The sequence below is a fragment of the Maylandia zebra genome, unplaced genomic scaffold (genome assembly GCF_041146795.1).
Source record: "Maylandia zebra isolate NMK-2024a unplaced genomic scaffold, Mzebra_GT3a scaffold01, whole genome shotgun sequence".
Classification (NCBI taxonomy): domain Eukaryota; kingdom Metazoa; phylum Chordata; class Actinopteri; order Cichliformes; family Cichlidae; genus Maylandia; species Maylandia zebra.
Genome location: NW_027490031.1, coordinates 977,501 through 1,038,265, shown reverse-complemented (window position 1 = coordinate 1,038,265; position 60,765 = coordinate 977,501). Strand labels below are relative to the sequence as shown.

The following is a 60,765-nucleotide window of genomic DNA, read 5'->3' as shown; positions in this document are numbered from 1 at the left end:
GGTTCAAGCCTTTGACCACAAACTGAGTCTCTGCTCGGTGACATTCATCTATCCTGGCCTGAAAGGAGACGCTACCGGCAGACTGCAGTGAGAACTGCCAGCATCTGAGCCAGACTCTGTCTCTCTCATCATGGTCACCTAAACGCACAGTGATGGCAGGTTTGTAATAAGGCAGATCGCGCTAACATAATATGCACTGTTGTTGATTATTTACCTGCCGCATTAACGGGAGAGGACGTGCAGACGTTACCGCTGCTGCTGGGTTGAGATTCACGAGTCCGGAGATGAATTAAAAACACGACATTCATTTAAGGTCATCGCGTGTTTTGTGAGCAAATGCTTTTGCATATTCGTAGTGTTTCCTCCCTTAAATGAAGTATCTACTTTTCAAGTATTGCAAGTTGCCCTGTTGTCATCCGTTCTCGTAAAGTATAACCAAACTTTTGAGCGTTTGAGCCGCCATGTTTCCTGCCAGGTAAATGACGCTCCGCAACGTGGTGACATCCTTCGGGGCGACTGGAATCGATAAGGGAATCGTTTGCAAAAATGGCAAACGATTCCAAGGAATTGAAACAGTGGGAACCGGTTCTCAACAAGAACCGGGTTTCGATACCCATCCCTAGTTAGCTGACTGCTCCTGTAGATGGAGGACAGACGTTTATTATCAGTGAAGACAGCAAAGTTCATAAAGACACAGATGAGGGAGTTTGGTGTGGAAGAACACCTTTGGGATGAAGCAGAGTAAAGGAAAAATGAACATAATAACAGGCTCATAATGATGATGTTATATTTGGAATAAGTGCACATCTAAAGGGCACAAACAGTGAAGCTGTGATCTCTCTCTGCTGTGACTCCATCGTCTAAAGACACTGTGGATGTGACACAGAGAGGAAGCTGAGCTTTTCTTCCTGCTCTTTCTCTCGCTTCACTTTCCTGTTAAACTTTGGAAGCACAAATCAAAGACAGTCAGAGGAACTCAGCCAGACCAGCTGCTGCTCCATCTACAGGTGGAGACACCACCCACGTGTCTGTAGGAGAACCAGAGTCACAAAGTAACAGAGTGAAGAGCAGCAGGTGAAGCACAGAGGACACAAAAAGGAAGGAAAGAAGGAAACAAGGTCCATCTGTGTCCTTTCAAACAAGCATCAAGGTTTCATAGCTAATGAACATAAAGCTGTGACCTGGAACCAGCTGGAAACACACAGTTCATACAGAAGTGATTTGATCACCATACATATCAGGAAATCACTCATTCAGTCTTCATGGATCCACACTGATGACATGCACAGTTACTTCCTGGTGTCACTGGTGTGTCGGGTTCCTGGTGTTCGCCCAGTGTTTGCACTTGTTTCATGTTTATTCACCTGTTCACATTTCCTGCTGTCATGTTTGCTTCCTGTGTGTTATTAGTTCTGTTCAGCTGTGTGTCCCTGATCATCATCATCAGCCAGAGTGTTTAAACCCTCAGTGTCTCTCTGCTCAGCGTCATTGTTGATGTTAATGTGCTCGACTCTGCACGTGTGTTCGCTTCAGTCCTTTCAGCTCAGCCAGTCATCCTGTGTTTGTGATGATAAACAGCAGCCTTCACCTCCCTGTGAGTCCTTTCCTCACCCACACAGCAACCACTGACATGATGGGACCACCTGCTTTGGGAACTGTTCCCAGTCAGGCTTGCAAAGCGGCAGCTCTGCTTGGAAGTGTTTCCAGAAGCTGGAGGCCAACAGGAGCTGATTCAAAGCTGCACAGAGCCCATTTACATGCAGCCTAAGTTATGTTTGTGTTGTTATAACTGCCACATGTCCCCACATCACATGCAGCCAATCATAAAGTTACTCAAAATACAAGGATTTTACATTTGCACCATTTCATTCTTGTGATAGTTAAACTGAGTTATTAGGATAAAATCCTTTTCAACATAGCCAAATAAACCTGCCATAGAAACAGGCATGTATCTGACTGTGTCAGCTGAGTTATTAGTTACAACTCACCCAGCTGTTTCATTGGCTGTGCTCTTACATGTGACCTTGGCTACATTTTTGCTGAGTCTGAGTTTTCTATCAGATTTCTCCACCCTGAGGTCAGAGGTCAGCTCTGTCTCACACTCAGTACAAACCACCAGCATCACTCAGTCTGCAAGCGTCACATTAGTCGACTGGTAGTGACGGTTGTGCCGATGCAGTGGATTTACCACATGTGAGCTTCCTGCAGTATTTTGACACAGATGTGCCTTCAGATCCAACTGAGCCTGTCTTGGATCAGCACAGCCACCACGAGCAGCCCTCTAACATCACACCTCAGCCTGTGGAATATTCACCTGTTAGTGCTGAGCTGGATCACTAAACTGTTGTCCTACAGACAACTCTGCAAACACATCTGTACATCCTGTCACACATCATTTGCAACTTTGGGTGAACTTTAGCAAAGGTCACGTATTAAAAAACACAAACAGCCGATTGAAAAGCCTGGCTGAGTGATAACACAGAGAGGTTTCAATATGTACACAAGGATCTCCACACAATAACAGCTCCATAAGGTAACTCCCATTCCCAGCAACACACCCACTGTGTTTAAGGTGGACTGGATAAAGAGTAAGAACAGACAAACAGATGAAGGTGAACGAATGCTCAAACATGTGAGATAAAGGCTCTGTACTTGTGCTGGTAGATGTCTCGGTCTGGGCTGATGTGGTTCTGATGTACAGGTCGTCCCACAGACAGCCGTGCAGCACCGCGTGCCTCATCACTCCAATCCTGTTTGTAATCTACGAGGAAACCAAGAAGGCTCACTGCTCTGTGGAAGCAAATACATTTTTGAAAGGTGTTGTGATTTCCTCAAACTACCAGTCTTTACATCTTGTACAAGCTCATCACACATTATCAGGAAATAATGCTTTTGTCTTCTTTGAAAGCTGTGATGCTGCTTGGAGACATAAGTACAAAAGTAACGTGTTCAGCAGCTGCAGCTCAGAGCTGGAAGTACAAGTGTGGCAACATGTGGCCAGAGTGGTGACAGAGCTGAACACTAACCTCTGTTATGGTGGATAAATAATGCAGCTGCATTATTAAGGCTCCTCATGGCTGCACAATACATGCATCAGCAAAGGACAAGAATCCCAACTAGGAGTAGAGCCCAACCCGAATACGGTATTCAGAAAAGCACGAATAACCTGTTTTTTATGAATACTTATTTCAAGCAAATACCTATTAAATATTTGTATTCGGGAACAAGAAAAACTTTATATCAAAAAGCTGAGTTTCCTTATGAGACCGCAGTGCATGACTGGATGAGTGAGTGACACAGGCTGCTGCACACAGCTGAGCGATAACTGGGGTCCAGAGGCAGTTTAACTTTAGTAACAAAAACTTTAGTGAAACTTTGAGCAGGAAGGAAACACCCAGAGAGGCGTTAAAGACACTCAGAAGCATCAAAAAGTCCGTGTTGCATTCAGGTGGAACTTTCACAAATTCACAAATCTTCAACCAGCTCCTTAGTTGATTTATTTCTGCTGGTTTTCCTGTTTGAAACACAAACGTCTTTTATCACTTTGTTGTTCTTCTTCATGCAGCATTTTAATATTTCAGCACTAAACTGATGTTTCTTCAAAGCTAATTTCAACCTGTTGAAGTCATGAATGAAAGTGCAGACTGAGAGTGGATCACATGATGTTTAAGGTGTGTCATGTGACATGTTCAGTATTGTCACACATGTGTAGATTGTCCCTGATATCATAACTGCTCAAACACTGATGATTATATTTGAAGCATTATTACTGATGGCAGCAAAGTTTGAATGGAGCTCTCTGTCTGTGCTGATTTGTCGCCCTCTGGAGGTCAAAGCACAAACTGCATGATGTCACTGTAACCACCACAGTGACAGGAAGTGTTTTTAAATGACTGAAACACTGAAATGATGCTCAGACGTGTTAAACGCTGCTGCTGTGCTACATTTGTCATTTCCTGCTTTCACTACCATCCATGTCAAAGTGCTGAAGTCATCTGATCACTTTAATGCAGTAAAACAGGAGCTGACGTCACTGATCACATGACTCTGAGGGATGTTTTGAGCACCTTGCTGAATCTGAGCCATGAAGATTTAAGGCAGCTCTGAAGGCAAAGCAGGTCTGAGCCTGTGTTAGCAAGCTGTACTTAATAAAGTGGCAGCAAGGACTCAGTCAGTAATGATCAGAGCCAGCAGGGGGCAGCACACAGAGGTGAGGCGCTGTCAGAGAAGCAGGCTCACATCAGGCTGGTCATATTCCATCATCTATACCTGAAATAATAAACAAGCACACAGCCAGAGGTTCTGTTTCGCTGCAGGGTCTCTTTGTTCTTCACGTGTTGAGCCGAGTGTAAATCCTGAGGCTGAGCGGCCTTTGTACACACACACTTCTAAGCAGGGCAAAGCTGTCAGCACAAACAAGAAGTGAAGAGAAATCCAGGCAGCCGGCCTGTGTCTGTCCAACCAGTCAGAGAGCTCTTTACATGCCAAGTTAATGTCAAGGCTAGTTTGCATTGCAGCAGGATTTTTAACATAAAGTTGCAAATCCAGCTGCTAATCCAAATGTTAATCCCTGAGCTAATCTGTGATCAACAGGAAAGGGATTGAAATGAGGAGTGGATTCGCCACTTTAAAAAACTTTTTAAAAATTATTTTTTAACATGGAATTCAAAAATAAATGTACAAATTTATTCTACAATTCATGATTTAAGCACAGAATTCTTTATTTCGATGCGCGTGGTTCTTGTGGTCCCCCATAAATTTCATATATACAACATTGTTTTTAATGAGCAGCTTCAGGTTTTGATCCTATTCTTCTTCACTTAGACGACATCATCTTCACATTTTGATGTTTTACAATGACAAAAGATCAGAAACAATTACCGAGTCTGCATGAAAATATAGATGTACAACTTGTAGACTTGTGTCACTTCTATGTTTGGAACGTGACAGAGTCTGAGTTAGAAATCTGTGGCTCATGACTGATTGTTCTAGTACGGATCTAAAAGCCCAACATAAAGCAATAACAGATCAAAATATTACATAATACATAACATACATAAATAATCGATATACTTCATGTCAATGATCTGTGTGTGTGCTGGCTGAAGGCCTGACATCAGTATCACGTCACCTGTGAGCAGCGAGCAGAGAACAGGTGAGTCTGTTTATATTAATAACCTCCACAGATGTTGGCAGATTATGATCAGATTATGAGCTGGAACTAAATGATGATTCAAGTCCCTTCATCATGAATCTGAGCCTCAAATATAGAAAAAATTACTTTTATCATTTCATCTTCATCTTTACCCTAAAATATCTACAAACATGTCTAACACAGGCAGCATTTATCATCATCTGAAAGCTTCAGGTGAACATTTCATCCAGCTGTTGTCGATGGCGCAGGCGTACTGCTCCTGAAGATACTTCCTGTCAAATTTCGGTCCAGTAGAGTGATCTCTGAGACAACCAGAGAAGTGAAGAGTGGCTTTAAACCTGGAGGAGAGGAGCACCAGGGACAGAGCCAAGGTCACCACAGAGAACGGGACGCTTTCATATTCCCGTCCTGGGAGGATGAACGGGATGACGATGCGGTTCCTTCCTGGTGGGCCGTGTTTAGCTGAGAGAGACTCAAAGCGTTTCCACACTCGATCATCATCATCATCTGGTGAAAGGGGGCTAACCGTGATGTTTGGGACCATCTGTGCTCCAGCTTTCTTCAGTGAGTTCCAGTGATCTGGCAGGTTCACAGGTCGATGTTTGTCATCAGGAATGGTACAGCTTTCTTTATCTTCACAGGAAAAAACTCTGTGCTGAGGCTTCAGTTTTCCTGTAGCGACACCGTACGCTAAACCAGTACTGACGCAGTTCCAGGGAGAATACAGGAGCACGTCAGTGATGGTGGGCAGAGGCAGGTAACAGCTGGCTGGGATCATGAAGTCTCCGATTGAACTATGAGCCACAAAGGTGATGTGAACATCATCGCTGTGGTTCTTCTTCTCCTCCTCATCAATGTGTTTCTTCAGGAAGTCAAACATGTCTGTGAGTTTGCTGAAGGCGTCAGACTCTGAGTTTTTTCTCAGCCACTGCAGGACGACTTCATCTGTGCAGCTTCTCATTGCCAGCTTTGTCAGTCTTTGCCTTTCATCACAGCTGCTCAGTCTGTCTGCTCTGCAGTGTGTAGATAACCTCTGAAACAATTTGCTGAAACAGGAATTATAGAAAAAACATTTTAAGCACAGCAAATATTTAATCTGTCCACAGATCCTGAAACAAAACACAGAGAAAATCTTCTCGTTTCATTTCACTCCTTGCTTCCAGACTTACTCCAGTTCCTCGTTTCTGTCCATCTCCTCAGAGGAAGTTTGACTGTCTTTAACGTTGTCCTTCAGGTGCTTCCTGTGGTCAATAATCGACAGCATGTGGGTCAGATCTCAGGTACATGAATACAGACTCTTATCTTCGGTATTTTGAAAAGCTTGCAGTAAAACTGATCAGAGTTCAGTTAAAGATTATTTCGTTGCTGGGAAACAAACACTCTTTGCACACATGTGTCCTCAAACTGACAGAAGAAGAACGTTTATGCATCATAGACGTCGTTTATTTGTCTGATTTAAACCTGAATAAAATCCTAACAACAGCCAGCTGCTGTTTGTATCCATGCTTCGTGCTTGGTTGGTTAAAAACTGTTGATGACATTTACACCATAGTGTTCAGTTATGGAGCAGCCTGCTCATCAGGTGGACAAACTAACAAAAGAACATTTCAGAAAGACAAAAACGTCCGCTTACCTGCTCCAAAACGTCCACTCTGACCCCGTGCAGCCTGTGGAATAGAACAGAATAGAGCTTTAGTCGTGGCACGCCACCATGCTGCAGGTCTCTGATTGGCTGACTAGACGAGCTGTATGGTATGAAAGTACCTGGACAGACACCAAATGAAAGTAAAACCTGAGCGGGGATTCCCCAAATGTGAAAACAAAAGTAACAACATGACTCAGAGTTTCAGGACAAAGAGCTCAGCAGGAGCTGCGGTCACATTCATGAACACGAAGTCGGGCCTCTACACCAACGTGACCGTACGGATTACATCTGCCCATCACGGGCGGATTTAATAGCCCTTCCCACAGCCACAGGTGTCAGTGGCTCCACCTTTGTGATGAACCCACACCTGTTTGCTGCATCTTACTTCTGTTTCATGTGGTTCTTTGTTTTCTGCTTTGGCTGCGAGAAACAGATTTTTGTTATAAAAACTTTACATACAGATGCTGCTATAAGTGTGTTTACAACCTCTCTCTCCCACAGCGTGTCTGTGTCCTGTCTTCCTCACCCAACCACCAGCCGGTTGCGGCAGATGGCCCCGCCCCTCCCTGAGTCTTCCTGTTAAAGGGAGTTTTTCCTTCCCACTGTCTCCAAAGGTCTTGCTCATAGGGGGTCATATGATTGTTGGGTTTTCTCTGCATGTATTATTATTATTGTAGGGTCTACCTTACAGTATAAATCACCTCTTGTGATTTGATGCTGTAGAAATAAAATTAAATTACATCTTTATTCTTTCTCTTCTTTTATCATTTAAAAATAATTAAAACAAAGATGACGCAGTCGGCCATGTTCCCCACGTCCTGTTTTATTAGGAGCAATTAAAAAGCTGAGGCGTCGCCCTGAAGCCTGACCTTTGTTCATTTGTTAGTGAGCTCACTAAAAGCTGACAGAGACAAACTCTGATTGTGTTTGTGCTGCTCACAATTTACTGGAACACACTCAGCTGTGAGCTGTGCTCAGATTTAGTGTTAGCAACAGAAAATATTGGAGAAAATCAGTGAGTGAAACAACACGACTGACATGACAGCAGGAAGAAGTGAGGCCTTAAAGACGGAGCTAACAGATCATCACTGGGATGAAGTGTGTGCTGACGTTCCTGATCAGGCACACAGTGTCTCTGAAATCCCTCCTTAGAATCACATCATAAACTCTGTCCTGTTAGGAAATGTTGCTTAAAGATGAGGAGAAAGAAAAGCTGTGGATGACTAAAGGTCTGCAGACGACACGCAGGTAGAAAAATCCACTTTAGAAGCAGTTTTTACTGCAGAGAAGCAGAGACAGTGAAGGCAGCAGGATCCCTCCTTCATCAATGTTCACCAATATCAGAGAAATAATCTGTGAAACTATGTGATTCCTGTGTGAGTCCTTCTCCACAAAGAGTGGCCTCAACATGGCGCCTGTGTTCAGCTTGGCCTCTGTTGCTCCTCCATGTGTTTGTCGACTGTTTCCTTTTATTGTTTCTTATCTTATCATCTCAGCTCTGATATAGCCTGATGGTGTATTTGCTACTCGTATTTACAGTTCACATACTTTGTTGAATATCAAAGTATGTATGGAAAAAACTTTTGACAGCTGGCAGAGCTACTACCAAGGTTTCCCTCCGCCGTTTGTTTGCCCTCCGCCTTCTCCAGACTACCTGTACCTGTTCTTGGCTCCAAGCAAAAACCCAGGAGCAAGACAAGCTGAAGAAGAACGTACAGAAGGGGCTGTAGGTCTGGTGTTCAGGCCAAAAGCAAATGCGCCCGACAGAGGGGATTTCTTCGGCTCCATGGTGGAGAACGTCTCCGGTATTTGGTACCGGTCCCCCTACAGGACACGGATAATGCTGATCTGCTACCACCTACCCAACTGTGCATTAGGGCCTAACAGAAAATTTACCTGGACCGGCAACATATCTCGAGATACCGGAGAATGAATGTATTCACCTTAATGAGCTCTGTCTGGTCGGCTGTCACTTCATCGGGACTCCGCGTTTGGACCGTCATGGTGGTGGATTTGCCACTGTTTTCCGGGACAATTTCTCCTGCAGAGCTTTGGACTCTGAGACTTTCCTTCCTTTGAATCACAACTTCTTAAGGTCCGTTCATCAAATATACTGTGTTTTACCGCCCTCCCGGACCTGCTGGTGTTTTTTGTCCAGGATTTCACAAACTTTTTATGCTCTATTATTAAACTGGAGAAAGTGATTCTCTTGGCTCTGAGATTCTCTTGGCTCTCGGTGAAGGCGGTCGCACTTTTTCCCCTCTCCTCCTTCCCCTTATCTTCCCTGCTTAGCCTCTTGTGTCCTTGTCTTGTCTCGTGTGCATTACTTTTCCCTCGAACAGTCTCTCACTGTCGTTCTCTAAAACCTAAAAGAGAATTATGGATTTGATCAACTGGTCTCTGAATGCTATTGTCACCCTCTTCTCAACGAGAAGTCTGGGCTCGGGAGAGCCCGAGTGCCCTGGAGGGACTTTCCCTGCCGGATACACGATGGACGGGTGGCAGACCTTGAGGATCTTGTGCCTGGCGGGACTGTCAATCGAGGACGCTGAAGATATCTACCTATTCGGAACCATGATAACAGGGTTCGTGCTGATCGGAGCTGGCTTGGCCCTGACTTATCGGAGAAATAAGAGAGCGGAACCGGCTGTTCAAACCCCCCCAAAGCTGACCGCTGGAATTGAAGCGATGGGACGAGGCGCGACCTCTCACACCGAACGCAGCATGGTTAACACCTTGGAGACGCTTACAGCTGCCGTGAAGACTCAAAATAACACCACTGAGCGTATGATGGGATACATCAGAGAGGGGCCTGCTCACAATGACACCCTTGAGCGAAAGTTGGATCACATCGCAGAACGGCTCACTGCAGCTGAGGGGTCTCAGAATCAAAAGAATGACAACACCACGGAACAGAAGTTTGATACCATCATGAGGAGGCTCACAGCGCTCCAACGGGAGATCGAGAGACCAGCGTCAGAGTGCTAAATTCGGAGCTGCTCGCATAAAGGAGAAATCAACAATATTCAACATATGGACACCACGGCGCCAGCTGCTCAGGCCCAAGGCTGGAGCCGACCAAAACAACTCCCAGATAACGACTGTGTGATGACTGTTCTTCCCATCCCATGCAAGGCCACCTGGGTTGGCTGGCAGACTGTTTACTTTGCCTGATAGGGCGAAGGACACTGTCTCAGCTGGACTCTGGACACGCACACACACACACTTACACTGATAAGCACGCACTCATCCCCATCCCTTTCCAAACGCCTTCGATGCTTGTTTCCTGCGGGGGAGGACGGCGGGTCTGCGTGCCGCGCTGAAATGATAGCATGGTGCAGGACGACTGCTGTGTTCCTTCGGATTACCCACCACCCCCCTACCCAACCCCTGTGGCTTGTCACGTGCTCTAATGTTGTGATGTGGACATTTATGTGCTCTCTGTGCAGAGGAGTTTTTTTTTTGTTTCCTGTTCTCATGCTGTCCTCCCATAGGTGCCCAGCGTGAGAAGAGGTCTCTTTTTTTCCTCTTGTACTTTTCCCATTGTTGTGTAATTTTTCAGTGTTTTCTCTGCAACGCTGCCGATCTCCAACTGTGATGTTTTTCGTTGTGTGTGTAAGTCGGGGGGTCCTATTCCTCTGCGGGGCAACCTGCATATGGCCAATAAAGCATTCATTCAATTCAATTCAATTCAATTCTTGATGATCGGCAATTTCAACCTGCATTGGGATGACCTTGGCTTTAGCATGGCCTCTGACTTTTCCATTACAGATTCTTTTAATTTTAACCAGCATGTCTCTGGTCCCACTCACGTTCAAGGCCACACCTTGGACCTCGTGTTTTCTCTTGGCTTAGACATAACTAATCTCTGTGTTAAGGATGTACAGGTGAGTGACCATTCTTGTGTTATTTTTAACCTCAGCTTCCCTCAGGACACACCACCATCCAATCTCTTGTTCAATAAGCGGTTCATAGATCAGGATGTTTCCCTGAAGTTTTCTGATTTATTAGATCCTCATGTGATCAGAGGCTGCACTGATGCTGAAGTTGCTACACAGTGTTTAATAATCATTGTTTGGAGATATTAAATTCAGTGGCACCTTTAAAAACTTTCATGGCTTCCCCAAAAACTGTGTGAAACTTGGAAATTCACAAATCTTCATCCTTAGTTGATTTATTTCTGCTGGTTTTCCTGTTTGAAACACAAACGTCTTTTATCACTTTGTTGTTCTTCTTCATGCAGCATTTTAATATTTCAGCACTAAACTGATGTTTCTTCAAAGCTAATTTCAACCTGTTGAAGTCATGACTGAAAGTGCAGACTGAGAGTGGATCACATGATGTTTAAGGTGTGTCATGTGACATGTTCAGTATTGTCACACATGTCTAGATTGTCCCTGATATCATAGCTGCTCAAACACTGATGATTATATTTGAAGCATTATTACTGATGGCAGCAAAGTTTGAATGGAGCTCTCTGTCTGTGCTGATTTGTCGCCCTCTGGAGGTGAAAATACAAACTGCATGATGTCACTGTAACCACCACAGTGACAGGAAGTGTTTTTATGACCGAAACACTGAAATGATGCTCAGACGTGTTAAACGCTGCTGCTGTGCTACATTTGTCATTTCCTGCTTTCACTACCATCCATGTCAAAGTGCTGAAGTCATCTGATCACTTTAATGCAGTAAAACAGGAGCTGTAAATCTGACATTTATTTACTGTCATCACAAACACACACAGCTGGATTAGCAACCAGACAAAGGGCTGAAAAGATGAAAATCAGCATTTGATTATTATTATTATATATACTGTTTTTGTGGAGGCACTTTTCTATCTGACAGTGCTGAAGCAGCGCTGAAGTCATCTGATCACTAATGCAGTAAAACAGGAGCTGCCGTCACTGATCACATGACTCTGAGGGTTGTTTCCAGCACCTCGCTGAATCTGAGCCATGAAGATTTAAGGCAGCTCTGAAGGCAAAGAAGGTCTGAGCCTGTGTTAGCAAGATGTACCTAATAAAGTGGCAGCAAGGACTCAGTCAGTAATGATCAGAGCCAGCAGGGGGCAGCACACAGAGGTGAGGTGCTGTCAGAGAAGCAGGCTGACATCAGACTGGTCATATTCCATCATCTATACCTGAAATAATAAACAAGCACACAGCCAGAGTTTCTGTTTCGCTGCAGGGTCTCTTTGTTCTTCACATACGTGTTGAGCCGAGTGTAAATCCTGAGGCTGAGCGGCCTTTGTACACACACACACTTCTAAGCAGGGGCCCGTTCTTCGTACCTCGCTCACTACATCCAAGATCAAATGACACATCCAAGATCAAATCATTGCGCCAACTCTGAGCTCGCTATTCCGGTTCTCCGAACACACCTGCTGTTGACGATTAGTACAGCTGGATGAAGTAATGTGAGATCACTGGGTGTCGTAAAAGGGGCTACGCATCGATAGTAGAAACATTGATAGGCAACCCTTTGATTGGTCGGCGAAAATGGCGAAGGAGCGCGCTCGGTATTTTGCGGCAGCAGAGCAAGAACTCTTGAGTGAGGGATTTCAGGAGTTTCAGAGTTTAATCAGAACGCAAGGGAACACTGCAAAGGCTGCAAAAGCAAGGAGAGAGGGCTGGCAGAAAGTTGCTGACAAATCAAACTCGTAGGTAATTTAATAATAATAATAATAATAATGGAGTGGATTTATATATAGCGCTTTCCAAGGCACCCAAAGCGCTTTACAATGCCACTATTCAGTCACTCTCACATTCACACACTGGTGGAAGCAGCTACGGTTGTAGCCACAGCTGCCCTGGGACAGACTGACAGAAGCCAGGCTGCCATATCGCGCCATTGGCCCCTCTGGCCAACACCAGTAGGCGGTAGGGTTAAGTAAATAATACCCTCACGGGAATATCGATATCTCTCAATGAGCACACTGTCGCGCTGAGCTAAAGGATCCTGTCTATCCCACAATATACGCTGGATTCTGAGGACTCTCCTTATCAATCTTGCACCTTCCGCAATGGGTTGCTCGCGTATACGGACAGGACATGGCTGCGACAGGCTTCCCAAATCCACCTTCGCTTTTATAGCCGTGGTCTCTCATCTTGATTACACGAAGTAATTTACAATTACTACTCTGAAATATGAATTACATCTGTAATAATCACATACATGTAATAGAATGTTAATAGTACATTTCCCTTTTTTAGGAAATGACCTGTATGTATCTGTGTGACATCAATAAAAGGATCAAGTGCTGCATTATCTTCAGTTACATTGATGTTATTTATTTATCGCTGTTGCTTTCGTATAAATGAAGCGGACATACCTGCGTGGCCGCGATCTAATCCTGTTTACATAAAGTAAACCTGCTCCCGAGCAGGTTTACGCTTACGGCTCTGTTGCTATGACAGCAAGTCCCGGATGAGCTTCGGAGAACCGAACGATCCAGGATCAGGCGAAATCGTCAACAATCTCATCCAGCTAACTCACTTAGCGAGGTACGAAGAACGGGCCCCAGGGCAAAGCTGTCAGCACAAACAAGAAGTGAAGAAAAATCCAGGCAGCCGGCCTGTGTCTGTCCAACCAGTCAGAGAGCTCTTTACATGTCAAGTTAATGTCAAGGCTAGTTTGCATTGCAGCAGGATTTTTAAAATAAAGTTGCAAATCCAGCTGCTAATCCAAATGTTAATCCCTGAGCTAACCTGTGATCAACAGGAAAGGGATTTAAATGAGGAGTGGATTCGCCACTTTAAAACACTTTTTAAAAATTATTTTTTTAACATGGAATTCAAAAATAAATGTACAAATTTATTCTACAATTCATGATTTAAGCACAGAATTCTTTATTTCGATGCGCGTGGTTCTTGTGGTCCCCCATAAATTTCATATATACAACATTGTTTTTAATGAGCAGCTTCAGGTTTTGATCCTGTTCTTCTTCACTTAGACGACATCATCTTCACATTTTAATGTTTTACAATGACAAAAGATCAGAAACAATTACCGAGTCTGCATGAAAATATAGATGTACAACTTGTAGACTTGTGTCACTTCTATGTTTGGAACGTGACAGAGTCTGAGTTAGAAATCTGTGGCTCATGACTGATTGTTCTAGTACGGATCTAAAAGCCCAACATAAAGCAATAACAGATCAAAATATTACATAATACATAACATACATAAATAATCTATATACTTCATGTCAATGATCTGTGTGTGTGCTGGTTGAAGGCCTGACATCAGTATCACGTCACCTGTGAGCAGCGAGCAGAGAACAGGTGAGTGTTTATATTAATAACCTCCACAGATGTTGGCAGATTATGATCAGATTATCAGCTGGAACTAAATGATGATTCAAGTCCCTTCATCATGAATCTGAGCCTCAAATATAGAAAAAATTACTTTTATCATTTCATCTTCATCTTTACCCTAAAATATCTACAAACATGTCTAACACAGGCAGCATTTATCATCATTGAAAGCTTCAGGTGAACATTTCATCCAGCTGTTGTCGATGGCGCAGGCGTACTGCTCCTGAAGATACTTCCTGTCAAATTTCGGTCCAGTAGAGTGATCTCTGAGACAACCATCGAAGTGAAGAGTGGCTTTAAACCTGGAGGAGAGGAGCACCAGGGACAGAGCCAAGGTCACCACAGAGAACGGGACGCTTTCATATTCCCGTCCTGGGAGGATGAACGGGATGACGATGCGGTTCCTTCCTGGTGGGCCGTGTTTAGCTGAGAGAGACTCAAAGTATTTCCACACTCCATCATCATCTCTAAGAGGGCTAACCATGATGTTTGGGACCATCTGTGCTCCAGCTTTCTTCAGTGAGTTCCAGTGATCTGGCAGGTTCACAGGTCGATGTTTGTCATCAGGAATGGTACAGCCTTCTTTCCTACAGGAAAAAACTCTGTGCTGAGGCCTCAGTTTTCCTGTAGCGACACCGTACTCTAAACCAGAAGTGATGCAGTTCCAGGGAGAATACAGGAGCACGTCAGTGATGGTGGGCAGAGGCAGGTAACAGCTGGCTGGGATCATGAAGTCTCTGATTTCTCCATGAGCCATAAAGGTGATGTGAACATCATCGCTGTGGTTCTTCTTCTCCTCCTCATCAATGTGTTTCTTCAGGAAGTCAAACATGTCTGTGAGTTTGCTGAAGGCGTCAGACTCTGAGTTTTTTCTCAGCCACTGCAGGACGACTTCATCTGTGCAGCTTCTCATTGCCAGCTTTGTCAGTCTTTGCCTTTCACCACAGCTGCTCAGTCTGCCTGCTCTGCAGTGTGTAGATAACCTCTGAAACAATTTGCTGAAACAGGAATTATAGAAAAAACATTTTAAGCACAGCAAATATTTAATCTGTCCACAGATCCTGAAACAAAACACAGAGAAAATCTTCTCGTTTCATTTCACTCCTTGCTTCCAGACTTACTCCAGTTCCTCGTTTCTGTCCATCTCCTCAGAGGAAGTTTGACTGTCTTTAACGTTGTCCTTCAGGTGCTTCCTGTGGTCAATAATCGACAGCATGTGGGTCAGATCTCAGGTACATGAATACAGACTCTTATCTTCGGTATTTTGAAAAGCTTGCAGTAAAAACTGATCAGAGTTCAGTTAAAGATTATTTCGTTGCTGGGAAACAAACACTCTTTGCACACATGTGTCCTCAAACTGACAGAAGAAGAACGTTTATGCATCATAGACGTCGTTTATTTGTCTGATTTAAACCTGAATTAAATCCTAACAACAACTAGCTGCTCTTTGTATCCATGCTTCGTGCTTGGTTGGTTAACTGTTGATGACATTTACACCATAGTGTATGAATGTTCAGTTATGGAGCAGCCTGCTCATCAGGTGGACAAACTAACAAAAGAACATTTCAGAAAGACAAAAACGTCCGCTTACCTGCTCCAAAACGTCCACTCTGACCCCGTGCAGCCTGTGGAATAGAACAGAATAGAGCTTTAGTCGTGGCACGCCACCATGCTGCAGGTCTCTGATTGGCTGACTAGACGAGCTGTATGGTATGAAAGTACCTGGACAGACACCAAATGAAAGTAAAACCTGAGCGGGGATTCCCCAAATGTGAAAAAAAAAGTAACAACATGACTCAGAGTTTCAGGACAAAGAGCTCAGCAGGAGCTGCGGTCACATTCATGAACACGAAGTCGGGCCTCTACACCAACGTGACCGTACGGATTACATCTGCCCATCACGGGCGGATTTAATAGCCCTTCCCACAGCCACAGGTGTCAGTGGCTCCACCTTTGTGATGAACCCACACCTGTTTGCTGCATCTTACTTCTGTTTCATGTGGTTCTTTGTTTTCTGCTTTGGCTGCGAGAAACAGATTTTTGTTATAAAAACTTTACATACAGATGCTGCTATAAGTGTGTTTACAACCTCTCTCTCCCACAGCGTGTCTGTGTCCTGTCTTCCTCACCCAACCACCAGCCGGTTGCGGCAGATGGCCCCGCCCCTCCCTGAGTCTTCCTGTTAAAGGGAGTTTTTCCTTCCCACTGTCTCCAAAGGTCTTGCTCATAGGGGGTCATATGATTGTTGGGTTTTCTCTGCATGTATTATTATTATTGTAGGGTCTACCTTACAGTATAAATCACCTCTTGTGATTTGATGCTGTAGAAATAAAATTAAATTACATCTTTATTCTTTCTCTTCTTTTATCATTTAAAAATAATTAAAACAAAGATGACGCAGTCGGCCATGTTCCCCACGTCCTGTTTTATTAGGAGCAATTAAAAAGCTGAGGCGTCGCCCTGAAGCCTGACCTTTGTTCATTTGTTAGTGAGCTCACTAAAAGCTGACAGAGACAAACTCTGATTGTGTTTGTGCTGCTCACAATTTACTGGAACACACTCAGCTGTGAGCTGTGCTCAGATTTAGTGTTAGCAACAGAAAATATTGGAGAAAATCAGTGAGTGAAACAACACGACTGACATGACAGCAGGAAGAAGTGAGGCCTTAAAGACGGAGCTAACAGATCATCACTGGGATGAAGTGTGTGCTGACGTTCCTGATCAGGCACACAGTGTCTCTGAAATCCCTCCTTAGAATCACATCATAAACTCTGTCCTGTTAGGAAATGTTGCTTAAAGATGAGGAGAAAGAAAAGCTGTGGATGACTAAAGGTCTGCAGACGACACGCAGGAAGAAAAATCCACTTTAGAAGCAGTTTTTACTGCAGAGAAGCAGAGACAGTGAAGGCAGCAGGATCCCTCCTTCATCAATGTTCACCAATATCAGAGAAATAATCTGTGAAACTATGTGATTCCTGTGTGAGTCCTTCTCCACAAAGAGTGGCCTCAACATGGCGCCTGTGTTCAGCTTGGCCTCTGTTGCTCCTCCATGTGTTTGTGGACTGTTTCCTTTTATTGTTTCTTATCTTATCATCTCAGCTCTGATATAGCCTGATGGTGTATTTGCTACTCGTATTTACAGTTCACATACTTTGTTGAATATCAAAGTATGTATGGAAAAAACTTTTGACAGCTGGCAGAGCTACTACCAAGGTTTCCCTCCGCCGTTTGTTTGCCCTCCGCCTTCTCCAGACTACCTGTACCTGTTCTTGGCTCCAAGCAAAAGCCCAGGAGCAAGACAAGCTGAAGAAGATCGTCTAGAAGGGGCTGTAGGTCTGGTGTTCAGGCCAAAAGCAAATGCGCCCGACAGAGGGGATTTCTTCGGCTCCATGGTGGAGAACGTCTCCGGTATTTGGTACCGGTCCCCCTACAGGACACGGATAATGCTGATCTGCTACCACCTACCCAACTGTGCATTAGGGCCTAACAGAAAATTTACCTGGACCGGCAACATATCTCGAGATACCGGAGAATGAATGTATTCACCTTAATGAGCTCTGTCTGGTCGGCTGTCACTTCATCGGGACTCCGCGTTTGGACCGTCATGGTGGTGGATTTGCCACTGTTTTCCGGGACAATTTCTCCTGCAGAGCTTTGGACTCTGAGACTTTCCTTCCTTTGAATCACAACTTCTTAAGGTCCGTTCATCAAATATACTGTGTTTCACCGCCCTCCCGGACCTGCTGGTGTTTTTTATCCAGGATTTCACAAACTTTTTATGCTCTATTATTAAACTGGAGAAAGTGATTCTCTTGGCTCTGAGATTCTCTTGGCTCTCGGTGAAGGCGGTCGCACTTTTTCTCCTCTCCTCCTTCCCCTTATCTTCCCTGCTTAGCCTCTTGTGTCCTTGTCTTGTCTCGTGTGCATTACTTTTCCCTCGAACAGTCTCTCACTGTCGTTCTCTAAAACCTAAAAGAGAATTATGGATTTGATCAACTGGTCTCTGAATGCTATTGACACCCTTTAACAAGAAGTCTGGGCTCGGGAGAGCCCGAGTGCCCTGGAGGGACTTTCCCTGCCGGATACACGATGGACGGGTGGCAGACCTTGAGGATCTTGTGCCTGGCGGGACTGTCAATCGAGGACGCTGAAGATATCTACCTATTCGGAACCATGATAACAGGGTTCGTGCTGATCGGAGCTGGCTTGGCCCTGACTTATCGGAGAAATAAGAGAGCGGAACCGGCTGTTCAAACCCCCCCAAAGCTGACCGCTGGAATTGAAGCGATGGGACGAGGCGCGACCTCTCACACCGAACGCAGCATGGTTAACACCTTGGAGACGCTTACAGCTGCCGTGAAGACTCAAAATAACACCACTGAGCGTATGATGGGATACATCAGAGAGGGGCCTGCTCACAATGACACCCTTGAGCGAAAGTTGGATCACATCGCAGAACGGCTCACTGCAGCTGAGGGGTCTCAGAATCAAAAGAATGACAACACCACGGAACAGAAGTTTGATACCATCATGAGGAGGCTCGCAGCGCTCCAACGGGAGATCGAGAGACCAGCGTCAGAGTGCTAAATTCGGAGCTGCTCGCATAAAGGAGAAATCAACAATATTCAACATATGGACACCACGGCGCCAGCTGCTCAGGCCCAAGGCTGGAGCCCACCAAAACAACTCCCTGATAACGACTGTGTGATGACTGTTCTTCCCATCCCATGCAAGGCCACCTGGGTTGGCTGGCAGACTGTTTACTTTGCCTGATAGGGCGAAGGACACTGTCTCAGCTGGACTCTGGACACGCACACACACACACTTACACTGATAAGCACGCACTCATCCCCATCCCTTTCCAAACGCCTTCGATGCTTGTTTCCTGCGGGGGAGGACGGCGGGTCTGCGTGCCGCGCTGAAATGGTAGCGCTGTGCAGGACGACTGCTGTGTTCCTTCGGATTACCCACCACCCCCCTACCCAACCCCTGTGGCTTGTCACGTGCTCTAATGTTGTGATGTGGACATTTATGTGCTCTCTGTGCAGAGGAGTTTTTTTTTTGTTTCCTGTTCTCATGCTGTCCTCCCATAGGTGCCCAGCGTGAGAAGAGGTCTCTTTTTTTCCTCTTGTACTTTTCCCATTGTTGTGTAATTTTTCAGTGTTTTCTCTGCAACGCTGCCGATCTCCAACTGTGATGTTTTTCGTTGTGTGTGTAAGTCGGGGGGTCCTATTCCTCTGCGGGGCAACCTGCATATGGCCAATAAAGCATTCATTCAATTCAATTCAATTCAATTCTTGATGATCGGCAATTTCAACCTGCATTGGGATGACCTTGGCTTTAGCATGGCCTCTGACTTTTCCATTTCAGACTCTTTTAATTTTAACCAGCATGTCTCTGGTCCCACTCACGTTCAAGGCCACACCTTGGACCTCGTGTTTTCTCTTGGCTTAGACATAACTGATCTCTGTGTTAAGGATGTACAGGTGAGTGACCATTCTTGTGTTATTTTTAACCTCAGCTTCCCTCAGGACACACCACCATCCAATCTCTTGTTCAATAAGCGGTTCATAGATCAGGATGTTTCCCTGAAGTTTTCTGATTTATTAGATCCTCATGTGATCAGAGGCTGCACTGATGCTGAAGTTGCTACACAGTGTTTAATAATCATTGTTTGGAGATATTAAATTCAGTGGCACCTTTAAAAACTTTCATGGCTTCCCCAAAAACTGTGTGAAACTTGGAAATTCACAAATCTTCATCCTTAGTTGATTTATTTCTGCTGGTTTTCCTGTTTGAAACACAAACGTCTTTTATCACTTTGTTGTTCTTCTTCATGCAGCATTTTAATATTTCAGCACTAAACTGATGTTTCTTCAAAGCTAATTTCAACCTGTTGAAGTCATGACTGAAAGTGCAGACTGAGAGTGGATCACATGATGTTTAAGGTGTGTCATGTGACATGTTCAGTATTGTCACACATGTCTAGATTGTCCCTGATATCATAGCTGCTCAAACACTGATGATTATATTTGAAGCATTATTACTGATGGCAGCAAAGTTTGAATGGAGCTCTCTGTCTGTGCTGATTTGTCGCCCTCTGGAGGTGAAAATACAAACTGCATGATGTCACTGTAACCACCACAGTGACAGGAAGTGTTTTTATGACCGAAACACTGAAATGATGCTCAGACGTGTTAAACGCTGCTGCTGTGCTACATTTGTCATTTCCTGCTTTCACTACCATCCATGTCAAAGCGCTGAAGTCATCTGATCACTTTAATGCAGTAAAACAGGAGCTGTAAATCTGACATTTATTTACTGTCATCACAAACACACACAGCTGGATTAGCAACCAGACAAAGGGCTGAAAAGATGAAAATCAGCATTTGATTATTATTATTATATATACTGTTTTTGTGGAGGCACTTTTCTATCTGACAGTGCTGAAGCAGCGCTGAAGTCATCTGATCACTAATGCAGTAAAACAGGAGCTGCCGTCACTGATCACATGACTCTGAGGGTTGTTTCCAGCACCTCGCTGAATCTGAGCCATGAAGATTTAAGGCAGCTCTGAAGGCAAAGAAGGTCTGAGCCTGTGTTAGCAAGATGTACCTAATAAAGTGGCAGCAAGGACTCAGTCAGTAATGATCAGAGCCAGCAGGGGGCAGCACACAGAGGTGAGGTGCTGTCAGAGAAGCAGGCTGACATCAGACTGGTCATATTCCATCATCTATACCTGAAATAATAAACAAGCACACAGCCAGAGTTTCTGTTTCGCTGCAGGGTCTCTTTGTTCTTCACATACGTGTTGAGCCGAGTGTAAATCCTGAGGCTGAGCGGCCTTTGTACACACACACACTTCTAAGCAGGGGCCCGTTCTTCGTACCTCGCTCACTACATCCAAGATCAAATGACACATCCAAGATCAAATCATTGCGCCAACTCTGAGCTCGCTATTCCGGTTCTCCGAACACACCTGCTGTTGACGATTAGTACAGCTGGATGAAGTAATGTGAGATCACTGGGTGTCGTAAAAGGGGCTACGCATCGATAGTAGAAACATTGATAGGCAACCCTTTGATTGGTCGGCGAAAATGGCGAAGGAGCGCGCTCGGTATTTTGCGGCAGCAGAGCAAGAACTCTTGAGTGAGGGATTTCAGGAGTTTCAGAGTTTAATCAGAACGCAAGGGAACACTGCAAAGGCTGCAAAAGCAAGGAGAGAGGGCTGGCAGAAAGTTGCTGACAAATCAAACTCGTAGGTAATTTAATAATAATAATAATAATAATGGAGTGGATTTATATATAGCGCTTTCCAAGGCACCCAAAGCGCTTTACAATGCCACTATTCAGTCACTCTCACATTCACACACTGGTGGAAGCAGCTACGGTTGTAGCCACAGCTGCCCTGGGACAGACTGACAGAAGCCAGGCTGCCATATCGCGCCATTGGCCCCTCTGGCCAACACCAGTAGGCGGTAGGGTTAAGTAAATAATACCCTCACGGGAATATCGATATCTCTCAATGAGCACACTGTCGCGCTGAGCTAAAGGATCCTGTCTATCCCACAATATACGCTGGATTCTGAGGACTCTCCTTATCAATCTTGCACCTTCCGCAATGGGTTGCTCGCGTATACGGACAGGACATGGCTGCGACAGGCTTCCCAAATCCACCTTCGCTTTTATAGCCGTGGTCTCTCATCTTGATTACACGAAGTAATTTACAATTACTACTCTGAAATATGAATTACATCTGTAATAATCACATACATGTAATAGAATGTTAATAGTACATTTCCCTTTTTTAGGAAATGACCTGTATGTATCTGTGTGACATCAATAAAAGGATCAAGTGCTGCATTATCTTTAGTTACATTGATAATATTTATTTATGGTGAAACAGTGGTGGAATATCGCTGTTGCTTTCGTATAAATGAAGCAGACATACCTGCGTGGCCGCGATCTAATCCTGTTTACATAAAGTAAACCTGCTCCCGAGCAGGTTTACGCTTACGGCTCTGTTGCTATGACAGCAAGTCCCGGATGAGCTTCGGAGAACCGAACGATCCAGGATCAGGCGAAATCGTCAACAATCTCATCCAGCTAACTCACTTAGCGAGGTACGAAGAACGGGCCCCAGGGCAAAGCTGTCAGCACAAACAAGAAGTGAAGAAAAATCCAGGCAGCCGGCCTGTGTCTGTCCAACCAGTCAGAGAGCTCTTTACATGTCAAGTTAATGTCAAGGCTAGTTTGCATTGCAGCAGGATTTTTAAAATAAAGTTGCAAATCCAGCTGCTAATCCAAATGTTAATCCCTGAGCTAATCTGTGAGCCAACAGGAAAGGGATTTAAATGAGGAGTGGATTCGCCACTTTAAAACACTTTTTAAAAATTATTTTTTTAACATGGAATTCAAAAATAAATGTACAAATTTATTCTACAATTCATGATTTAAGCACAGAATTCTTTATTTCGATGCGCGTGGTTCTTGTGATCCCCCATAAATTTCATATATACAACATTGTTTTTAATGAGCAGCTTCAGGTTTTGATCCTGTTCTTCTTCACTTAGACGACATCATCTTCACATTTTAATGTTTTACAATGACAAAAGATCAGAAACAATTACCGAGTCTGCATGAAAATATAGATGTACAACTTGTAGACTTGTGTCACTTCTATGTTTGGAACGTGACAGAGTCTGAGTTAGAAATCTGTGGCTCATGACTGATTGTTCTAGTACGGATCTAAAAGCCCAACATAAAGCAATAACAGATCAAAATATTACATAATACATAACATACATAAATAATCTATATACTTCATGTCAATGATCTGTGTGTGTGCTGGTTGAAGGCCTGACATCAGTATCACGTCACCTGTGAGCAGCGAGCAGAGAACAGGTGAGTGTTTATATTAATAACCTCCACAGATGTTGGCAGATTATGATCAGATTATCAGCTGGAACTAAATGATGATTCAAGTCCCTTCATCATGAATCTGAGCCTCAAATATAGAAAAAATTACTTTTATCATTTCATCTTCATCTTTACCCTAAAATATCTACAAACATGTCTAACACAGGCAGCATTTATCATCATTGAAAGCTTCAGGTGAACATTTCATCCAGCTGTTGTCGATGGCGCAGGCGTACTGCTCCTGAAGATACTTCCTGTCAAATTTCGGTCCAGTAGAGTGATCTCTGAGACAACCATCGAAGTGAAGAGTGGCTTTAAACCTGGAGGAGAGGAGCACCAGGGACAGAGCCAAGGTCACCACAGAGAACGGGACGCTTTCATATTCCCGTCCTGGGAGGATGAACGGGATGACGATGCGGTTCCTTCCTGGTGGGCCGTGTTTAGCTGAGAGAGACTCAAAGTATTTCCACACTCCATCATCATCTCTAAGAGGGCTAACCATGATGTTTGGGACCATCTGTGCTCCAGCTTTCTTCAGTGAGTTCCAGTGATCTGGCAGGTTCACAGGTCGATGTTTGTCATCAGGAATGGTACAGCCTTCTTTCCTACAGGAAAAAACTCTGTGCTGAGGCCTCAGTTTTCCTGTAGCGACACCGTACTCTAAACCAGAAGTGATGCAGTTCCAGGGAGAATACAGGAGCACGTCAGTGATGGTGGGCAGAGGCAGGTAACAGCTGGCTGGGATCATGAAGTCTCTGATTTCTCCATGAGCCATAAAGGTGATGTGAACATCATCGCTGTGGTTCTTCTTCTCCTCCTCATCAATGTGTTTCTTCAGGAAGTCAAACATGTCTGTGAGTTTGCTGAAGGCGTCAGACTCTGAGTTTTTTCTCAGCCACTGCAGGACGACTTCATCTGTGCAGCTTCTCATTGCCAGCTTTGTCAGTCTTTGCCTTTCACCACAGCTGCTCAGTCTGCCTGCTCTGCAGTGTGTAGATAACCTCTGAAACAATTTGCTGAAACAGGAATTATAGAAAAAACATTTTAAGCACAGCAAATATTTAATCTGTCCACAGATCCTGAAACAAAACACAGAGAAAATCTTCTCGTTTCATTTCACTCCTTGCTTCCAGACTTACTCCAGTTCCTCGTTTCTGTCCATCTCCTCAGAGGAAGTTTGACTGTCTTTAACGTTGTCCTTCAGGTGCTTCCTGTGGTCAATAATCGACAGCATGTGGGTCAGATCTCAGGTACATAAATACAGACTCTTGGCTTATCTTCGGTATTTTGAAAAGCTTGCAGTAAAAACTGATCAGAGTTCAGTTAAAGATTATTTCGTTGCTGGGAAACAAACACTCTTTGCACACATGTGTCCTCAAACTGACAGAAGAAGAACGTTTATGCATCATAGACGTCGTTTATTTGTCTGATTTAAACCTGAATTAAATCCTAACAACAACTAGCTGCTCTTTGTATCCATGCTTCGTGCTTGGTTGGTTAACTGTTGATGACATTTACACCATAGTGTATGAATGTTCAGTTATGGAGCAGCCTGCTCATCAGGTGGACAAACTAACAAAAGAACATTTCAGAAAGACAAAAGCGTCCGCTTACCTGCTCCAAAACGTCCACTCTGACCCCGTGCAGCCTGTGGAATAGAACAGAATAGAGCTTTAGTCGTGGCACGCCACCATGCTGCAGGTCTCTGATTGGCTGACTAGACGAGCTGTATGGTATGAAAGTACCTGGACAGACACCAAATGAAAGTAAAACCTGAGCGGGGATTCCCCAAATGTGAAAACAAAAGTAACAACATGACTCAGAGTTTCAGGACAAAGAGCTCAGCGGCAGCTGCGGTCACATTCATGAACACGAAGTCGGGCCTCTACACCAACGTGACCGTACGGATTACATCTGCCCATCACGGGCGGATTTAATAGCCCTTCCCACAGCCACAGGTGTCAGTGGCTCCACCTTTGTGATGAACCCACACCTGTTTGCTGCATCTTACTTCTGTTTCACGTGGTTCTTTGTTTTCTGCTTTGGCTGCGAGAAACAGATTTTTGTTATAAAACTTTACATACAGATGCTGCTATAAGTGTGTTTACAACCTCTCTCTCCCACAGCGTGTCTGTGTCCTGTCTTCCTCACCCAACCACCAGCCGGTTGCGGCAGATGGCCCCGCCCCTCCCTGAGTCTTCCTGTTAAAGGGAGTTTTTCCTTCCCACTGTCTCCAAAGGTCTTGCTCATAGGGGGTCATATGATTGTTGGGTTTTCTCTGCATGTATTATTATTATTGTAGGGTCTACCTTACAGTATAAATCACCTCTTGTGATTTGATGCTGTAGAAATAAAATTAAATTACATCTTTATTCTTTCTCTTCTTTTATCATTTAAAAATAATTAAAACAAAGATGACGCAGTCGGCCATGTTCCCCACGTCCTGTTTTATTAGGAGCAATTAAAAAGCTGAGGCGTCGCCCTGAAGCCTGACCTTTGTTCATTTGTTAGTGAGCTCACTAAAAGCTGACAGAGACAAACTCTGATTGTGTTTGTGCTGCTCACAATTTACTGGAACACACTCAGCTGTGAGCTGTGCTCAGATTTAGTGTTAGCAACAGAAAATATTGGAGAAAATCAGTGTAACAACACGACTGACATGACAGCAGGAAGAAGTGAGGCCTTAAAGACGGAGCTAACAGATCATCACTGGGATGAAGTGTGTGCTGACGTTCCTGATCAGGCACACAGTGTCTCTGAAATCCCTCCTTAGAATCACATCATAAACTCTGTCCTGTTAGGAAATGTTGCTTAAAGATGAGGAGAAAGAAAAGCTGTGGATGACTAAAGGTCTGCAGACGACACGCAGGTAGAAAAATCCACTTTAGAAGCAGTTTTTACTGCAGAGAAGCAGAGACAGTGAAGGCAGCAGGATCCCTCCTTCATCAATGTTCACCAATATCAGAGAAATGATCTGTGAAACTATGTGATTCCTGTGTGAGTCCTTCTCCACAAAGAGTGGCCTCAACATGGCGCCTGTGTTCAGCTTGGCCTCTGTTGCTCCTCCATGTGTTTGTGGACTGTTTCCTTTTATTGTTTCTTATCTTATCATCTCAGCTCTGATATAGCCTGATGGTGTATTTGCTACTCGTATTTACAGTTCACATACTTTGTTGAGTATCAAAGTATGTATGGAAAAAACTTTTGACAGCTGGCAGAGCTACTACCAAGGTTTCCCTCCGCCGTTTGTTTGCCCTCCGCCCTCTCCAGACTACCTGTACCTGTTCTTGGCTCCAAGCAAAAGCCCAGGAGCAAGACAAGCTGAAGAAGAACGTACAGAAGGGGTTGTAGGTCTGGTGTTCAGGCCAAAAGCAAATGCGCCCGACAGAGGGGATTTCTTCGGCTCCATGGTGGAGAACGTCTCCGGTATTTGGTACCGGTCCCCCTACAGGACACGGATAATGCTGATCTGCTACCACCTACCCAACTGTGCATTAGGGCCTAACAGAAAATTTACCTGGACCGGCAACATATCTCGAGATACCGGAGAATGAATGTATTCACCTTAATGAGCTCTGTCTGGTCGGCTGTCACTTCATCGGGACTCCGCGTTTGGACCGTCATGGTGGTGGATTTGCCACTGTTTTCCGGGACAATTTCTCCTGCAGAGCTTTGGACTCTGAGACTTTCCTTCCTTTGAATCACAACTTCTTAAGGTCCGTTCATCAAATATACTGTGTTTTACCGCCCTCCCGGACCTGCTGGTGTTTTTTATCCAGGATTTCACAAACTTTTTATGCTCTATTATTAAACTGGAGAAAGTGATTCTCTTGGCTCTGAGATTCTCTTGGCTCTCGGTGAAGGCGGTCGCACTTTTTCCCCTCTCCTCCTTCCCCTTATCTTCCCTGCTTAGCCTCTTGTGTCCTTGTCTTGTCTCGTGTGCATTACTTTTCCCTCGAACAGTCTCTCACTGTCGTTCTCTAAAACCTAAAAGAGAATTATGGATTTGATCAACTGGTCTCTGAATGCTATTGTCACCCTCTTCTCAACGAGAAGTCTGGGCTCGGGAGAGCCCGAGTGCCCTGGAGGGACTTTCCCTGCCGGATACACGATGGACGGGTGGCAGACCTTGAGGATCTTGTGCCTGGCGGGACTGTCAATCGAGGACGCTGAAGATATCTACCTATTCGGAACCATGATAACAGGGTTCTTGCTGATCGGAGCTGGCTTGGCCCTGACTTATCGGAGAAATAAGAGAGCGCAACCGGCTTTTCAAACCCCCCCAAGGCTGCCCGCTGGAATTGAAGCGATGGGACGAGGCGCGACCTCTCACACCGAACGCAGCATGGTTAACACCTTGGAGACGCTTACAGCTGCCGTGAAGACTCAAACTAACACCACTGAGCGGATGATGGGATACATCAGAGAGGGGCCTGCTCACAATGACACCCTTGAGCGAAAGTTGGAAAACATCTCAGAACGGCTCACTGCAGTTGTGGGGTCTCAGAATCAAAAGAATGACAACACCACGGAACAGAAGTTTGATACCATCATGAGGAGGCTCGCAGCGCTCCAACGGGAGATCGAGAGACCAGCGTCAGAGCGCTAAATTCGGAGCTGCTTGCATAAAGGAGAAATCAACAATATTCAACATATGGACACCACGGCGCCAGCTGCTCAGGCCCAAGGCTGGAGCCGACCAAAACAACTCCCTGATAACGACTGTGTGATGACTGTTCTTCCCATCCCATGCAAGGCCACCTGGGTTGGCTGGCAGACTGTTTACTTTGCCTGATAGGGCGAAGGACACTGTCTCAGCTGGACTCTGGACACGCACACACACACACTTACACTGATAAGCACGCACTCATCCCCCTCCCTTCCAAACGCCTTCGATGCTTGTTTCCTGCGGGGGAGGACGGCGGGTCTGCGTGCCGCGCTGAAATGGTAGCGCTGTGCAGGACGACTGCTGTGTTCCTTCGGATTACCCACCACCCCCCTACCCAACCCCTGTGGCTTGTCATGTGCTCTGATGTTGTGATGTGGACATTTATGTGCTCTCTGTGCAGAGGAGTTTTTTTGTTTCCTGTTCTCATGCTGTCCTCCCATAGGTGCCCAGCGTGAGAAGAGGTCTCCTTTTTTCCTCTTGTACTTTTCCCATTGTTGTGTAATTTTTCAGTGTTTTCTCTGCAACGCTGCCGATCTCCGACTGTATTCCCATGTGATGTTTTCGTTGTGTGTGTAAGTCGGGGGGGGGGGGGGGGGGGGGGGGGTCCTATTCCTCTGCGGGGCAACCTGCATATGGCCAATAAAGCATTCATTCAATTCAATTCAATTCAATTCTTGATGATCGGCAATTTCAACCTGCATTTGGATGACCTTGGCTTTAGCATGGCCTCTGACTTTTCCATTACAGATTCTTTTAATTTTAACCAGCATGTCTCTGGTCCCACTCACGTTCAAGGCCACATCTTGGACCTCGTGTTTTCTCTTGGCTTAGACATAACTGATCTCTGTGTTAAGGATGTACAGGTGAGTGACCATTCTTGTGTTATTTTTAACCTCAGCTTCCCTCAGGATACACCACCATCCAATCTCTTGTTCAATAAGCGGTTCATAAATCAGGATGTTTCCCTGAAGTTTTCTGATTTATTAGATCCTCATGTGATCAGAGGCTGCACTGATGCTGAAGTTGCTACACAGTGTTTAATAATCATTGTTTGGAGATATTAAATTCAGTGGCACCTTTAAAAACTTTCATGGCTTCCCCAAAAAGAGCTCATCCGTGGATAAATGATGACATAACGTAAGTCAAAAGACTCTGTAGGAAAGCAGAACACCTTTGGAAATTAACTAAACTTGAAGTTCACAGGGTCAGCCTTAGAGAACTTTGGGTTTCTCTGCACGAAAACCTTTGACCTCTGTCCTCTATATCTGAGAGTGATGACTTTCTAAACTTCTTTGTGGATAAAGTTAATAATGTCCGTATGAGCATTGGTGCTCATGCGACCAGTCCGACAGTCTCGGTCGTTGTGTCCTTGGGCAAGACACTTCACCCGTTGCCTTCTGGTGGTGGTCAGAGGGCCCGGTGGCGCCAGCGTCCGGCAGCCTCGCCTCTGTCAGTGCGCCCCAGGGTGGCTGTGGCTACAATGTAGCTGCCATCACCAGTGTGTGAATGTGTGTGTGAATGGGTGGATGACTTAATGTGTGTAAAGCACTTTGGGGTCCTTAGGGACTAAGTAAAGCGTTATACAAATACAGGCCATTTACAACCAGCAGATGATGGAGGATCTTTGTCCCTCCATTCAAGGAGGAGCAGTGCGGAGGCCCAGCACTTTATTAAGACATGATCATTGTCTGAAATTTCATGTCTCATTAATCTGGAGAGTTCCCTTTTATCTCTGCTCCTGACTGTAATTAAGAAGACATGTCACTTTGTTTCAAAAGCAGCTGCAGACAGCAGAGGGCAGTGCTGCTCTGTAAATCCAACCGAAAACGAGCTTAAAGAGTGCGTCTCAATTCAGGGGATGCATCTTTCGGACGTCGCATTTGAAGGCCGATTGTCGCTACCCGATCCGTACTGGAAACCTGATCCGTATCACGCATTCACAAATCTTACTCTTTGCCAGCATCGCAACATTTAATATATTGAATGACACGGTTAGTGCCCAGTTAGCTCCTAGCATTTCAGAATCAGAATCAGAATACTTTATTGATCCCTGGGGGAAATTATTTTTTGTTACAGTGCTCCATTATAAACCAACATAAACCAACATTAAGACAAGACAGACAATACGCTAACTAAGAATAGTACAACATATACATATATATATATATATATATATATACATATGTCACTCATTAATAAATAGCTGGAAAAGGCAGAGTTTCTTGACAACTCTGCCTTCTTTTTGACTCCCCGGGACATTTAAACAATAGGTACCTCCGTATACAAACCAATTCATGCTTCTTCTCAACGGAGAGTTTCCCCTGATTGAACAACAGCGCCGTAAAATAGGAAGAAAAGTTAAACATGCATACACAAACACAAATTGTAATGATGCAAGTTCAGTTTACAATAGGGCTCATTTGCTCCGTCAGCAAGTGGCGGTGTCCTCGTACACCGGGGAGTAAACCGCCATTAAACGAAAAAGGAGAAGAAGAGAACATCTGCACATAATAATAATAATAACAATAATAATGTCTGTGAAGGTTCTCAGTAATAATAATGAAATGCATTTATATAGTTCTTTTTGAGACCTTCAAAACACTGTACAATTCCACTATTCATTCACTCAATGCAAGCTAGAGTTGTAGCCACAGCTGCCCTAAGAGCAGACAGACAAAAGCTAGGCTGTCGTATCGCACCATCAGCCATCACCAGTAGGTGAAGTGTCTTGCCCAAGGACACAACGACCGAGACTGTCAGAGCCAGGGCTCGAACGGGCAACCTTCCGATTACAAGACAAACTGCCAACTCTTGAGCCACAATCACCCCGCAGGTACGAATCTAGACCTGATCCATAACAATCTTTTTTATTTTTGTTTTTGTATACATTATGTTAAAATTATTTATTATTGCAAACATTTTAACACATACCTAATATTGGTAACATCTTAATTTTAGCCAAAAATCCGTCCGTCATTTGCCCGAATTTGAAGGATGGGTGAGTGTATTCTTCGTAGCCCAATCTATTCCAGAATTCAGAGCGTGGCGGTGGTTGTAGATAATTTGTTTTGAAAAAAACAGTGAAAAACGGCTGAAGCGGGACAGCTAAAGAGTAAACTTTTAAAAGTAAGTACTGAATATTATGTTACTTATTTATGTGCAAATGTACCTAAATATCATACCTTTCTGAGTTACTTCAGCTTTATATTCCATCACGGACCCTCGGATCAGCTGACCAGCTGTTGGTTGTCCCAAAATCTAGGCTAAAACATAGAGGCGAATGAGCCTTTTCAATTATGGCCCCCAAATGCTGCCTTTAAATATTAGACAGGCATCTTCATTTCCTGTTTTTAAGTTGCTTTTGAAAACAAACCTTTTTTCGATAGCGTTCAGACTGGTGTGAGTTGATACGTTTATTATGTGTATTATTAGTGAGTGTCAGTGGTTTTATTAGTTTTACCTTTTTGTTTCTGCACAGCACTTTGGGCAAACCTTCTGTTTTTAAATGTGCTATATAAATACATTGGATTTGAAATGTTTAACCTCGTAGGACCTGGCATCCACGTATGTGGACATCACATTTTGGGTTGTCTAGACCAAAATACAAAATTTTGCTCTACTAGAACCTGATATTCACTTACAAGGACACCGCCACTGTAAAATTTTAGATTTTTGTAAAATTAAAAATTCATGTCCTCATATGTGGATCTCATTATTCTCAGAAACACAAATCATGTAAAATAAAAAATCTGGTAATTCTTTCTTTTTACATTTATCAGGTCCCAGTCAGCCCAAATGGCAAAGAGAAATTAAAATACCTGCCATAAAAGAGTTTGGGTCATAGTGCATTAATAATGAAGAACAAACAAAACAGGAACCAAAACCTTGCTCAGACAATACAAATTTCAGAGGCACATACAAAACGACACGGTTCCTCCAAGGCTGCAGCCCCTGAATTGGGATACAGCCCATGTTTAGTCCCTTGGCAGGTCAGATGACTCAGTCCAACATATAAAGACACACAAAAATGTCCAGAGAAGCAAAGACAAATCCAAACAATCCATCATCCTGAGTCAAAGTGATCACAGGTCTGCTTTGTTGGAGATGAGCCGTCAAAGTGGAACATGTGGACTGTTCCTTAATACTACCACTGTAGGCCACGCCCCTCTGGTCATGTGATCATGTGGTTTGTAGGACGCTCCTCTTCCTCAGAGGATCCACCTGTGCTTCCTCTCCTCTCTCCTCCACCTGTTACAGTGAGGGAACGTCCTCCATGATGGAGGAGCTGCTGGAAAGTGCTGAGAGTTTCCTCCAGAGTGAGACCTCTGTCACAGTTCAGAGGATCTACGGCAGCAGAGACCTTCATGGACACTAAAAGTCTCAAACACACAACAACAACATCACACTGACTCCACTATGACATCACTGATCAATAATCAAAGAACACACAGATCAAACTGATTGATCAGCCATCAGAGGAGTCGGATCAATGGAGCTGCTTCTGTTCCTGATGTCCCCTGTTTGATCCTGGACCTGAACTCTCCCTGCAGAGGAGACACAAGACAGTCAGAGACACACACACACACACACACACACACACACACACACACACACACACACACACACACACACAAACCTTTGACTTTAAGCTGCACAGTTTTCCCTCTGATCCAGATGTTCTTCCTGTAGACGCCACATCTGTATTCTCCACTGTCTCTCTCTGTGGGCTGTTTCAGGGTCAGACTGAGGTCTCCAGTTTTCAGCAGGTCTTCATTCATCTTCGTTCGGTCTCTGTAATCCTGGTGCTGTTCTTCAGGCTGGTCAGAGCCGTTCTCATACACGAGAAGCTTGTGGTATGAACTCACCTCCCACCACTCCACTTTAGCATCTCCAGGCAGGTTTTGTGAGGTTTTGAAGGGCAGCTGGACAGACTCCACCCCCTCCTCCACCTCCACCTGACACACTGAGAGGACAACAAACACAACATGAGCTGTACAAAGTGTGATTGGTGTTCAGAGCAGCATCATGTGACTCTTGTTCTGCACTAAATGAAGCGATGGAGTGGCGCCTCCTTCAGGCAGAGAAACAGCTCATGGAGAGAAATAATTATTAGAGCAAAAACAAGAGTGGAGCTGCAAATAAGGCCGAGAGGAACGCTGCAGAAAACTGTTCATGTGTGAATTCATCACTTCATAGATTTCTTTGAGCACTAAAATCAGAGCTGCTTCTATTTCTAATATGACAGCTGTACATTAGAGCTGCAACACTTTAAATGTGAGCCATAAAAACATGATACTCTACAAGTGCATTCAGCTCTGACACTGTCACATCATGAAGGAGACGTGGAAATCACTTTGTTACACAAATCAAAGTCAAATCAATTCTATTGATGGAATATTGTGTGATCAATAGACTGATCAGTTTCTGATCTGTCATCTATCAGCTGGAAATCCAGCATGTCAAACAGACAGGCAGCAGATTAGGACCAAACACAAACACAGTGAGACTTTTTCTTCACAGCAGTTGCAGGTAAACTGCAGCAACAATGCGACTCAGATGTTTTAGCGAGCAAAGCGGCTGATGTGGAGTGAAGCCACGTTAATGACAACGTCTACAACCATTGGAGATGTGAGCAGGACAGACGGAACAACTGACGGAAAAAGTGTCTTTAAATTGTGTTGATAGGCCACGTAAAAGCAGAGTTATGATAAAAATATATGCAATGTTTGTTTGTTTTTCCTGAATAATATTGTTGTTTATTCACTGTGGGAAGAAACGTTAAAAACTGTGTTTTATATGGAAAGCACTCTAAAGCACTCCGCCTGTGAGCAAAAACAAAACCAAAAAAACCCCCACCCTTTCTATCGGTGGAAAAATGTACCACGTCGACCAATCAAACAATGATATGGCAACGTGGCATTTAGCTGATTAGGAAGGGGGAAGTTTTAGGAGTGACAGCGGTGTTTTGAGGTGTGAGAGATTTGTGGCGTTTAGTGTAAATCTTGTGTAGTTAAAGTGTAGTGTAGTCAATAGTCTTGTTGTGTGAGGCAGAGGTTTATATAAAGAAGAAAAAGAAATTTGTGCTTTCAAAATTGGAGTTCAAGTTATTTTTACTTCCAATAGTGTTAACATGCTACACAGGTCATGTAAAAGTTGGGCTAAAGCACTTAATTAAAAGTTATCTAACATAAATGTAAATGCTGTAATTTGATTATTTTAATAAACCATGTAACTTGGATGGATTCAATGCTGGCGTGACCACAGTGCACACGTCTAAATGGTAAATGGCCTGTATTTGTATAGCGCTTTAATAGTCCCTAAGGATCCCAAAGTGCTTTACACACATTAAGTCATCCACCCATTCACACACACATTCACACACTGGTGATGGCAGCTACATTGTAGCCACAGCCACCCTGGGGCGCACTGACAGAGGCGAGGCTGCCGGACACTGGCCCTCTGACCACCACCAGTAGGCAACGGGTGAAGTGTCTTGCCCAAGGACACAACGACCGGGACTGTCCAAGCCGGGGCTCGAACCGGCAACCTTCCGATTACAAGGCGAACTCTTCATCCAGCCACAAAGACCCCATGGGCTCCTCTGGATCATCACACTCAGCATTTTCACAATAAAAGCCTCGTATTTATGGCTGCTCCACCCTGACATGTGACAACATCCAAATGACAGGATCAAAGTGTTTGAATGATCTCAGCAGCTTTAAAACTATTGATATTTATACATTTACATTGATTTGGACTAAACTAACAAAACTTTTGATCATTTCAACTCCATTTTAACAGTTTTCTAAGTCTATTCATTTAAACCCACAGTTTTATGAATAGACTGACATTTTTGGATTTTAGATAAAAAGGAAATCAGAGAATTAATATTATTTGAATGAACTGAAAATAGGCTGAAACTAAAAGCTTTTAGAGAATAAACGCCCACATGACCTCGGATCTTTGCCCTGTATCTATAGCACTGACCTCTGACTTTCAGCTCCACCTTTCTCTTCAGCAGGACGTTTCCCTCCCTGCTGTAGATGGTGCAGGTGTAGGTGTAGTTGTCCCTCTCTGTGGGGTGTTTCAGGGTCAGACTGAGGTCTCCAGTTTTCAGCAGGTCTTCATTCATCTTCGTTCGGTCTCTGTAAACCTGGTGCTGTTCTTCATGCTGGTCAGGGTCGTTCTCATACACGTGGACCTTTGTGTATGAACTGATCTTCCACTCCACTTTAGCGTCTTCAGGCAGGTGAAGTGTGGTGTTGAAGGGCAGCTGGACAGACTCCACCCCTGAATCCACCTCCACCTGGGGGACTGAGAGGACAACAAAGCACAACATGAGCTTGGATGGAGACATTTGTGTTGACTCTAACAGGCTGAATGCTGCTGCTTCACTGGAAGCTCACTGTTAGATAGAAAGTGGTCAGTGTGAAGAGGTGACGCAGCAGAAAGATGAAGACTGACAGGAAGAAAGCAGTGAACAGACTGTTGGAGCTGCTGTTAGTGGGACAGGACTTTATTCAGTCTCTGAGGACCAGATTTGACTTGATGAAGCAGAGAAACACAGTCTGAGTGTTTCTGTCACACTCACTTCATCACACAGCTCAGTTTGACAACATGTGGAAGAATTTGATAGAAGCCTTCCTTTAGTAAAAGCACCAAGAAAACACCATGAAAACACCTCACTATCAATTCAATTCAATTCAATTTTATTTATATAGCGCCAAATCACAACAAAAGTCGCCTCACGGCGCTTCATAGATACAGAGCAAAACCCAACAATCATATGACCCCCTATGAGCAAGCACTTTGGCGACAGTGGGAAGGAAAAACTCCCTTTTAACAGGAAGAAACCTCCGGCAGAACCAGGCTCAGGGAGGGGCGGGGCCATCTGCTGCGACCGGTTGGGGTGAGAGAAGGAAGACAGGATAAAGACATGCTGTGGAAGAGAGACAGAGGTTAATAACAGATATGATTCAATGCAGAGAGGTCTGTTAACACATAGTGAGTGAGAAAGGTGACTGGAAAGGAAAAACTCAATGCATCATGGGAATCCCCGTCAGCCTACGTCTATTGCAGCATAACTAAGGGAGGATTCAGGGTCACCTGGTCCAGCCCTAACTATATGCTTTAGCAAAAAGGAAAGTTTGAAGCCTCATCTTAAAAGTAGAGATAGTGTCTGTCTCCTGAATCCAAACTGGAAGCTGGTTCCACAGAAGAGGGGCCTGAAAACTGAAGGCTCTCCCTCCCATTCTACTTTTAAATACTCTAGGAACAACAAGTAGGCCTGCAGAGCGAGAGCGAAGTGCTCTAATAGGGTGATATGGCACTACAAGGTCATTAAGATAAGATGGGGCCTGATTATTTAAGACCTTGTATGTGAGGAGTAGAATTTTGAATTCAATTCTGGACTTAACAGGAAGCCAATGAAGGGAAGCCAAAACAGGAGAAATCTGCTCTCTCTTTCTAGTCCCTGTCAGGACTCTTGCTGCAGCATTTTGGATTAGCTGAAGGCTTTTCAGTGAGTTTTTTGGACATCCTGATAATAATGAATTACAGTCGTCCAGCCTGGAAGTAATAAATGCATGAACTAGTTTTTCAGCGTCACTCTGAGACAGGATATTTCTAACTTTAGAGATGTTGCACAAATGGAAGAAAGCAGTCTTACATATTTGTTTAATATGTGCGTTGAAGGACATGTCCTGGTCAAAAATGACTCCAAGGTTCCTCACAGCATTACTGGAGGCCAAGGTAATGCCATCCAGAGTAAGAATCTGGTTAGATACCATATTTCTAAGATTTTCAGGGCCGAGTACAATAACCTCAGTTTTATCTGAATTAAGAAGCAGAAAGTTAGCGGCCATCCAGGTCTTTATGTCTTTAAGACATTCCTGCAGTTTAACTAATTGGTGTGTGTTATCTGGCTTCATGGACAGATAGAGCTGGGTGTCATCTGCATAGCAGTGAAAATGTATGCTATGTCTTCTAATGATACTGCCTAAGGGAAGCATGTATAACTACACTACACTACACACAAAACTGCAGTACTGGCAAATTGTACATAAAGTATGAAAAGTCAAAGTACTTATTGTGCAGAAAAATGTTCCCATCAGTGTCTGTGGATCAATATTACTGCTGCACATGTTTAAGGCTGAGCTCATTTCAAATCCTTTCTATTGTGTTGAATCTGCAGTAATGCATCATATTCTATAAAATCATATGTTTGTAGTGGCTGTCCTGTGAGGACCACGTCTCTCTAAACAAACAGCTGTTAATGAGCTCACAAACACAGGCCTACAGCTGGATTTGAAAAAGTCCATTCAATAGAAAATCAACAGTCACAGCTGGATTCAAAGGCATGAGCTCTGCCCCACATCGCAAAATTGGGATAGCCCAGATCTGGCCCACACAAGGTGCACATGGCCCACATATCGCAAAGAATGACGGCCTTTTGGTGGCCCAGATCTGGTTTGCCAGATGTCAGCCTAATGTGTCCTTTAATCAAGCCATGTAATAACAACATGTGACTGAAAATGCAAAAGTAACATGACAAAACTCCTTTCAGACAGTGAATGACTGACTCTTATATACCACTTTTCTAGTCTCTCGGATTACTCAAAGTTCTTTGTACAACATGCCACAATAACCCAACCACACTCTTTCTCTAAACTGAGTGCTTCCTAACTACATTCATACACATTTACACTCTTGGCATGCAGACTAGAGGAGCCACGGAACGAACCACTAACCTTCCGATCAGTACGTGATTTGCTCTACCTCCTGAGCGACAGCCTCCCAGTGGTAAACATGAGTGAACCGTCACTAGGTTTTGGATAAAGTGTACACTCACAAACCTGTCAAACCTTCATTTGAAATGTTGGCTACCATAGCAGTATAGTATTGCAACATGGCATTTGCATCTTCTGACTAAAATAGGAAAAAAGGAACATAAATAGAGCCATTATTGCCAGACCTGGCCCACGTCTGGTTGACATACACCCTGCCATGACACCAGTCCATCAGAAGTGCCAGCTTGATTCCGAATCCAGGGAAGACCTGTTTTCTATGGGCCTGGGCCACATAAACCAAACCACAATCAAGCCAGATATAGCATGCCAGATCTGGATAACATACGTCTTATCATGCCAGAAGTCAGCCAGCAGTGCTGACTTTATACCAGACCTCCATGCTATGTGGGGTGTGAAGCGGTTACCTGTCAGTATCTACAGGGGGATTCAAACTGCTGCTTTCAAGCAGAGCAACAAACTGTTTGAACTGATCCAACTTTATTCACACAGACAAAGATTTGTGCATCAGCTGCTGTTTGCTGCTATAGATATAATCCAGCTGATGTGGAGAACTACATGTGACACTGTGATGCAGCCATGAATCTGACTGATTTCTTTCCATTTTCAAAGGTTGATGCATCAGTTAAAGTCCTTAAAAAGCTCAGAAATAAAGAGAAAGGTTGGTTAAAGCAAAGAGAGGCACTGGCAGCATTTAAGACACTAAACAAGAGAAACAGATCAGAGAACATCAGACTGAATAAGTGGAATAAAGTGAAACAGAGAACTAACGCTCCCTAAGAATGGAGCTGTCAGAGGAAGAGAGCAGCAAACTGAAAGTCTCTGTTAGCTGCAGAGCTCTGAAACTTCACTCAGCTTTGGATGATAACATGGAGAAAGGATGTGGAGATGTTCACACTTCTGCTAGAAATCATCTTCTAGTTATTGTGACTCAGATATGACTGATTATAGATGAGGACCAAAGAAGGTTTTTACTGAGATTTGAGCTGACTTAGCTTAGCCTGTGTTTCAGCCACATGCTAAACAAACACATGTTCAGAAACTAGAAGATGTGACCTTTCAGATGAAGTCTCACACATGAACTTTGCTCCTACAGTTCATCTGCTGAAGCTTTTACATTTGGCTGGAAATCAAAGAAAAACCAAAACAGCCACAAACATCAGACATGCTAACACTGTGACATTATTGGATGGAGCCCACTGAGACTGAACCACCATCATGAGTCTGACCTTTTGACCTTTAACCTGGATCTACAGCACTGACCTCTGACAGTGAGCACCACTTTTTTCTTCAGCAGGATGTTTCCATCCCTGCTGTAGACAGTGCAGGTGTAGGTGTCTTCATCTGTGGGGTATTTCAGGGTCAGACTGAGGTCTCCAGGTAAGGTTCTCTTCATCTTTGCTAGGCCTTGATAATTCTTGTCCTGTTCTTCAAGCTGGTCAGAGCCATTCTTATACACGTGGACCTTCCTGTTGTTTGTGTCCTTCCACTCCACTTTAGCATCTTTAGGCAAGCAAACTGTGGTTTTGCAGATAAGCTGGACAGACTCCACCCCTGAATCCACCTCCACCTTGTATACTGAGAGGACAGCAGTACAACATGAGTTAATAGTTAATATTGATCTTCTCATAGCCTCCTCACAGTAAACCTATTCCTGTGCTTCAACTTAATTCAGCATTCGATTCCATGGTAAAATTGTCATTGCCAAGCAGATGATAGATAGATTTAGTGACGATGAAAGATGACACCAATCAGTTATTTAAACTAGAGGCTTTTCCTAAAGGCAGGTCTGAATGAACCGATTTTCTCCTAATACCTCCAGACAAAGCTGATGGTATTGTAATTGACTTTAAAAACCTCAGGAACATGGTGATTGATTAACCATCTGCATTATCGGTGGTGTGGTAGGAGACACTAACCTGACATGAAATACTGTCGGAAATAAAATAAAAGACCTCCAGAAACCACAAGAAGAACCAGGAGAACCAGGAGAACTTTGGCCCAGGATGGAAACCATTCTGTGGAGAAACACAAGGAACAACATGACCTCCACCTTGCTACCCTCCGCGAATCGCTGCCTTATCGTGGTGCAGGGATTTGTGTGTCTCAGGGATCCCAGGGGCTATTTGTCCGGGGGTGTTTGACCCCTAGCAGGGTCTCCCATGGGAAGTTCCTGGGTTAGGGACCAGTTGAAGAGATATTCAGAAGCCCTTTATGAGGAAACTATTGAGGCAATAGTTAAACTAGCCTAAGATAGGGTTACCAGGGCCCCACCTTGGAGCCAGGACCGGGGAGGGTGTCCAAGGGCGAGCGTCTGCCCATGCCCCCTTCTCAGGCTGTGCCCGGTTGGACCCCATGGAGGTCCAGCCTGAAGAGGGGACATGGGCCCATCCTCCTGTGGGCCACTACCAACAGGAGGCGTTGTAGGGGTTGGTTGTCATGTGGCAGCCAGAAACAGAGGCCCTGGTGGACTGATCTCCGGCTACCAAGACTGACAATTGGGACATGGAATGTCACCTTTCTGGTGGGGCATGATTGGGAGGAACGGGCTCCCTGATCTGAACCAGAGTGGTGCTCTTTTATTGGACTTCTGTGCAAACCACAGTTTAGCCAGTGCGAACACCATGCTCTAGGCTGCAGGTTGATGAACCTGCAGCCTGCAGTAATCATATCAGCAGACCTGCAGTCATATGTTTTAGACACTCAGGTAAAGAGAGGGGCTGAGCTGTCAACTTTTCACCACCTAGTGGTGAGTTGGATCAGGTGACGGGGCAGGACACTGGACAGACGCAGCACGCCCAAACGTATAGTGAGGGTGCGCTCGGAACACCTAGCAGAGGACCCAGTCTGCAACACCTACAACCCACACTTCCGGCAGAACTTCAACAGCATTCGGAGTCCGAATGGACCATATTTCAGCACCTCCATTGCTGAAGCTGCTGCACTGAGCTGCGGCCTCAAGGTGGTTGGTGCCTGTTGTCGTGGTAACCCCCAAACCAAATGGTGGACACCAGAGGTGATGGGAGCCACCAGGCTGAAGAAGAAGTTTTTTTGAATTTTTATGAAGGGGACCGGAGGTGTCTTCCAACCATTGCTACTGGCCATTCGATCCCTATACAACCGTTACAGGAGCTTGGTCTATATAGCTGGCAATAAGTTGGACTCGTTTTTGGTGGATGATGGCAGCTCCGCCAGGGCTGCCCTTTGTCACCGATTCTGTTCGTAATTTTTATGGACAGAATTTCTAGGTGTAGCCAAGTGGCGTAAAGCTTTGACTTAGGTGGTCTCAGAATGTCATCTCTGCTTTTCGCAGATGATGTGGTTCTGTTGGCTTCGTTGGGTGATGGCCTCCAGCTTGTACTGGAACGGTACACAGCCGAGTGTGAAGCGGAGGAGGATCAGCACCTCCAAATCTGAGGCCATGGTCCTCAGCCAGAAAAGTGTGGAGAGCCCACTCCAGGTCAGGGACGAGTTCCTGCCCCAAGTGTTAAGTGTCTCGGGCCTTGTTCACAAGTGATGGAAGAAGAGATCAACAGACAGATTGGTGCTGCGGCTGCAGTGATGTGGACGCTGAATGAATGGATGGATGGACAACGTGACCTTTGACTTCTGACTGAATGAAATTCATACATTTAATGAATAGGGCTATACTTCAGTCAAAGACTCAACTGCTTTTATTCTGACAGTGTTAAAATAATAAAGCTTTATCTAAGTGATGTCAGATGAATCTACAGCAGGTGTTTGTTGCTGACCTTTGACCTCCAACTGTACATCTGTCACTGTCCTTTGTCCTCCTGTCCTCTTGTCTCTGACGGAGCAGGTGTAGGTGGCACTGTCAGACAGTTGGAGGCTAGTCAGGGTCAGGCTGAGGTCTCCAGTTTCCAGAGCGTCAGTCTTCATGGATGTTCGGCCACTGTAAAGCTGGTTTTGATCTTTCAGTTCGTCTCCTTGAAGCTGGCGCTGGTGGACGGTGGGAGGACTGAGGTCGGAGCGACTCCACACCACGGAGGGGTCAGTCAGATCAAAAGTGTCAAACTCACAGGGCAGGATAAATGAGTCCCCCTCATACATCTCCACAGCATCTGAGGCATGCTGGGAAACTGAGGACACACAGACAGAGACTCCATGTGTCACTTTGAAGTTAAAGATCAAGCTGCTGCACTTCAACACATTAAAGAGAGAGAGATGAAAGAAAAGCTGATGATGAGAGCAGAGAGAGGAAGGTGTACTTACCGTGCAGGAGGATCACAAACACCACAAACATCTTCATGTTCCTGTCAAACTCAGAGACTCTTTAAAAGCCCTTCAGGACATCAGCTCACAGCAGCTTCACTTTCCTCTGCTGATCATCTACTGACACTCTCACACTGCTTCACTGTCACAGCTCAGAGTTCAGCTTCACACTTTGTTAAAGCACATCTGTGGAATGAAGTCCGGCCGGCCACAGATCACTTCTGAGGAAAGAGGAGGACGTTCAGCCTCCTCGTAGTGTGACTGCTCCAGGTTCACAGCGACACACAGAAAGCTCAACGCTCACATGACCGTCATTTACAACCAGCCCAGAGCAACTTTATGAATCGAGCACAATAAAACTGAAACTTGAAGCTTTGGTGCTTCACTGAGTTTATGTTAGCATGGATGCTACACACTGCACACACACACCAACATGAAGCATCACTCTGTGCTGTACATCAGTGTTTGTGGGATTAATGTGGTGATTTCAGCCTGAGCCAGAACCTTTTTAATCACGGGTCACAGACTCCTGTGATTTCAGACTCTTTGTGGAAACACTGAACACACCTTTGACCTCCACCAACACAAACAGCTGCACTAAGAAACAAACAGCGCCTGATATATATGGATGTGATTAATCTGAGAGACCATTATTGTTTCAAAGACCAACAAAACTCACTGAAACTGTGCGTTTGCACAAAGGCTGAAATGTACATGTGTGTTATTATTTCAGATTCTTGCACTGAGCTCTAAATCTGTCATTAAAGTTCACATGTAAACCAGGCTGTTTGTATCACTGCACACTTTACTCAGAAACACATGCAGACACATTCTTCTGCAAATGAAAGAAGGAAACAGAAGTGGTGCTTTATGTTTATCTCAGCTCTACAATCAGGAATGACAGAGCAATAAAGGACAAAGGATCCCAGCAGGAAGAAGAAATGATTAACTACACATGAAATCAAACACTGTGAACTCTGAACTCTGGACTTCAGATCAGAAACAGATGAAGGTTTTATGACAGAAATGAAACTGTGGCGGCGTGTGGTCTGTGGTGCTGCTGCAGGGGAAGAGGACGAACCAAAACGACATACACAATCACGCTTCACCAGCTTACCAACTTTTAATAAAACTTACATAAATGAAGAAAACTCTAAATTCAAATACACAGTTTAACAAATCAACAGTGACTCCAAAGAGGAGACACAGCAGGACACCACCCCTGCAGACACAGGTGGAGACCTGTGAGTGAGCAGGCCGAGGTGGTGTTTAGTCTCTAACGTGTTGTCATGTTGTCCTCAGTGATCTGCACTCAGGGCCCCTTGAAGACAAAGTTGAGTTTTAGGAGATTTTCTATATTTATGAGAAAGAAAAACATGAAGTTACTCCCCCATGCCCACGCACACTGCACTCCTCTCTTCTCCTCTACCCACCTCTCAGGTGGTAGGGACCAAGGAGGAGAGCAAAGAATGCGAGGATGTTCATAGTGAGGAATAAGGATGGGGTGTGTCCCTACAGCACAAACAGTAGCAACATCACACACCACCTTTGCTAAAGTGTGACAGCGTGGCTCAGCTGGGAGATGTTGTGTGCTCCTCCATCACCTCCATGCATCGATCATTAAACTGGAGAAGGTTGTAATATTGGGAGACTTAAACCTTCATATTGATGATGCTTCCTGTAACACTGCTGCTGAGCTCATCGTTATCACTGAGTCTTTTAACTTTAAGCAGCATGTTTCTGGCCCCACACATACAAAGGGTCACACACTGGATCTTGTTTTCTCCCTGGGTTTAAATATACATGATGTATGTGTGGAAGATGTCCATGTGAGTGACCATAGCTGCATATTCTTTAATTTGTCATTTTACGTGGATCCTTCACCTCCTAAATTGATGATCTAAAGGCGGATTATAAACCAGGATGCTGCTAGTAGGTTTTCTGCCATGTTTGTCCCTCGCATGGCTCAAAATGATATGGATTCAATTATTTTGTCTTTTCACAATCAATGTAAATCTATTTTAGATACGGTGGCACCTCTGAAACTAAATGTTGTCCATTCTTCAAATTTCTGTCCCTGTCCCTGGTGCTTCATGCTCAGCATCATTATCAGCATGAAGGTCTGAGTTACACTCTGCTTCCCGTCGTTTAAAGCTCACACACACTCACACACACGTTTACTGTAAAGGGGGGCGGGGCCTCAGGTAGTCTCATGTGGGTCACAAGTGTGCTGATGGAGAAGTGGGAAAATGTGGTGGTGGCTATTTCTGTGACGTTTCTAGTCATTTTTTTTCCATATGATAAAATTCCACATGACTCTCCAAACATCAAATGCAGGAAAGGTGTGCATTACTCCATTACAAACCACACAGTGCGATGCGAGAGTTTCAACCTTTCTCTAGTCCTGATTTTATTTAAAAAATTACTTGTGCCAACAGCCTGCAAATGTCATGACTACTTCACTACAAACATTATCATGCACAGTCTGTGTGGCAGCTAGACTGGTTCTTATTAGAATAGAATAGAATAAAATAGAATAGAATAGAATAGAATAGCCTTTATTGTCATTGTACAGAGTACAACGAAATTGGAGTGCCACTCCCTCGGTGCAAGTTTCAATAATAAATATAAATGTAAAATATAAAAAGTACAAAAAAACAATCGTAAGTACTCAAACAATAGTATGTACAATATATACAGGATAGCAGCATTAATATGAAAGTATGAATAGCAGCATAATATAATGACAGTGATGGTATGGAATAGGTTCAATTGTTTTTGTGCTTATTTACTACGGTGGTAGCTCTGGGAAAGAAGCTATCCCTGAATCTGTTTGTCCTGGTTTTATGTGACCTGTACCGTCGGCCTGATGGTAATAGTTCAAACAGTTGATTGCTGGGGTGAGAGTGGTCCTTGATGATATTGCCAGCTCTGCTGAGGTACCGAGAGTTTGCAGTGACCTCCAGGCTGGGCAGAGAGCAGCCAGTGATCTTCTGGGCTGTGTTGATGACCCTCTGCAGTACTTTCCTGTCTGCAGCTGAGCACCCTGCATACCATGTTGTTATGCCGTACGTTAGGATGCTCTCTATGGTGGCTCTGTAAAATGTCACCAGCAGCCTCTCCTCCAGGTTGTTCCTCCTGAGCACTCTCAGAAAGTGGAGACGCTGCTCGGCCTTTTTAACCACCACCGTGGTATTTGCAGTCCAGGAGAGGTCATCAGATATCTGCACGCCCAGAAACCTCATGGAGTGTACCCTCTCCACACAGCTCCCGTGAATGTAAAGTGGGGCCGGGTCTGCTCTGCCCTTCCTGAAGTCCAAGATAAGTTCTTTAGTTTTCGTGGTGTTCAGTTGGAGGTTGTTAACTGAACACCACTCAGTCAGTCTGTTGACCTCATCTCTGTAGTCCGACTCATCCCCCCTTGAGATGAGTCCAACCACTGTGGTGTCATCCGCGAACTTTATGATGGTGTTTGAGAGATGGGTAGGGGAGCAGTCGGATGTGTAGAGCGTAAACAGGAGGGGACTCAAAACACATCCTTGTGGAGACCCGGTGCTGAGTGTGATGGTGCTGGACCGGTGGGGCCAAGTCTGACAGACTGTGGTCTATTTGTCAGGAAGTCCTTGATCCAGAGGCAGATGGGGGTGGAGAGTCCCAGGTGAGACAGTTTCTGGACCAGGATCTCCGGGATGATATGATTGAATGCTGAGCTGAAGTCCAGAAAGAGCATTCTCACATAGCTTCCTCGGTGCTCCAGGTGACTCAGCGCAGTGTGGAGCGCTATGGTGATAGCGTCCTCGGTGGATCGATTTGTCCTGTAGGCAAATTGGTGGGGGTCCAGAGTGGGAGGCAGACTGGCCCTGATGTGCTGACAGACCAGTCTCTCAAAGCACTTCATCACTACAGGCGTAAGTGCAACAGGCCTGTAGTCATTTGGGCTGGCCACAGCTGTCTTCTTGGCGATGGGGATGATGGTGGAGGTTTTGAGGCAGGGCGGGACGGTGTTTGATGACAAGGAAAGGTTGAAGATTTTAGTGAAGACTATTGTGACACCGATTCTGACCCTTCAGAAACCTGTGCATTGGATCCTCAGTTCCCCATTAAATATAAGGGTTACAGCTGTAAGTTCCTTTGAGATCTCTACTGCACAAATTCTGACACATCATCTAAAATTGCAATATTTTTGGGTTACTCCATCAGATGATGTTACTAGGCCTCCAACACCATTTGAGCCACACACAGAATGTACTTTTTCCTTTAGACCTAAATGTAACTGAGTGCTTTAACTCCTCCATGGCACCACTAGATGGATACAGTAAATGCAAATTGTAAGTGGCTCTTTGTTGTCCGAAGTCATGTTATTGATGCAGGGCTGTTATCAAACTGATTATCTTACTACAGTAAAAATGACAAAAAGCTGCATGACCTGTGGCACTCTAAGTGGACAGAAAAGTGCCTATCTCTCACTCTGCTGTAAATTCCAAATCAAAAGTGGCTGATATTTGGTGGCTGTGTGGAAATGCATAGTTGTTCCCGGTTTTATCACAAACCTGCAAAGGCACGGTTAAATGAAATCAACGAGCCGTGATTTATCCACAGGTTCAATCGCAGCACTATCCCCTTATGGCCATTTTAATGGTTCCAGTGACATCTTTGAGGCTGACTCTAAAGTGTATATGGCTGCTATTGGTGCACCACGATGGGGTCCCTGATAAAAATAAATGGCTCTCATGACCCCCATTCTTTGGACATGTGATAGAAACCAATAAAAACACAGAGTCAATAAAATTACATCTATTAACCAGCAAAGATTTGCTAATGTCACTAGAGATGTTCTTAAAGCCCTAGGAGACCAAATGCATGTAAACAGTCTGATGGCAATGCAGAGTAGAATGACACTTGTCAGCTGAAGGAGGGTGTGTGTGATGTTTGGTGATACATGTTGCACCTTTATCCCTAAAAATACAGCAGCTGATGATTCTTGTACAGAAGCCCTCACTAAATTAGAAACATTGGCTGATGAAAACAGAATGCAGGAACAGACAGTTCCATGTTTATATGTTTTGACAGGATTTTGGGGAAATGGACGGCCTTCATATTGTCGCTCATTACAAGAGTCATTGTAGCTGCGGTTGCTGCGTATGAACAACTGGATTTAAACCCTGTATCCTAACTGGATACCTCCTTATGATGACAATGATGATGATGTAAAATCCAAAGAACATGAACAAAATGAAGATGAAGTGTAAATTTAAATTCTCTTCACAATTTCTATATTTTGGCTAAGCAGCTGAGGCTATTCCACCCTCCAATTCATGATGTTTTTATTTAAGTTTATTGTTATTATTATCACCACTGCATCACAATTACACACAAATTTTATACTATAAAAATTATTTTATATAATCCAAGAGTGGAAATGTGATTGAAAATTTGTTTCACCTGATCTGTGCCAATGACATTTAAACTACTGACTGTAACCTTTGTTTAAGAGCATGGCACACTTCAGCTGCTGCCTATGTAACCACAGTAACTTCTGACCCCACTTCCACCAGTCCCTTTATTGTGGCGGGAATTAACCCTGTATAAGTTCCGGGTCAATCAGCTGCATGTCCCTGCTCCTCTGGCTGCTGTTGTCCCTGTGGTTGGCGTACTTGTCAGATATTGACAAATTTTACACTACAGACCAGTTGACAGCGTGCAATAACCTGGCCGATTCATTAATCTTTACACCACCTCACAATCGACTCAACGGTCAGGTTTTTTTTTTCTCCCGCGACCAGCCCTGATCAGCGCGAGATGGCGAGCCACCCGACCACCGCTACGTTGCGGTAGGAATTATGAACCTATGGACTGAATCAAACTGTTGACACATGACCTATCACAGGTCCATGGAACTAAAATAAATCACATACTGGACTACACCTCATCCCACCTCCTTTTGGAACCTAATAAGCTGTTTTGTATTGTCAACATTATTTTTGTTTGTGATATATATGCATATTTTATTTTTTTGTACATCCGTCTATACATTTTTCATAACAAACATAATATATATATATATATATATATATATATATATATATATATATATATATATATATATATATATATTTTGAGCTCTACTTTGATTTCCTGTGTTTTATTCACACCCTCAGGCTCCATAGTTGACACTTATTCTGAGGCTGCAGTCAGGCGCCCTGGTCCTTTAACCATGTTACACCTACATGATGGTGAGAATGAATGAATAAACTCCCAACTGCTGAACAGACAATGAGTATATCCATTCAACAGCTATAAATGAGCTGTTTGAGGACACCTGGTGGCCATTGTGAGGATGGCAGGTGTGGGCAGAGGACTGGAGATGAGGGAGTGCAGCTGCAGAGGGACTGAGGTGAGCTTGCGGTGAAACTTCATCACACATTTCCTTCTATAATAGTTACTCATCATGACAGCAGCATCCATCCAGGCTCCTTTACTGTCACACTGACTTGAGGCTCAGTCACAAGAATGGAAACACTTTGGAAAATGACTCCCTGCTGCTGGAAACCCACTCAGTCATCTAACTGGAGGAGACAAACATAACCACTTGGGGGCGCCACAGTGACACAATGAAGGGCTCAGCTGGCACAGGTGTGACTGACTTAAAGGCAGTAAAGGGTGTGTGGGCTGTGTGCCGGTGGCTGTGATGTATTAAACACAGCAGACAAAGACAGGATGCTGAGTTTGTACATTTCTATAAAACAACATGAGATGGGGCAATCATAATGAAGCAGTTCATTTTCAATTTGTAGATTCAAGCTGCTCTTCGTATTTTGTCCACTGGATGTCACCAAAGAGCACTGTGTTGTAAAGCTTCCAGCAATTAGACCTTTTTTTTAATACAAGCTTCAGAACGCTTAATTTGTAAATTATCAGATTCCATCATGTTTCTGTCAGTGGATGTAAAATAACCCAAACACAGAAGGAAACAAAGCAAACTTTAATTTGGTTCAATACAGAGTCTAGAATCTCAGAGTCCATTCAAGGAAACAGAAAACTAAATCCAGAAAACTCAGCAGGAAACACACAAAGACCAACAACAGCACTGAGACAAAGCCTGTGTCCAAATTTCTATAAAACAACACGAGAAACACAGAAAAAACAGTGTGAAATAAACTTCTAATATTCTCGTGTTTAAATGCAGAAGCTGAGGAAACCAAAGTAGGCTCTGGTGCTGCCGTCTGAGAGACGTCAGTGAGACTTGAGCTGGATCCTTTCTGTGAGAGGAAGCATCCTCTGTACTGAGTCTGTGTTGATGAATGTTTGTGAGCAGGAAGTTCAATATAGATAGAATCCAGCTAATGTAGGAGAACTACATCTGACACACTCATATTCATCTTACTAGGGCTGCACGCTTCAAAGATAAACACACAGCAGACAACATGGACCCTAAAGGCAAATGTGTGCACAGAGGAAGGTAAAGAGCTCGTCCCTGAAGTGGATCATTATCACTGCTGTTTGGAAAAACATCAGATTTCAAACATGTGATTGTAACAAGAAGAAATCACATGCAGAGTCATGTCTGCAACACACAGATACACAAATCACTTCTTCAATACCTAAAAATTTCTCCTAACAGCATCAAAGTCAGGGACAGAGTTTAAAGAGCAGCACTGAGGCTGTTTTGTCTGTTCTCACTGCGATGGAGCAGCTGATGCATGCAGAGTAATGTCAGATAAAAGACTGTTAGAGTGTGCGTTGTGTGTTTGTCTGAAGCATTCCAATCCTTTAGAACAGCTGTTTCCAGCTGTTTGTTGCCCCTCTGCACCTTAGTCTTCCTGTAATGTCTGTGTGTGTCCACCAGGAGTCCCCCTTTACTCATTTTCTCTCTGTGACACTTTTCAGCAAAAATGAAGAAGAGTTTTCTCACATATGAAGTCAAGTCAAATCTAGGCTGTGTCCAAATTTAGGGGAAGGATGCTTCCTTCGAAACATCCTACCTACCCGGTCCACATAGAATGGGGCCTCCGACGGCAGGGTAGGGTGGAAGTCAGAGGTTGTGAAATTGGACAGGTTTCTAGCCTCAAGTCTGCCCTTCTGTGTTTTTCTGGTTGCTAGCGCCACAGCGCAAAAACTTGGAAAATGGACTATTGAGAGTGGAGAGATATTTTGCCGCTATTGTTAATAATCATCATCATTACCATTGCATTAATAATATAATCTACAGCATTGATAGTGCATTCAGTCTAAGTCTAAGTGCAGATTATTCTGAGGAGCTGGTTAGACGAGGCTATGTGAATAACTAGGTTATTCAAATTGTCTTTTATACTTTTATATTCTTTTATTAAGCTTTTAGTAGAGGTTCTTGAGTATAACATTTATTCAACATAGTACATATAGTTTCAGTTAGGTTGTTACACATAAGGATGTTCTGGTAAAAGGTCAGAAGTGCAACGGGTGAATTGAGAAAGCATTTGAGGACGACATATACACACACACACACTCAGAGAGAATCATTTATAGGTGAGAGGTTAGTCATGTCTGGTTGTAACTGCGAAATTGTCTCTGTAAAAGAGGAACGAGGTCTTGCAGGATGAGTGGCTGAACGGCAAGTCAAAAGGTTGACCGGAAGAACCGGCCATGAAAATAGAAGATGATGTTCTTTCGAACCGTGTTAAAAGTCATTGTGGTTTTGATTTGACGTATGTATACATTCTGTCTGTGACGTATGAAGGGGCGTCATTAATTCAAGCCCTGATGCTATAAAAATCGGTGTATGCTTTGATTAAGTTGAAGATCAATTCCTGTCTGCGAACGGAGCTGGTCTTCCCATGCGTGTGTATTCATTAAAATCAATTGTTTGACCAAGCTCTTTTGGACCTGGTTGTTTGTACTCTCCTTCCTCAATATTTGAACCTTAACAGGACCCAGAAATGTAGCTCCGTTGCCTGCTACAGAGTTACAAGTATTATTCTAGTAGTAATATAACATCCACCATCTCCTGCTTGCCTATTTGTGAAAACATCTTAGTGCTGTGGCAGCCACAAGTGAGCCAGCCCTGCAAACCCTGTGGATGGACGATGCAGTGCACAGTGGGAAGAAGCATCCTAAAGCTCTCTTTGCAGACCACCCTGTGTGATTCTCCACTCGCAGACCAGGGCCCTATTTCAGAAAGCCGGTTTAGTGCAAACTCTGAGTAAGTATACCCTGAGTTAACGAAAACTCTGGGTTTTCGGTTTCACAAAGCGAGTTTAGATTAATCCTGAGTGAGTTACTATGACGACACACTCCGTGAAGCTAACCTGCTCCCTAGCAGGTTTACTTCAACTAACCCTGACGTTCTCCGCCTCTGTGTCGGAAACCTGACAGTAGGAAGTGTCAGACATGGCGTACTCCTTCCTTGAAGAGCCAGTAGATGTTGAAGCCCAAATTCCCCGCAGAGCTCTCCGCCGGGAGAGAGTGATTAGAGCGCGTTTGGATATTTTATCATTTCCTGATGATCTTCTGTGTGAACGTCACCATTTTTCAGCACAATCTATAATTTATTTGAATAACATTCTCAGGCCTAATATTGCTCATAAGACACATCGTGGACATCCTCTCAGTTCTGTACATATTATTTGTATTGCACTTCGGTTTTTTGCAAACGGGAGCTTTCTGTATAATATTGATGACGCTGAGCACGTTTCCAAGGCTACCGTCTGTTGGGCAGTCAGGAATGTCACAGTTGCACTGAAACGTCTCCTGTACTCGTCTGTGGTGTTCCCCGGTCATAGACCCACAAGATTCATCAAAGAGGGATGCCACAAAATTGCAGGTATCAGGATGAACGAAACTTAATACATGATGTGGTGATACTTGAACTACTACTTAAATGTTACATTTATTCTCACGGTTCCCAGGCGTGATTGGCTGTATAGATGGCACTCACATTCCAATCATTGCTCCTTCAGTAAATGAAGGAGACTATGTGAACAGGAAGTCTTTCCACAGCATTAATGTACAGGTACATAGTTCCCTGTAGCATTTCAAACTAACAAATTATTTCATTATAGTAATGGATGCTAATTTGTGTTCTCTGCACTGTGAAGATCATATGTGATGCTGCCAACATTATCACAAATGTGGAAGCCAACTGCTCAGCCTCTGTGAGTGGTGGTGGTGGAGGACCCCCACCTGTTTTTCGGGCCTCCGCTTTTTTTCTGTTGGCCATAACGGGTCACATTTGAGCATACAGAGTAAGCAAATATGTACTTGTAATGTGCTCAGATAATTTGAATAAGTGCTTACAGAAGGAAAATTAATGTAGCCTCTAACTGCAATTGATTTACAGACCAAGCACTATGGCTCATAATACAATTACACCTTACCTGTTTGGACTATATTTTTATATTTCATTTTTACTTGCTGCCAGGAACGTTTGGGGCCTGTTGGGTTGCACCTGCGTTCAAATCATCACAAAATAAAATGTATAAAATAAAATATAATAAAATAACGTGTTAAATGGGTGGAAATCCCTCGATCAATGTTTATATTAACACTCACGCATTGACTCTGTCGGCTTTGTTTTGCCATGCATGCTCCCTTTTTTTTGCAGCTGAGGCTGTGTTACTTTTTTTCTGCAAAATTTGCATGTTATCGGCATATGCTGCCATCAGAATTTTGGCGTCAAGCGCTGTAAAATACATTGACTGCGCCTTCTTTCCCTCCGTCTCCATGGTGACTCGCTTAATCTGTGCTCCACTAATCAGGGCTTTATGTATCCTCGTGCGCGTGCTTAACTTGGGGTTGTAGCAACTCCGCGTTGACTGAACTAATTGTTATCAGCCTTTCTGAAACCAAATATTCCGAGTTGGACAGTTCGGGGTTACTCAACCCTGAGTATCGTTTTTCACTCTGAGTTTTCTAAACCGGCTTCCTGAAATAGGGCCCAGTAAAGACAAAGCACAGGTCTCAGTTGCAGCACCCCATCCATGTCTGATCTTGCTCGGGCAGATTCAGCAACACAGCCAGAGACTTCCTGTAATCTATTACAGTTGTAAAAGAATCAGTCCAGGAACAGCTCACTCAGGTTAATCACGTGTGAACAACTGTAAATATTGTTTTTCCTTCTTTAAATATTGTTGGTGTATTAAAAATATTTTTATTTAATTGTTATTGTTATTTACTTTATTGTCATCAAATAAATATCCATGTAAACTTCAGATTTAGTGTTATGTTCATACATGTTATGTCTAGCAGCTCATCATCCCTGTCTCTTTTCCTCTTTCTCCCTGTTGTAGCTGACTCACTAACTCAGTGCTGTCGTTTTGGTCACCCACTGCTGTGCTTGGCCCTGGGGTGTCCTCAGGGAGAGAGGACATTAGGACAGGAGGCTTAATGGAAGGCCTCTGTCCTATCACCTCATCGATGAGGGCAAACCACGGCCAAGTAGCAGCAGTGGGCTTCCCACTGACCCCCTCTCCTGAGCCTGGATACTTGCAATCCTAAAGGCAGAGGAAATCAAAAATGAAAACGCACAAATAAAAACACCACAACAACTCTTAGTAATTGTACATTTATTAACTTGTGTTCTTAAGAATTGTCTTCTTGATAACACACATACGTACTTTGTATTTTTTCTTTAAGTTATCCCATGTCTTTCTACCCTGCAAGGGGACAACTTTCCCCTGCAGGCCCATCTTCTCCAGAAATGTCCTGATCACACACAACAAATAAGAGAGAAAACCATGGCAACTATGTTAATCCCTAAATCCAAAAGTTTCCACAGCAGAACACAAGAGGAATACCATCTGGACATCACAGGTTTTCATATGAATATGAATATTAATTTTGGAGAGCCGTGTACCACATAAAATCAGTTCAAGGTCAGAAAGCACAATGTTAAGGGTTCAATATTGAGGACGAGAGTAAAAACAACCATGGTCCAGAAGAGCTTGGTCAAACAATTGATTTTAATGAACACACGCAGCGTGGTGAGATGTACACTGCAAAACATCAGCTGTAGATCTCCGCCCAAAAAGACACTTCAGATTGCTTTTGATTCATCAGGGTTAACGCCCCCTCATGCGTCATCAGATACAATACATGCACACGTCAAGTCAAAACCACAATGACTTTTAACACAGTTTGAAAAGAACATCGTCTCGTCTCCATGCCAGGTGTTTTCCTGTCGCACGTCCTGCTCGCTTATCGTCTGGAACATCAGGCCCACCTTCTGCAACAAACTGTTCTTTTGCAAGCACAATTTTGCAGTTACAAGCTTTTACAAAATATCATTTGAACCTTCACCGACCCCTGAGTCTAACTGCTGTGTAAGTCTGTGTGTGTGTGTGTGTGTGTGTGTGTGTGTGTGTGTGTGTGTGTGTGTGTGTGTGTGTGTGTGTGTGTGTGTGTGTGTGTGTGTGTGTGTGTGTGTGGCTCGACCTCACATGAACTTTGTCTTATGAGAAGAGAGGCCAATTCTCATGTACATAATAACCTAACTGAAACTATATCTGTAATATGTTGAATAAATGTTTTAATCAAGAACCTCTACTAAAAGCTTAATCAAAAGATATAAAAGTATAAAAGACAATAATGAATAACCTGGTTATTCAAATAGCATCATCCAAACAGCTCCTCAAAATGACAACCAAAATGCACACTTTACAGAGGGAACAAAGACATTTTAGAAGTATACTTCCTGACTTATTCTCAGTCATCTGTTACCAAGCCAACTCAAACACAGCAGGTTGCTGAATACACTCAGGCCTCAGCTACTATTTTTGCTGTAAGATTAACCTTCTAAGCTCCACGTCACTCACGCTCTGCTTAGTTTCATTTCCTGAATGCAAAGCATGCTCTGCAAACCTACAGTTTCCTGTCAAGACTTTTAGGCCCAGACTATACTCAGAGTTGGGCCTTTCTTTTATAATGCAATGTAATCTGCATATAAACATTTAAAATTATAGATTCAACTCAACAGTTTAAAGTGGTTATCACTGCACCTGTAATAAAGGCTAATTGGGTGCCAATATGTTTAAACATCTGAATGCAATATCAATACTGCAGATTGTATTATTAATGCAATGGTAATGATGATGATTATGAACAATAGCAGAAAAATATCTCTCCAATCTCAATAACAACCACAATTCATGGATAAGGCGCACAGTCGATTTTTCAGAAAATGAAAGGATTTTAAGTAAAATACGGTATTAATATAAATCCAAAAACTTTTTTCACTTCAAATTTATTGGTGAACTCTTGAATAAATTTTCCTAAACAATGAGATAGTGACATGTTCTACATCCACATCAATCACAACCATAGGAAATGTCACATCGATGTGCTTGTGTTGTGTCCATGATGATGTTAACAAACAAACTGTGACAGAGCCTCAGACGTGATGAAGACGCTGAATCAGCAGAAAGAGCAGAGCAGGAAGCAGCAGCATCCACACAGGTGTGTCTCAGGTGAGTCCTGCTCCCACACTAAACACATCCACATCATATTAGCATGTGCTAACATGTGCTTCTGCTTTATTTCAGTCTGACATGTTTCCAGTCAACATGTCTGCTGTGTGTCTCTCAGCACTTGCACTAAATCTTCCCGTGTGTCTGTGATACTGCGTGATGCTGACAGACTGTAACGTCAGTGAGTCTGTGAGCATCTCTGTCACCTACAGCTTCCCTGTGGAGCTCATTTCAAATGCTCAGGTTTACACTCAGGAACAGGAAATGCTGCGTCTGCAGTTTGTCTCCTTCAAACTAAAGCGTCTCAGACACGAGCAGCACGTGAGCACAAAGATGTTTGTGGTCACGTGGTGGGCACGAGGAGCTCTCAGTGAGTTTGGAGCTGAAACATCTTTGACTCCCAGAGTGTGAAAGTGAAACAAGCAAACGTGGATATTTAGGAGCCTCAGACGGTGTGATGATGATCATGAACCCAGGAAACAAAGAGAGAAAAGAACAGATTGGAGATCAGAGCTGAACACACACTTTTTTAAAAGCATGCAGGAGCCGTGAGGACGAGCACGATTCATTCATTCATATCTGCACTGTGATCTGAACTCTCTCTCTTTCTAATCTCATGTCTGAAGGTGAGAAGGACACCGCCTCCCTGACAGAAAAGCTTCTCCACCCACACAGCTGAAGAAGATATTTACAGTGTGTACAATGGCATCACTCTTCCACACACAGACAATCACTTGTTGATGCAGCATGGTCCAGCTGGGAGTAAGAAGGTAGGAAAGCTGAGCCAGTGTTCCCGCTTTAAAGAAGGCACCTTCAGCCAATCACTGACTCCACCCACAACTCAGCATAGTGACAAATACTCAGTACAGGCTAAACAGCACCACCCTCAGGCCAACATGGAGAAAAGCATCCACACTGAAACCAGACCAATGATGATCTGGGGCCTGTTCTTCGTACGTCGCTTACTACATCCAAGATCAAACCATCACGCTAACCGTGAGCTCGCTAATCCGGTTCCCCGAACACACCTGCTGTTGACGATTAGTACAGCTGGACGCAGTAATGTGACATCACTGGGTGTCGTAAAAGGGGCTACGCATCGATAGTAGAAACATTGATCGGCAACCCGCTGATTGGTCGGCGAAAATGTCGAAGGAGCGCGCTCGGTATTTTTCGGCAGCAGAGCAAGAACTCTTGAGTGAGGGATTTCAGGAGTTTCAGAGTTTAATTGAAACGCAAGGGAACACTGCAAAGGCTGCAGAAGCAAGGAGAGAGGGCTGGCAGAAAGTTGCTGACAAATCAAACTCGTAGGTAATTTAATAATAATAATAATAATGGAGTGGATTTATATAGCGCTTTTCAAGGCACCCAAAGCGCTTTACGATACCACTATTCATTCACTCTCACATTCACACACTGGTGGAGGCAGCTACGGTTGTAGCCACAGCTGCCCTGGGACAGACTGACAGAAGCCAGGCTGCCATATCGCGCCATCGGCCCCTCTGGCCAACACCAGTAGGCGGTAGGGTAGATCTATCATATGACACGATATTATCCAATATTATATTACATTATATTATATTATAATATGTTATATTATATCCCCTTTCACATTAGAGCCACAACAGGACCCACTAGAACATGGGAACAAGTAAAAGTGGAATATAAGAATATTCTACAGAATGGTAATATTTATCACTTATATTGCTTTTAGTCTCTTGGAAAGAGACCCTGGAATACTCTGTTTGTTTGTTCATAACAGCAACCAAGAAAAGGGCAGAAGCAAAAAAAGACAGGTGGTGGTCCTGCACCCCCTCGTCAACAAGTTGGTTAAGTAAATAATACCCTCACGGGAAAATCGATATCTCTCTATGAGCACACTGTCGCGCTGAGCTAAAGGATCCTGTCTGTCCCGCAATATACGCTGAATTCTGAGGACTCTCCTTATCAATCTTGCACCTTCCGCAATGGGTTGCTCGCGTAAACGGACAGGACATGGCTGCGACAGACTTCCCAAATCCACCTTCGCTTTTATAGCCGTGGTCTCTCATCTTGATTACACGAAGTAATTTACAATTACTACTCTGAAATATGAATTACATCTGTAATAATCACATACATGTAATAGAATGTTAATAGTACATTTCCCTTTTTTAGGAAATGACCTGTATGTATCTGTGTGACATCAATAAAAGGATCAAGTGCTGCATTATCTTCAGTTACATTGATGTTATTTATTTATGGTGAAACAGTGGTGGAATATTGCTGTTGCTTTCGTATGAATGAAGCGGACATACCTGCGTGGCCGCGATCTAATCCTGTTTACATAAAGTAAACCTGCTCCCGAGCTGGTTTACGCTTACGGCTCTGTTGCTATGACAGCAAGTCTCAGATGAGCTTCGGGGAACCGAACGATCCAAGATCACGCGAAATCGTCAACAATCTAATCCAGCTAACTTACTTAGCGAGGTACGAAGAACGGGCCCCTGGGCCACAAACATTCATATCCAACACATGTAAAGCCTTCAAACGTCATCTGCTAATGTTTCTGTTTATTCTATGATTATTTTAAAATGAGCTCACAGCCACCTGTCAGCCTGCTGAGCTCCACCAAGGGGCCACTTTAAGGACCTGTCAGATAATCTTATTAGTCAATCATCATCTTATCATTTTACAATTCTCTTTAAACTTTCAGCAACAGCCGTTTAACTTCAGTGATGCTCAGAATGTCTTTGATATCCAGGAGTTTCACCCACGTCCAGTGAAAAATGACGATCAAATGAAAAAATCCACTTTTTCTTCTTTGAGTCAGTTCCTGAAGAGGGTCTTATATCTGCCAGACTCCCAGAAACTCAGTGTGTTCAAGAGTGAGCTGACAGTCAGAGTCAGTCTCAGCGTGATCCAACCATATTAGTGTGAACAGCATCACAGAGGATTCAGCTGCTGTAAATGGGACAGTGTGAGTAAATAACAGGGACTAGAAAGAGAGAGCAGAGTTCTCCTCAGTAACACCAGGATACCTCACCCCTCTGAGTCTCGCTTTCCCGTCTCCATCATTTAGTGACTACCTTCTCTACCATGTCTGTGCCGAGCGCTTTGGTCAGGGCCAAAAGGCAAGGCAAGTTTATTTGTATAGCACAATTCAACAACAAGGTGATTCAAAGTGCTTTACAGAGACATTAGAAACAAGAACAAATAAAAAGCATGATTTAAAATTGAATAAAACAAGCAAATAAACTAACTAACTAATTAACAAACAAACAAACAACAGTATATAAAATCAAAACAGATAAAATCAGAACAGTAGATAAAATCAGTAGTTAAATGTAAGTTTTGAAATTTAAGCTTAAAGTGTGGATTTGGTGCTTTATTCAAATGCAGCTGAGAACAGGTGAGTCTTCAACCTGGATTTAAATAAACTGAGTGTTTCAGCTGATCTGAGGCTTTCTGGGAGTTTGTTCCAGATATAAGGAGCATAAAAGCTGAATGCAGCTTCTCCGTGTCTGGTTCTGACTCTGGGAACTGATAAAAGACCGGATCCAGATGACCTGAGGGATCTGGAAGGTTCATACTGGGTCAGGAGGTCATTGATGTATTTTGGTCCTAAACCATTCAGAGCTTTATAGGCCAGCATCAGAACTTTAAAGTCTATCCTCTGACGGACAGGCAGCCAGTGTAAAGACCTCAGAGCTGGACTGATGTGGTCCACTTTTTTGGTCTTAGTGAGGACTCGAGCAGCAGAGTTCTGAATGAGCTGTAGCTGTCTGACTGATTTTTTTAGGTAGACCTGTAAAGATGCTGTTACAGTAATCAAGCCTACTAAAGATGAATGCATGGACTAGTTTTTCCAGGTCCTGTTGAGACATCAGATCTTTCATCCTTGATATATTCTTGAGGTGATAGTAAGCTGACTTTGTAATTGTCTTAATGTGTTTTTCTAAGTTTAGGTCTGCATCCATCACTACACCCAAATTTCTCGCCTGGTTTGTGGTTTTTAGGTGTATAGATTGAAGTTCTCTGGTGACCTGTAATCGTTTTTCTTTGGCGCCAAAGACTATTACCTCAGTTTTGTTTTTGTTTAGCTGGAGAAAATTGTGGCACAACCAGTCATTGATTTCCTCAATGCATTTACCAAGAGCCTGTACAGGGCCTCGGTCTCCTGGTGACATTGTGATATATATTTGTGTGTCATCTGCATAGCTGTGGTAGTTTATTTTGTTGTTGTTTATAATCTGTGCCAGTGGGAGCATGTAGATGTTAAACAGAAGGGGTCCCAAGATGGAACCTTGGGGAACTCCACATGTGATACTTGTCTGCTCAGATGTGAAGTTACCTATTGATACAAAGTATTTCCTGTTTTCTACGTATGTTTTGAACCAGTTTAGTACAGTTCCTGAAAGACCTGCCCAGTTCTCCAGTCGTTTGAGTAATATGTTGTGGTCAACTGTATCAAATGCTGCACTGAGATCCAGTAAAACTAGGACTGACATTTTTCCACTGTCTGTATTCAGACATATGTCATTAAACACTTTGGTCAGAGCGGTTTCAGTGCTGTGGCAACTACACCATGACAGCATCCAGAGAGAAACTTGTGAGCCCACGACTACATTAGATGTTTGCTCTGCTGAATCCAGCCAGCCCCTACCTGGCTTTAGTCATATGGGATAAAACGGTAGGGCCAGAGGTGGGAAGTAACTAAGTACAAATACTCTGTTACTGTACTTAAGTAGGATTTTCAGGTATCTGTACTTTCTACTCCTTACATGTTCAAACAGGCTGGTTACTTTAGGTTTAACACATTTGAGGGGAGTTATTATTCCATCAGTGCGAGCCTTCAAACATCAAAGCGATTTGAGCCTGAACAGAAACACATGAAAGGAAATCCTGTTCATTTATTAATCACATAGAAAGAGACCAAAGAGTCAAACTGTGAGTCACAGTCAGTAAAATAAAGCACCGAAATGTGCACTGCTGTTCAGTCTGGTTACTACCGTTTATGCCAGAACCGGTGCCATAATGGCGCCGGATACCGGTACCCATCCCTATCGCTGATCCTTTTACTCGCTGGCTTTCAAATCAAAGCTGGAATGAAATTTGTGGCGTTTGCAGGATCGAATCAATCACACAGGATCAGGAGAGAAGACAGCAGAGCAGCTGATTTTACACCTGAAGATAAAACTGTAATGTTAGAAACATGAAGATATTACACACACAATACAGACGTGTGTGTGTGTGTGTGTGTGTGTGTGTGTGTGTGTGTGTGTGTGTGTGTGTGTGTGTGTGTGTGTGTGTGTGTGTGTGTGAAAGAGAGTACTTTAACTCCTTTATTTCACACAGACAGCTTCAGCATTTGTTCAGCTTCAGTTTTCTTTCTCACATGTGAGTCTGCTTTCTCTGCTTTTATTTGAATGCAAGAGAAAAACACCACTAGAATTTACACACTTCACTGTGTTTCCAGAGAGAGTCACTGATCAATAATCAAAGAACACACAGATCAAACTGATTGATCAGCCATCAGAGGAGTCGGATCAATGGAGCTGCTTCTGTTCCTGATGTCCCCTGTTTGATCCTGGACCTGAACTC

The 60,765-nt window shown here is 43.8% G+C and overlaps 3 protein-coding genes and 3 long non-coding RNA genes across 6 annotated transcripts in view; all 6 read right to left on the bottom strand.

The window, feature by feature from the left end:
- Positions 1–4,886: 4,886 nt before the first annotated feature.
- LOC143415604 (uncharacterized) lies at positions 4,887–6,837 on the bottom strand. Its single transcript, XM_076880895.1, has 3 exons — positions 6,789–6,837; positions 6,325–6,396; positions 4,887–6,201 (listed from the first exon to the last, which is right to left on the bottom strand). The coding sequence occupies exons 2-3, from the start codon at positions 6,345–6,347 to the stop codon at positions 5,352–5,354; spliced, it is 873 nt and encodes a 290-aa protein (XP_076737010.1). The 5' UTR covers positions 6,348–6,396; positions 6,789–6,837; the 3' UTR covers positions 4,887–5,351.
- An 8,193-nt stretch (positions 6,838–15,030) lies between these two features.
- Positions 15,031–15,775, bottom strand: LOC143415615 (uncharacterized). The gene is made up of 3 exons (XR_013096035.1): positions 15,708–15,775; positions 15,238–15,309; positions 15,031–15,114 (listed from the first exon to the last, which is right to left on the bottom strand). It is a non-coding gene; the product is annotated as an uncharacterized LOC143415615 (long non-coding RNA).
- Positions 15,776–23,967: 8,192 nt separating this feature from the next.
- On the bottom strand, positions 23,968–24,717 carry LOC143415614 (uncharacterized). Its single transcript, XR_013096034.1, has 3 exons — positions 24,650–24,717; positions 24,175–24,246; positions 23,968–24,051 (listed from the first exon to the last, which is right to left on the bottom strand). It is a non-coding gene; the product is annotated as an uncharacterized LOC143415614 (long non-coding RNA).
- Positions 24,718–31,867: 7,150 nt separating this feature from the next.
- LOC143415611 (uncharacterized) lies at positions 31,868–33,080 on the bottom strand. Its single transcript, XR_013096030.1, has 2 exons — positions 32,341–33,080; positions 31,868–32,248 (listed from the first exon to the last, which is right to left on the bottom strand). It is a non-coding gene; the product is annotated as an uncharacterized LOC143415611 (long non-coding RNA).
- Positions 33,081–34,258: 1,178 nt separating this feature from the next.
- Positions 34,259–41,965, bottom strand: LOC143415589 (uncharacterized). Its single transcript, XM_076880831.1, has 5 exons — positions 41,263–41,965; positions 39,430–39,528; positions 38,774–39,088; positions 34,692–34,778; positions 34,259–34,305 (listed from the first exon to the last, which is right to left on the bottom strand). The coding sequence occupies exons 1-5, from the start codon at positions 41,579–41,581 to the stop codon at positions 34,259–34,261; spliced, it is 867 nt and encodes a 288-aa protein (XP_076736946.1). The 5' UTR covers positions 41,582–41,965.
- Positions 41,966–58,151: 16,186 nt separating this feature from the next.
- LOC143415597 (uncharacterized) overlaps positions 58,152–60,765 on the bottom strand; it is a 71,878-nt gene continuing 69,264 nt past the window's right edge. The window contains exon 10 of the mRNA XM_076880873.1: positions 58,152–60,765. This exon is cut by the window's right edge and continues 3 nt beyond it. Within this exon, the coding sequence (XP_076736988.1) occupies positions 60,677–60,765 (89 nt within the window). The 3' untranslated portion in view covers positions 58,152–60,676.

Coding starts and splice junctions, on each gene's coding strand:
- LOC143415604 (XM_076880895.1), bottom strand. CDS start 6,347: ATGGACAGAAACGAGGAACTGGA. Junction 6,202..6,324: donor GACAGAAACGAGGAACTGGA/GTAAGTCTGGAA, acceptor TTCCTGTTTCAG/CAAATTGTTTCAGAGGTTAT.
- LOC143415589 (XM_076880831.1), bottom strand. CDS start 41,581: ATGTATGAGGGGGACTCATTTATCCTGCCCTGTGAGTTTGACACTTTT. Junction 39,529..41,262: donor TGTACAGTTGGAGGTCAAAG/GTCAGCAACAAA, acceptor GTTTCTCCACAG/AATGGTTTCCATCCTGGGCC. Junction 34,779..38,773: donor AGTGGTGCTCACTGTCAGAG/GTCAGTGCTGTA, acceptor AACACCCCACAG/AGAGGGACAACTACACCTAC.